This window comes from Heterodontus francisci, chromosome 21, assembly GCF_036365525.1.
Source record: "Heterodontus francisci isolate sHetFra1 chromosome 21, sHetFra1.hap1, whole genome shotgun sequence".
Classification (NCBI taxonomy): Eukaryota; Metazoa; Chordata; class Chondrichthyes; order Heterodontiformes; family Heterodontidae; genus Heterodontus; species Heterodontus francisci.
The window spans coordinates 49,130,256-49,202,344 of record NC_090391.1 but is presented as its reverse complement, the minus strand read 5'-3'; positions in this window follow the sequence as shown (position 1 = coordinate 49,202,344).

Here is a 72,089-nt window from a genome sequence, read left to right as displayed (position 1 = left end):
AGATAGAGTGGAGAGGAAGGACCCATTTCCCTTAACAGAGGGGTCAATAACCGTGGCCATTGATTACAAGATTTCCACACCAATATCATGAAGGTGTGATGGCTTCCATTGGGGAATACCTTGCTGGATGTTTACAATGGAGCGTTTTCCTTCCTGATCATTAACACTCGCTGCCTGGGCTCCAACTTCATCCACATTTCTCCCACTTGCCCAATATTTCACTCGACATACCTATCTTTCTCTGTTAGTATACACAGCAGTGAAGGATAACATCAAATTAATATATCTTACATTATCCCTTTCAATCCACCCCAACAGTCTCTCTGTCTCCAACCTTGTCCTTCTCCACAACCCTCTCTCTGCCTGCACATCTAAGCCTCTCTCCCTCTGTCTCCCTCTTAGTGTCAGAGATAGCAGGAGGGAGAGACAGAGAGAGAAAGGCAGAGAGAGACACAGAGAACAACCCCAGCTTCTCCAATCTATCCACGGAACTGAAGTCCCTCATCCCTGGAACCATTCTTGTGAATCTTTTCTGCACCCTCTCTAATGTCCCCACTTTCTTCCTGAAGTACGGTGTCCAGAATTGGACAATGCTCCAGTTGAAGGCAAACCAGCGTTTTACAAAGGTCATATTTTCCTTGCTTTTGTATTCAATGTCTCTATTTATAATGTCAGGACCCCTTCTGCCATTTAAACACTTTCTGAACCTGTCCTGCCTCCTTCCGATATTGGTGCACAAATACTCCCCAGATGTGTCTGTTCCTGCACCTCCTTTCGAATTATATCCCTTACTTTATATCGTCTCTCCTCCTTTTTCCGAACCATGGAGGCGTAAGATGTGGGCATGGTTCTTAATGAATACATAGCGACTGTCTTCACAAAAGAGGGGACGACGCAGACATTGTAGTCAGTGAGGAGGGGTTTGAAATATTGAATGGGATAAATTGTGGGAGAGGAAATATTAAGGGATTTAGCATCTTTGAAAGCTTATAATTCACCAGGCTCAGACTGTTTACAGGTGTAAAGGAGGAAATATCAGAGGCTCTGACCATCATTTTCCAAATCCTCTCTGGTTACAGTCGTGCTGCCAGAGGACTGGAGGACTACGCGTGTTGTACTATTGATTAACAAGGGAGAAAGTAATAGACTGAGGAATTACACGCCACCCAGCCGAATCACAGTGGAGGGAAAATCATTGGGCTCAAGGGAATGATTAATTCCTTCCTAGTATTGTGTGTCTCAGTGTCTCCATGTCTGTGCGTCTCTCATTGATGAGGAGTCGGTCTCTGGAATAAATGTCCCAGTGCTGTGGTAACATAAAATGGCCACCGAGTACCATCCTAAAATGGCTGACTAATGTTTGTGGATTTCCTCAGATGTTTGAGAGAGGAGAGAGAGACAGACAGACAGACAGACAGAAAGAGAGAGAAAGAGAGAGACACAGACCAAGACACAGAGAGTGATAGCAAGATATTTGTCATTGGACAGAGGAAGAGGAGGAGGCTATTTGGCCGATCAACCATCTTCTGTCATTCAATGAGCTCATGGCTGATGTGTGATCGAACTCCATGCACGTTTCTTTGCCCCTTAATACCTTTGGTTAACAATAATCTTATTATCTTTAAAACATTCATTAAATCACCCCATAATCTTCTAAATTCCAGGGAAAGGACATGTTGGAGCAGGAGGGGAGACTGGAGCAGATGGTTTGGGAAAGTGGATAAACTGAAGCAATGGATGAGGAGACTGAGGATTCAATACAGTGAGAGGAGAGGATGAGATTCACAGAGAGAGACTGCAGCAGAGTGTTAGAGGAAATCTAATCTACAGATCCCAGTAACACAACTCAATTCATACATTCAAACAATAATCCCTGTGGTTATTGGTGTTGGAGAACAGTTCATTGTTTATACAATATAGTCAATATATTAAGTTTGTACAGGCAATTGAATATAAATGTAAATATATTTCTGATATTAGCCTCGCTCTTTATTGAATTCAGTAGTCACAGAGATTTTAAAGTGCAGTATTTAAATAATGAATTACCATCAGTGAAGAACTGATTCTATTCTGTTTATTCAGTCACTAAGTAAGGAATAGGAACTTTCTACAAAACAAAATGAGGTCCTGGCAGAAATCAACACAGAGGATCAAGTCCAGCAGGAAAATGAGCACAATCTGACAACAGACAACTTCAACTCACAGTTTCTCTCACTAATTGTTCTGGACATTCCAGCACTTTATGAGAGTGAATTAGTTACACTGCTGCTTCTTTCTCTTTCACTTTACTTCTGCTTATCTCTTTCCCTCTGTTTCGTTCTCCCTGTTCCTTTTTTCCTTCCCTATCTCTCTGGAGAACTCACACCCTGTGAATTGTTACTTAATGCTGCTTTTCACTTGTGATTTATTCCTAACATTCTGCGTCTGTGTTCTGTTCACCAGCCCGAGGTTCAATGATTCTATTCTCAGTCAGTTTGTTCAATGCTGAAACCTCTGTGAATAATTTAATGCATCAACAGAGCACTCAAGTCTCCATTTGTTCACCTACACTCTTCACTTGATCTACAATACATGGAATAATCAGGATCGAAAGCTACTTCCAGACAAACCTCACAATCATTGAAATTCCTTCTCCTGGAATTATAAAGTAATCTGTTAGAATGTGGGATTGTTTCATTAATAAAACAGCAACATCAGCGCTGCAGCTGATAATCTACAGATAAATGGAAAGACTCTTGATTCCAACTGAAAGAGTGTAAACCAATAAAACATCACATCAATACTTTCTATTTTACAATGTATTCCAGTGACAGTGAAGGTCCACACTGAAGCAGAGAAGGAGAAGTGAAAGTGTCAGCAGCAAACTCAGTTCAGTAGCCAGACCTCTGAATCAGCATCAGACACACACAGAATGAAATAATATTTGATAGCAGTGATAATCAATAAATACATTGAAATCCCAGTTAAACTGAGCCATGTTATTGGGGAGGTAGGACATTGTTCTGTCCCCTTGTAACACTGAGACCGTGAGATGTCCCATTATCAATCACCAAAATAAAAATATTTATATAAATATTCCAGGACGGATTTGGTCCACATCATGAAACTGTTAAAATCTCCTGATGCTTCGATCTTTGATCCTCACTGAAACATATCATACAAAAGCCTTCGCTGCACCGAATAATCCAGTAAGAATGCTCCGGCTACCGAAACCAATACCATTAAAGACATGATACAATGCCTGCAAGAATGAAGGAGTAGACAATGAGGAGATTCCATCAATAAATTGCTGGCAAATAACAGGCCGCTGTGTAACACACACAGTGAGAAGTAATACTGAGCACAGCAGCACAGTTAACATTGATTTACACCATTAACAGCTGAGAGACTGGCTTACCAGCAACTCCAATTGCTGCAAGTACAGGATAGTAAATGTCTTGTATCTGATACATTACTGGATATCCCATTTCTGTGAGAAGCAGAGACTTCTGTTAGCCTGGAATGCACAGCTCCAGCAGGCACTCTGAGCTGATCCATTCCAATGGATCCTGATTTATACAGGGGATAAGTCTCCACTGACACGGTTATACCCCTGATCATTGCTGTTAGTTACACTCTACTGAACAAACACATTACATCAGCAGCTTTAACTCTGATGTAAATAATGTGGTGGATAAAACACAATCATTTCAACATCAATGACATTTTCTTCGTAAGACCACTCTCGGGAATAAACCTGAAAACTGTACTCATACTGGACGGATCCAACAATTATGCGTGGCGTCATTTACGTTTTCCATATTATTGCATTGACCTTGTTCACTCCTGGCGTTTCGATTGTAAATGTAACTGATCTGTCTGCAGTGGACACAGAATCCAGGGACAAATGCAAACCTGTTTCACTCTGTTCCTGTCTTTTCCCATTTAAAATGTGAACTTTGAGTCTCTGATTTGGGACCATGTTCAGGGTTACAGCCCAGAAACGACTGTGATTGATATTGCGGGACAGACACTGTACGCATCCATTTGGGAGACAGTAGGGCAGTGATAATATCAATGGTCACGTAATCCAGAGGCCCAATCTGATGGCTTGGGGACAGGGATTCAAATCCCACCACGGCAGCTATATAAAACAGAGGGACCTCCGCCTCTACGTATAAAGTGGAGAGAGCGCCCTTTCTACGTAGAAAGTGGAGGGAGCACAATCTCTATGTATAAAGTGGAGGGAGCACTCTCTCTGTTATAAAGTTGGGGGTGATAAAGGAAAGAGGAGAAAGGGAAACAGAAACAAATGGGGAAATGGAGAGAGAGGGACAAAGTGGAAGACATTGAGAGACAGAAGAGATAGTGAAATGAGACCTTGACGGAACCCCAGTCACAATCCCCATTGTCTCCCCGGTCCGGTATTTAGGGTTTATTGTGAATGTTTTAGGGATGAGTGTCAGATGCGTGTTTGATATTTTCAAACTGCATTTATATTCCCAACAAAAGCAAGAGTTAAAGATTCAAAAATTAACAAACAAATGGCTCAAAGCATTGCTGTCCATGTCGAGAGGGACGGAGAGATGGAGCGAGTGAGACACAGATGGAGAGAGGCACAGACAGAGTGGGACAGAGACAGAGGAAGAGAGAGAGACAGAGCTAGAATGACAGAGAGAAAAGAGAAACAGAGACAGAGGGGGACAGACAGAAAGGGAGGCAGGCAGATGCAGTGTGAGACAGACAGAAAGAGAGGCAGGCAGATGCAGAGGGAGAGAGACAGGGAGAAAGCGAGTGAGACAAATACAGAGGGAGAGAGACAGATGCAGAGGTAGAAAGGGACACAGAGAGAGAGGGAGAGAGACAAACAGAGGGAGAAAAAGAGACAGAGGGCGAGGCAGACAGAGAGAGAGAGGGAGGGCGAGATTATAGGAAGAAATTTTCATCTAATAATGTTGAAAAAAGATAGAATTCAAAAGTAAAACTGGCCGTGTACAAGAACTAATTTTGTAAGGCAAGATCAGGGATTTAGTGTGAGTGTTTTGGGGGCAAGTGTTGGATCAGTGATTGATATTTTCAAACTGACGTGACATTTAATATTATTGAAAAAAATATTATTAAACACTGACAAACTTTAGAAGCGGGGAAATGGGATACAGTGTGTGAGGGGACCTTGACAGAATCTCAGTAACAATCCCCATTATCTGCACAGTCCTGTATTGGGGGTTTAGTGTGAGAGTTTATGGGGCGAGTGTTATACAGTGTTTGGTATTTTCAAACTGCAGTGACGTTCCCAGCAAGGGCAAGATTGACAGATTCAAAATTAACCAAGAAATGGATAAAAACATTTCTGTCCAAGGAGAGAGAGAGATGGTGCTTGAGACAGAGTCATGGAAAGGGGCAGAGAAAGAGGGATAGGGCAAGGGAGAGAGAGAGAGAGAGAGAAAGAAAAATGGGAAGAAACAGACATGAGAGGGAGAGACAGAGAGAGGATGTGACAAGTTGTAACAATCATTAACAATCCGCATTATCTGCCCAGTCCTGTTTTTGGAGGTTAGTGTGAGTTTTAGGGGTGAATGTGGGATCAGTGTTTCATATTTTCAAACTGCAGTGCCATTCCCTACAAGGCTGTTAAAGTATGTAAGAGCAGGGAAGTTATGCTGGAACTGTATAACTCATTGCTTAAGCACCATAATGGGACCTCCCAGGGCAGGTACAGTGTGAATTTAGATACAGAGTAAAGCAGTGGATTTAGAGAAGGAGGGAGAGACGGGCAGAAAGAGTGAGGAGATACGGGGAGGCAGGCAGATTGTAGGAGAAACTTTACATCTAACCACGTGAAAAAAATAAAATAATTACAAATATAAATGGACTGCGCACTGAAAATACTGTCCGCAATCAACAGCTAAAGTGACGCACCATCCTAACTTGAAATTATCCCGCCATTCCATCACTGTTACTGGGTCAAAATCCTGGAACTCCCTTCCTCACAGCACTGTGGGTCGAACTACCCCACATAGACTGCAGCGGTTCAAGAAGGAGGCTCAAAACCAACTTCTCAAAGGCAATTAGGGATGGGCAATAAATGCTGGCCTGGCCAGTAACGCACACATCCAACAAATAAATAAGGCAAATAAAAAGTTGACACCGAGTCACGTCAGGAGATATTAGATGAGACGAACAAAACCTGGTCAAAGAGGTTGGTTTGAGGGAGCGTCTTCAAATTGGAAACAGAATTAGTGAGACGGAGAGGTTTAGGAAAGGAATTCCAGAGTTACGGTGTTGGCAGCTTGAAGGCACGGCTACCAATGTTGGAACAATTCAAATTGGGGATGCTCAAGAGGCCAGAATTAGTGGATCACAGATATTGGCGGATTGTGGAGCTGGAGGAGATTGCAGAGATAGGGAGGATGCATTTGTGGAAGACAGTTCCAAACTTCTACCACGCTTTGTGTGTAGAAGTGTTTCTGAATTTCATCTTTGAAAGGGCTTTCGACTAATGTTTCATTTTCAGACTGTCCCCCCCGTCCGAGAATCTCCCCATCGGATACTGACAGGGCAGGTACGCATGGGGTTAGATACAGAGTAAAGATCTATCTACCAATGCCAGACTCACTGTTCCTCTGTCTCTTTCTCCTCATCTCTCACTGCCCACGACGCCCTTTCTCTGCCTCTCTTTCTCCCTTTTCCCATCCTGAGAGCAAGAGGGAGAGATTGAGATAGTGTGCAGAGGGAGATAGAGAGCGAAAAGAGAGAGATAGACTTGGAAAGTGAGTAACAGAGAGAAGAAATAGGGTTTCAGAGTGTCGAAGAGAGCGGAAGCGAGAGATAGACATGGAGAGAGATTACCAGCAAGATAGTTTACCAGAGCTTACCTCTCTCTCTTTCGGGCGGCACAGCTTCGCAGTGGTTAGCACCGCAGCCTCACAGCTCCAGCGACCCGGGTTCAATTCTGGGTACTGCCTGTGCGGAGCTGGGAGGTTCTCCCTGTGTCTGCGTGGGTTTTCTCCGGGTGCTCCGGTTTCCTCCCACAAGCGAAACGACTTGCAGGTTGGTCGGTAAATTGGCCATTATAAATTGCCAATGGTATAGGCAGGTGGTAGGGAAATATAGGGACAGGTGGGGATGTGGTAGGAATATGGGATTAGTGTATGATCAGGATAAAATGGTTGGTTGATGGTCGGCACAGACTCGGTGGGCTGAAGGGCCTGTTTCAGTGCTGTATCTCTAAAACTAAAACTAAAACCCTCTGTGCCTATCACTCCTTTCCAGTTTGTCACCATCTCCATCTATTTTTTCCCTCTACCCCGATGTTTCACATTCCATGCCTCTCGCTCGTATGTCTGTGTATACTGCAGTGAAAGATTACATCAAATTATTATGTTTTACATTTGCTGTTTCAATCTAACCGAACAATCGCTCTGTCTGGGAACAGAGGGGCGTTGCATTGAATGTCCACTGATTCCTGAGGGTAACAGGACAGGTGGTTAAGAAGGCTTATGGAATACTTTAAAATAAAAACAAGAAATGCTGGAACCACTCAGCAGGTCTGGCAGCATCTGCGAAAAGAGAAGCAGAGTTAACGTTTAGGGTCAGTGACCCTTCTTCGGAACTCTTTCCTTTATTGGCCGATGTATAGAATATAAGAGCAGGGAGGTTATGCGAGAACTGTATAAAACACTAGTCAGACCACAGCTAGAGTACTGTGTACAGTTCTGGTGAACACATTACAGGAATGATGTGATCACACTAGAGAGGGTACAGAGGACATTTACAGAGGATTTTGTCAGGAATTGAGAAATTTAACTATGAGTAAAGATTGGATAGGCTGGAATTGTTTTCTTTGGAACAAAGAAGGTTGAAGGGAAGATTTAAGTGAGGTGCATAAAATAATGACGGGCCTAGATAGAGTGGATAGGAAGGACCCATTTCCCATAACAGAGGCGTCAATAACCATGGGCATAGATTGCAAGATTTCCACACCAATATCATGTGGGTGTGATGGCTTCCATGGTGGAATAACTGGCTGGATGTTTACAATGGAGCGTTTTCCTTCCTGATCATCAAAACTGGCCGCCTCGGCCCCAACTTCATCCACATTTCTCCCACTCCACCAATATTTCACTCGACATACCTATCTTTCTTTGTTTGCATACACAACAGTACAGGATTACATTAAATGAATATATCTTACATTGTGCCTTTCAATCCACCTCAACAATCTCTCACTCTCCAACCTTGTCCCTCTCAACAGCACTCTCTCTATCTGCATATCTGAGCCTCTCTCCCTCTGTCTCCCTCTTAGTGTCAGAGATAGCAGGAGCGAGAGACAGTGAAAGACACAGAGAACAATCCCAGCTTCTCCAATCTATCCACGTAACTGCAGACCCTCATCCCTGGAACCATTCTTGTGAATATTTTTTGCACCCTCTCTAATGCCCCCACATTCTTCCTAAAGTACAGTGTCCAGAATTGGACAATGCTCCAGTTGAAGGCAAACCAGCGTTTTACAAAGGTCATAATTTCCTTGCTTTTGTATTCAATGTCTCTATTTATAATCTCAGGACCCCTTCTGCCATTTAACCACTTTCTGAACCTGCCCTGCCACCTTCAGTGATTAGTGCACAAATACTCCCCAGATGTTTCTGTTCCGGCACCTCCTTCAGAATTCTATCCCTTACTTCATATCATCTCTCCTCCTTTTTACTAACCGTGGAGGCGGATGATGCGGGCATGGTTCTTAATGAATATAAGGCGACAGTCTCCACAAAAGAGGGGACGACACAGACATTGTAGTCAATGAGGAGGTGTTTGAAATATTGAATGGGATAAACAGTGAGAGTGGAAATATTCAGGGGTTTGGCATCTTTGAAAACTGATAATTCACCAGGCTCAGACTGTTCACAGGTGCAAAGGAGGAAATAGCAGAGGCTCTGACCATCATTTTCCAATCCTCACTGGTTATAGTCGTGCTGCCAGAGGACTGGAGGACTGTGTATGTTGTACTGTTGATAAACAAGGGAGAAAGTAATAGACTGAGTAATTACAGGCCACCCAGCCTAATCACAGTGGCGTGCACTTTATTGGGCACAAGGGAATGAATAATTATTTTCTAGTACTGTGTGCATCAGTGTCTCCATGTGTGTGTTTCTGTCACAATTTGAGCACTATCCTTACATTGGTGAGGAGTCGGTCTCTGGAATAAATGTCCCAGTGTTGTGATAACATAAAATGGCCACCGAGAACCAACCTAAAATGGCTGACTAATGTTTGTGGATTTCCACAGATATTTGAGAGAGGAGAGACAGACAGACAGACAGAAAGAAAGACAAAGAGAGAGACACAGACCAAGACACCGATAATGATAGCAAGATATTTGTCATTGGACAGAGGAAGAGGAGGAGACCATTTGGCCCCTCAACCCTCTTCTGTCATTCAATGAGCTCATGGCTGATGTGTGATCTAACTCCATGTACCTATCTTTGCCCCTTAATACCTTTGGTTAACAAAAATCTATCAATCTCAGATTTAAAAACTAACAAGTGTCTCAGCATGAATTGCCGTTTGTGGGAGAGATTTCCAAACTGATACTCCACCTGGTGTGTTGAAGTGTTTCTTCATTTCACTCCTGAAAGGTTTTTAGACTGCGTTTAGATTTTAAGACTATGCCCCCAAGTTCCTGACTCCGCAGCCAGTGGGAATTGTTACTCTCTGTCCACCCTTTCAGTTTCCCTTATTATCTTGAATACATTCATCAAATCACCCCATAACCTTCTAAATTCCAGGGAAAGGACATGTTGGAGAAGGAGGGGAGACTGGAGCAGATGGTTTGGGAAAGTTGATAAACTGAAACAATGGATAAGGAGACTGAGGATTCAATACAGAGAGAGGAGAGGCTGGGATTCACAGGGAGAGACTGCAGCAGAGTGTTAGAGGAAATCTAATCTGTAGATCCCAGTAATACAACTCAATTCATACATTCAAACAATAATCCCTGTGGTTATTGGTGTTGGAGAACAGTTCATTGTTTATACAATATAGTCAATATATTAAGTTTGTACATTCAATTGAATATAAATTTAAATATATTTCTGATATTAGCCTCGCTCTTTATTGAATTCAGTAGTCACAGAGATTTTAAAGTGCAGTATTTAAATAATGAATTACCATCAGTGAAGAACTGATTCTATTCTGTTTATTCAGTCACTAAGTAAGGAATAGGAACTTTCTACAAAACAAAATGAGGTCCTGGCAGAAATCAACACAGAGGAACAAGTCCAACAGTAAAATGAACACAATCTGACAACAGACAAATTCAACTCACAGTTTCTCTCACTAATTGTTCTGGACATTCCAGCACTTGAAGATAGTGAATTATTTACACTGCTGCTTCTTTCTCTTTCTCTTTACTTCTGCTTATCTCTTTCCCTCGGTTTCGTTCTCCCTGCTCCTTTTCTCCTTCCCTATCTCTCTGGAGTACTCACACACTTTAAATTGTTACTTCATGCTGCTTTTCACATATGATTTATTGCTAACATTCTGGGTGTGTGTTCTGTTCAGCAGCCCCAGGTACAATGATTCTATTCTCAGAGTCAGTTTATTCAATGGTGAAACCTCTGTGAATAATTTAATGTATCTACAGAACACTCAAGTCTCCACCTGTTCACCTACACTCTTCACTTCATCTACAATACATGGAATAAACAGGATCGAAAGCTACTTCCAGACGGACCTCACAATTATTGAAATTCCTTCTCCTGGAATTATAAAGTAATCCGTGAGAATGTGGGATTGTTTAGTTAAAAAAGCACCAACATCAGCACTGCAGCTGATAATCTACAGATAAATGGAAAGACTCTTGATTCCAACTGATACAGTGAAAACCAGTAAAACATCACATCAATACTTTCTATTTTACAATGTAGTCCAGTGACAGTGACGGTCCACAGTGAAACAGAGAAGGAGAAGTGAAAGTGTCAGCAGCAAACTCAGTTCAGTAGCCAGACTTCTGAAACTGTGACAGACACACAGACAGTGAAATAATATTTGATGACAGTGATAATCAATAAACACATTGAAATTCCAGTTAAACTGAGCCATGTTATTGGTGAGGGAGGACATTGTTCTGTCCCCTTGTAACTCTGAGAACATGAGATGTCTCATTATCAATCACTGAAAACAAAATCATAAAAATATTCCAGGACCGGTTAGATCCACATCATGAAACTGTTAAAAACTCCTAATGGTCTGATTATTTATCCTCACTGAAACATCTCATTCAAATACATTCAATACACAGAATAATCTAGTAACAATGCCACAGTTACTTAAAACAATACCATTAAATACATAGTGCAGTTCCTGCAGGAATGAAAGAGGAGTCAATGAGGAGATTCCATCAGTAAATTGCTGGAAAAGAAGAGGCGGCTGTTTAACACACACAGAGGGAAAATATACCAAGTACAGCAGCTCAGTTAACATCGAATGACACCATTAACAGCTGAGATACTGGCTTACCAGGAACTCCAATTGCTGCAAGTGCAGGATAATAAATGTCTTGTATCTGAAAGATTACTGGATATCCCATTTCATGAGAAGCAGAGACTTCTGTTAGCCTGGAATCCACAGCTCCAGCAGGCACTCTGAGCTGATCCATTCCTATGGGTCCTGATTTATAGAGGGGATAAGTCCCCACTGACACGGTTATACCCCTGATCATTGCTATAAGTTACACTCACCTGAACAAACACATTACATCAGCAGCTTTAGAACATAGATAGAACAGAGAACAGTACGGCACAGTACAGGCCCTGCGGCCCACGATGCTGTGCCGTACCTTTAACCTACTCTCAGATCAAACTAACAACCTACCCTTCATTCTACTATCATCCATGTACCTATCCAAGAGTCGCTTAAATATCCCTAATGTATCTGCTTCTACTACCACCACTGGCAGCGCATTCCACGCACCCATCACTCTCTGGGTAAAGAACCTACCTCTGACATCACCCCGAAACCTTCCTCCAGTCACTTTAAAATTATGCCCCCTGGTGATAGCCCTTTCCAACGTGGTAAAAGGTCTCTGGCTGTCCACTCTATCTATGCCTCTCATCATCTTGTAACCCTCAATCAAGTCACCTCTCATCCTTCTTCGCTCCAATGAGAAAAGCCGTGGCTCCCTCAATCTTTCTTCGTAGGACATGCCCTCCAGTCCAGGCAGCATCCTCAAGATCCCTCTGTTCCTCCACACTACCAAGAATCCTCTCTTTCAGCCTGTATTCCGCATTCAAATTCGACTTTCCAAAATGAATCACTTCACACTTTTACATGTTGAACTCGATCTGCCACTTCTCAGCCCAGCTCTGCATCCTGTAAATCTCCCGTTGCAACCTACAACAGCCATCCACACTATCCACAACACCAGCAATCTATGTGTCATCGGCAAACTTGCTAACCCAGCCTTCCGCTTCCTCATCCAAGTCATTTATAAAAATCACAAAGAGCAGAGGTCCCAGAACAGATCCCTACGGGACACCACTGGTCACCGAGCTCCAGGCTGAATACTTTTCATCTACTACCACCCTCTGTCTTCTATGGGCCACCCAATTTTGTATCCGGACAGCCAACTTTCCCTGTATCCCGTGCCTCCTTACTTTCTGAACGAGCCTACCATGGGGATACTTATCAAACGCTTTGATAAAATCCATATATACCACATCCACTGCTCTTCCTTCATCAATGTGTTTTGTCACATCTTCAAAGAATTCAATAAGGCTTGTGAGGCATGATCTGCCCCTCACAAAGCCATGCTGACTGTCTTTAATCAAACCATGCTTTTCCAAATAATCATAAATCCTGTCTCTCAGAATCCTCTCCAATAATTTGCCCACTACCGACGTAAGACTAACTGGTCTATAATTCCCAGGGTTATCCCTATTCCCTTTCTTGAACAAGGGAACAACTTTTGCCACCCTCCAATCATCTGGTACTACTCCAGTGGACAGTGAGGACGCAAAGATCATCGGCAAAGGGGCGGCAATCTCTTCCCTCGCTTCCCGTAATATCCTTGGGTATATCCCGTCTGGCCCCGGGGACTTATCTGTCCTCATATCATTCAAAATTTCCAGCACATCCTCCTTCTTAACCTCACCCTGTTCGAGCATATCAGCCTGTTCCACGCTATCCTCACAAACGACCAGGTCCCTCTCAGTAGTGAATACTGAAGCAAAGTATTCATTTAGGACCTCCACTACCTCCTCCGACTCCAGGCACAAGTTCCCTCCACTATCCCTGATCGGCCCTACCCTCACTCTGGCCATCCTCTTGTTCCTCACATAAGTGTCGAACGCCTTGGGATTTTCCTTAATCCTACCCGCCAAGACTTTTTCATGTCCCCTTCTAGCTCTCCTAAGTTCATTTATCAGTTCCTTCCTGGCTATCTTGTAACCCTCCAGAGCTCTGTCTGATCCTTGCTTCCTCAACCTTAAGTAAGCTTCCTTCTTTCTCTTGACTAGCTGTTCCACATCTCTTGTCATCCAAGGTTCCTTCACCTTCCCATCCCTTCCTTGCCTCATCGGGACAAACCTAACCAGCAGTCGCAGCAAGCGCTCCCTAAACAACCTCCACATTTCTGTCGTGTATTTCCCGAAGAGCATCTGTTCCCAATTAATGCTCCCCAGTTCCTGCCGAATAGCATTGTAATTCCCCCTCCCCCAATTAAATATTTTCCCATCCCGTCTGCTCCTGTCCCTCTCCATGACTACAGTAAAGGTCAGGAAGTTGTGATCACTATCACCGAAATGCTCTCCCACCGAGAGATATGCCACCTGGCCTGTTTCGTTGCCAAGCACCAAGTCCAACATCGTCTCCCCTCTAGTTGGCCTCCCTCCATATTGAGTCAGGAAACCTTCCTGGACACACCTGACAAAAAACTGCTCCATCCAAACTATTTGCACTAAGGAGGTTCCAATCAATATTAGGGAAGTTGAAGTCACCCATGACAACAACCCTGTTACTTCTGCACCTTTCCAAACTCTGCCTCCCAATCTGTTCCTCCGTGTCTCTGTTGCTATTGGGGGGTCTATAGAAACCTCCCAATAAAGTGATTGCTCCTTTCCTGTTTCTGACATCCACCCATAATGACTCAGTAGACAAACCCTCCTCGACGACCTCCCTTTCTGCAGCTGTGATACTATCCCTGATTAGCAATGCCACTTCCCACCTCTTTTACCTCCCTCCCTATTCCTTTTGAAACATCTAAACCCCGGAACATCCAACATCCATTCCTGTCCCATGATATCCAAGTCTCCGTCATGGCCACAACATCGTAGCTCCAAGTACTGATCTATGCTCTAAGTTCATCACCCTTATTCCTGACACTTCTTGCGTTAAAATAGCTTTGACTCTGATGTAAATAAAGTGGTGGATAAAACACAATCATTTCAATGTCAATGACATTTTCTGAGTAAGACCTCTCTCGGGAATAAACCTGAATTCTGTACTCATACTGGATGGATGGCAATTATGAGAGGCGTCATTTACATTTTCCATATTATTGTATTGAGCTTGTTCACTCCTGGCGTTTCTATTGTAAATGTAACTGATCTGTCTGCAGTGGAAACTGAATCCAGGGACCAAAGCAATCCTGTGTCACTTTGTTCCTGCCTTTTCCCAGTTAAAATGTGAACTTTGAGTCTCTGATTCGGGACCATGTTCAGGGTTACAGCCCAGAAACTACTGTGAATGATATTTCGGGACAAACACTGTACGCATCCATTTGGGAGGCAGTTCGGCAGTGATAATATCAATGGTCACGTAATCCAGAGGCCCAACTTGATGGCCTGGTGACAGGGGTTCAAATCCCACCATGGCAGCGATAAAAAACAGAGGCAGCTCCCTTTCTTTGTATAAAGTAGAGGGAGCTCCACCTCTTCGTATAAAGTGGAGAGAGCGCCCTCTCTATTTATAAAGTTGGGGGCGATGAAGGAAAGAGGTGAAGAGGGAAACGGAAACAAATGGGGAAATGGAGAGAGAGGGACAAAGTGGAAGTCAGTGAGAGACAGAAGAGATAGTGAAATGAGACCTTGATGGAACCCCAGTAACAATCCCCATTGTCTGCCCATTCGGTATTTGGGGTTTAATGTGAGGGTTTTCGGGATGAGTGTTAGATGCGTGTTTGATATTTTCAAACTGTATTGACATTCCCAACAAAGGCAAGAGTTAAAGATTGAAAATTAACCAAACATATGGCTCAAATCATTGCTGTCCATGTCCAGAGGGACGGAGAGATGGAGGGAGTGAGACACAGACGGAGAGAGACACAGACAGAGTGGGACAGAGACAGAGGTAGAGAGAGAGACGGAGCTAGAATGATAGAGGAAAAAGGAGAAACAGAGACAGACGGGGACAGAGAGAAAGGGTGTCAGGCAAATGCAGAATGAGACAGACAGAAAGGGAGGCAGGCAGATGCAGAGGGAGAGAGACAGGGAGAAAGCGAGTGAGACAGATACAGAGGGAGAGAGACAGATGCAGAGGGAGAAAGGGACAGTGAGGGAGTGAGGGATAGAGACAAACAGATTTAGAAACAGAGACAGAGAGAGAGAGAGAGACAGACAGGAAGAGAAGGGGATGGCGAGATTATAGGCAAAACTTTATATCTAATAATGTTGACAAAAGATAGAATTAAAAAGAAAAACTGGCTGTGTGCAAGAACTAACTTTGAAAGGAAAGATCAGGGGTTTCGTGTGAGTGTTTTGAGGGTGAGTGTTGGATCAATGATTGATATTTTCGAACTGAAGTGACATTTAATATTATTGAAAAAGATATTATTAAACACTGACAAACTTTGGAAGCAGGTGAAATTGGATATAGTGTGTGAGGGGACCTTGACAGAACCTCAGTAAACAATCCCCAATCTGCACAGTCCTGCATTGGGGACTTAGTGAGAGAGTTTAGGGGGCGAGTGTTGGTCAATGTTTGATATTTTCAAACTGCAGTGATGTTCCCAGCAAGGGCAAGATTGACAGGTTCAAAATTAACCAAGAAATGGATAAAAACATTTCTGTCCAAGGAGAGAGAGATGGTGTTAGAGACAGAGTCATGGAAAGAGGCAGAGAAAGAGGGAGAGGGTGAGGGAGAGAGAGAGAGAAAGATGGGAGGAAACAGACATGAGAGGGAAAGACAGAGAGAGGATGAGGCAAGTTGTAACAATCATTAACAATTCTCATTATCTGCCCAGTCCTGTTTTTGGAGGTTAGTGTAAGTGTTTTAGGGGTGAATGTTGGATCAGTGTTTCATATTTTCAAACTGCAGTGACATTCCCAACAAGGCTGTTAAATTATGTAAGAGCAGGGAGGTTATGCTGAAAGTGTATAACTCATTGCTTAAGCACCAGAATGAGACCTCCCAGGGCAGGTACAGTGTGAGTTTAGATACAGAGTAAAGCAGTGGCTTTCGAGAAGGAGGGAGAGAGGAGCAGAACGAGTTAGGAGATACGGCGAGGCAGGCAGATTGTAGGAGAATCTTTACAACTAACCACCTGAAAAAAATAAATAATTAAAAATTTTAATGGACTGCGCACTGAAAATACTGTCCGCACACAACAACTAAAGTCACACAAAATCCTAACTTGAAACTATATCGCCATTCCTTCACTGTTACTGGGTCAAAATCCTTGGACCCCCTTCCTAACAGCACTGTGGGTGTACATACCCCACATGGACTGCAGCGGTTCAAGAAGGAAGCTCAACACCACCTTCTCAAGGGCAATTAGGAATGGGTAATAAATGCTGGCCTGGCCAGTAACGCACACATCCAACAAACAAATAAGGCAAATAAAAAGTTGACACCGAGTCACGTTAGGAGATATTACACTAGACGTACAAAAACTTGGTCAAACAGGTTGGTTTGAGGGAGCATCTTCAAAGAGGAAAGTGAGTTAGTGAGACGGAGAGGTTTAGGAAAAGAGTTCCACAGTTAGCAGCTTGGCAGCTTGAAGGCACGGCCACCAATGTTGGAACAATTCAAATTAGGGATGCTCAAGAGGCCGGAATTAGAGGATCCCAGATATTGGTGGATTGCGGAGATGGAGGAGATTGCAGAGATATGGAGGGGGCATTTGTGGAAGTCAGTTCCAAACTTCTACCACCCTTTGTATGTAGAAGAGTTTCTAAATTTCATCTTTGAAAGGGCTTTCGACTGATTTTTGATTTTTAGACAGTCCCCCCCGTCCGAGACTGTCCCCATCGAATACTCGCAGGGCAGGTACAGCACGGGGTTAGATACAGAGTAAAGATCTATCTACCAATGCCAGACTCACTGTTCCTCTGTCTCTTTCTCCTCATCTCTCACTGCCTGCAACAACCTTTCTCTGCCTCTCTTTCTCCCTCTTCCCATCCTGAGAGCAAGAGGGAGAGATTGGGATTTTGTGCAGAGGGTGATTGAGAGAGGAAAGGGAGAGATAGACTTGGAAAGTGAGTAACACAGAGAAGAAATAGGGCTTCAGAGTTTCGAAGAGAGGGGAAGAGAGAGATAGAGATGGAGAGAGATTACCAGCAAGAGAGTTTACCAGAGCTTACCTCTCTCTCTGTGCCTATCACTCCTTTCCAATTTGTTACCAACTCCATCTATTTTTCTGCCTCTACCCCGATGTTTCACACTCGATGCCGCTCGCTCGTATGTCTGTGTGTACTGAAGTGAAGGATTACACCAAATTATTTTGTTTTACATTTGCTCTTTCAATCTAACCAAACAATCACTCTGTCTGGGAACAGAGGGGCCTTGGAGTGACTGTCCACTAATTCCTGATGGTAAAAGGACAGGTGGATAAGGTGGTTAAGAAGGCTTATGGAATACTTCCCTTTATTGGCCGATGTACAGAATATAAGAGCTGAGGGGTTATGTTAGAACTGTATAAAACACCAGTTAGACCACAGCTAGAGAACTGTGTACAGTTCTGGTCACCACATTGCAGGAAGGATGTGATCACACTGGACAGGGTACAGAGGAGATTTACAGAGGATGTTGTCAGGAATGGAGAATTTTAAATATGAGTAAAGATTGGATAGGCTGGAATTGTTTTCTTTGGAACAGAGAAGGTTGAAGGGAAGATTTAATTGAGGTGTATAAAATAATGACGGTCTTTGATAGCTTGGATAGGAAGGACCCATTTCCCTTAACAGAGGGGTCAATAACCATGGGCATAGATTACAAATTTCAGGCGTGAAATTAAAAATCAAATTAGGAGAGCAAAGAGAGGGCTGTAACTGCATTACCAAGTAAAATGAAGGAAAACACAAAGATGTTTTATAAATACATGAAGAGCAAGAGGATAACTAACGATAGAGTATTAGGGACCAAAAAGGGAATGTGTGTGTGGAGGTGGGAGATGTGGGCATGGTTCATAATGAATACTTTGTGTCTGTCTTTAAAAAAGAGAGGGAACGATGCAGACATTGTAGTTAAGGAGGAGGAGTGTGAAATATTGGATGGGATACACAGAGTGAGGGGGAAATATTAAGGTGTTTGGTATCTTTGAAAGTGGAGAAATGGTCAGGCTTGAATGCATTGGAATCAGTTCAGAGAAGGTTCACTCGGCTGATTCCTGGGATGAAGGGGCTGTCTTATGAGGAATGGTCGAACAGGTTGGGCCTAAAATCATTGGAGTTCAGAAGAATGAGAGGTGATCTTATTGAAACAATCAAGATTCTGAGGGGACTTTAGAGGGCGGATGCTGGGAGGATGTTCCCCTTGTGGGGGAGTCCAGAACTAGGGGGCACAGTTTAAAAATAAAGGGTCTGCCATTTATGACAAAGATGAGGAGGGATTTTTTTTCCTCTTCGCTGGTGGTTAGACTGTGGAATTCTCTCTCCCAGGGAGCAGTGGAGCTTGGGTCATTGAATATATTCAAGGCTGAGTTAGATAGATTTATGATCGACAATGGAGTCAAGGGTTATGGGGGGCATGCAGGAAAGTGGAGTTAAGAACACTATCAGATCAGCAGATCAGTCATGAGCGTATTGAATAGCTGAACACGCTCGATGGGCTGAATGGCCTACTCCTGCTCCTATTTCATAGAATCTTGTGTATAAATTGGAGGGTTTTCTCTCCATTCTTTAAGACATTTTTATAGCAGAGACAGGGCCATGTGTAATCACAACAGAGACAGGGTCTAGTGCAGACCTAACTAGTGCATCGATAACTGAGACTAGTGTAAAAGGTATTGAGGATACAGAATTCTAATCATGCATTTAGGGGAACTTTTTCAGACCAGTACTTGGCAAGGCCAACAAGAGATGGGTCAGTTTTATATTTAGTTTCAGGGAATGAAGCTGGGCCGGTGGAAGGTGATTTAGAAAAAGTGGAGTGGAAAAAGTTACTTGAAGGTAAATCAGTGTCAGAGCAGTGAGAGGGAATCATTTCATCTTGGAGGATTTATTATTCCAGATTTATTTTTTATTTTCAGAGTAATTCATATTCACAAGAGCCCAATGTTGGATTTGAACTCCTGCTTTTTCAGTCATTAGCTCAGGCTTTCAGATTACAAACTGTAAAAGACATTCACCTTCCTCCTGTTGTTACCTGACTGTCTCAGCTTTTGTATATTGTCCCCAATCTTGTTCTTTCATGTTTCTAAAGTCTTTGATGCTATTCAGACATTGGTAAACCACTTCATTCTCTCAGGACATCGGCTTAAAGACCTTCAGGGATGCAATCCACAATCTAATTCACACCCTATTCAAGCAACCAAAACCTTCAACTGCATTCAAACACCCCTATATCCTGTCCCTGCACAGATAACTGACAGTTCCACAATGCAGGAATGTCTGAATGAGAAACCACATTTACCTGACACAATCCAAGCTCCAAATTGAATCAGTAAGATGTAGAAAATACCACAGAAATGTGACTTGTTCCTTGTAACAGTGAGACTGAAACATTTCAGGGTACTATTCAACCAAGAAGGATTCCGAGAAAAGTCAGGATCGGTGTTGAAAGAGAAAGAGAGAGAGTTAAATGGGGGGAGAGAGAGAGAGAGAGACACTGTCAGCTCCTGTATGTGTAAGGCCTCTCTGTTCCTGCACCCATTTTAACATTGTACCATTTAGTTTAGATTGCCTCTCCCACATCTTCCTTCCAAAATCCATCACTTCACATTTCTCAGCATTGAAGTTAACCTGCCATGTGTCTGTCCAATTCACCAGGCTGCCAATAGTTCCTGAAGTCTGATACTATTCTCTTCCCTCTTTACTACATTTGCAAAGTTTTGTGTCGTCTGCAAACTTTGAAGTTCTGCTCTGTAAACACAAGTCAGGTCATTAATAGACATCAAAAACAGCAGTGGTCCCAATACAAACCTCTGGGTGACACCACTCTTTACTCCCTCCAGTCTGAAACAACCGTTCACCACAACTCTCTGTGTTCTGTCTCTTACCCAATGCTGTAACCCCTCTGTCACTGTCCCTTTAATCACAGGAGCAACAATCTTGTGAAATAGTCATAAAAGAGGGGGATGATACAGGCATTGTGGTTAAGGAGGAGTGTGAAATATTGGATGGTATAAAGAGAGTAGAATGATACCTGGACTCCAAGGATTAAGCGAAGAGGGAGAATCACAAACCGGAGGAAGTAGTTTTGAAATGTGATCGAGGACAGTCTGCTGTGAACTCACTGAATCACAGACTGCTCCAGCACAGAAAGAGGCCAGTCACCCATCGTGCCCGTGTGGGCTCAATGAACTTCTCTCTGGTGTCCTGGCCAATATTTATAACACAACCAAAATCACTAAAACAAGATTCTGCTCATTATCACATTGCTGTTTGTGGGAGCTTGCTGTGTACGATTGGATGTACCGCTGTACATCTCTACCCACTCTGAGAAACAACCGTTCACAACTATTCTCTGCTTTCTGTGTCTTGGTCAATGTTCGATACAGAGTAAAGCTCTCTCTGCACTGTCCCCCATCAAACACACCCCAGGACAGGTACAGCACGGGGGGTTAGATGCACAGTAAAGCTCCCTCTACACTGTCCCCCATCAAACACTCCCCAGGGCAGGTACAGTACGGGGTTAGATACAGTGTAAAGCTCCCTCGATGCTGTCCCCATCAAACACTCCCAGTACAGGTGCAGCACTGGGATTGGCTGGGCAATTTGGAGCACTTCCGGTGTACGATTAGTCGAATCAGCTGCACATGAGCAAGCTGGAACTGCAGAGGAAACAGCAGAGTGGAGAGAGCTGTATTTACTGCTTCAACTGTGCAACTGTTGTACTTTTACAAGGACAAAGGAGAACTGCAAGTAATTTTGGAGAGGTAGGTGTTGGAGCGCCAGAGAACTGGTTGTTGTTTGGACTGTTGTGGGAGGGAGAAGGCACCAGAAGATCCAGGGGTGGGGCTGCCAAATTCTATAGAGAGCCCTTGTATTGCTCCTGTGTTTATCTGCCATCCTGCACAAAAGGGGCTCCCCCGCCCACCCCCAACTGTGTGGCTCGGGACGGCTGGAGCTGCCCGGGTGAAGAAAGTCTTGACAGAAAAGCGGAAAGGAGAGAACCGGGCGACTCTAGCCGACCCGGGCGAAGAACCCGCCCCTAACTGTAGGACAGGACTGTGAACGCTGAAGGAAGGTGTTCCAACCACCAAACCACCGAAACATCCTCACAGCTCATCTCTCCCACCCATCACTCAGCTGTCTATCCACTCCTCTCCTTGTTCTTTTCCTTTGCACCCCTATTACCCACTACCCCTACCCGTCCCATCATATTGCTTACGTTTAAAAGCTGTTAGTTTACTTCTTAAGGGTGGGCGTGGCTCTGTGTCCCATGGCAAGTCCCTCTGCACCGGTGGCGGGGCCGTCTCGCAAGTATGCTGCTGCAGCTGTACCTCAATTCCCGTCACCGTTTGCACTAATAACAGCAAAGCATGGGGTCAAAAGCTACGTCCATCCGAACATGACGATAGAGTCATGTGCTAAGGCAAGGCCGAGGTTGTCGGCCCTTCGGCCATTGTAGCAGCCTCTAAAATGTACGGGAAGGCAGTGTTTTTCCTGAAGACCGAGTAGGCTGAGTCCCTGGTTCTGAGCCAGGGACTCACCTTGGGCGGGACCATTCTGCCAGTGGACCCCCTGGAGGCCACTGTGCAAAGGGTCATTTTTTCCAACGGCCCGCCCTTCATTCCTAGTGGGCTCGTCCTTCGCCACCTGCACTATCTGGGAGAAGTAAAGACGGGGCTCACCCCAGTCCCGCTCGGTCTTCGGGAGAACAGCCTCCGGCATGTGTACTCCTTCCGCCGCCAGCTATTCATGCAGCTGGTGTGGCAGGAGGTCACAGATGGCCACTTCAATGTAAAGTTCGAAGGGACGGCCTACCGCGTCTTCTGGACCTCGGAATGGGCATGTTGCCATGTCTGCAAGGGGATGGGGCATGTTCGCACGAACTGCCCCAACCTCCCGGCCGCCAACTCCACCTCGGCGGCACGCGGTGGTTCCACAGCACCTCCTTCCACGCCCCCCATACATCCAACAGACACCGCTCCGTCGGTTCTGCAAGCTAGGTTTTCACAGCCTCCGGCGGGGAGAGGATTGCCCGTCCGAGTGGAAGGAAGATGCGGAGGAAAAAGAAACATCAAGAGGCGCATCCGCTGGACACATTGACACAACCCGAGCCTGAGCTCAGCCCAAAGCCCATTGCCACAGACTCCACCTGTCCCAGGGTTGGTCTCAGGCCCAGGGTGACTAAAAAATAAAGGAGGGTGCGGAGGCGGAGGCCTCTGATGACATGGAGGTCTCCGAGCCTCCGCGCCCAAGTGGGAAAAAGAGGAGAAGGCACCCCTCCACAGATGTAACAAGAGGCCCTGAGGTGCCGGGTCCATCTGTTGGAGGGGAGCTGTCTCCTGTTTCGGGTCCTCACGGTTCCCCCTACCACCACCACCAACATCAAGGCTGTAAAGTTTGGGCAGGAGCTCTCTGTTCCTCAGGATGGAGGGGAGGGGGAGACACCTGGACATGTGGCCCCTCCAGGGGAAGCCAGTGGAGCCCTGCTTGTGGTGGGGGAGCTTGGGGACGCCGCCCATTCTGCCACTGGGTCGGATGCCCTGAGTGAAGTGTAGGGCGAGGCCCCAGAGGGTCGGTCCTCCCAGCCGGAGTCCACCACCAACCAGGACACAACCGACCCGGTTATAACCGAGAATGCTGCCCAATCTGCTGGGCCTGTTAGTGCTGGCGGAACGGGAGATGGCCTTCTCTCTCCGCCTCCGGTCTCGGCTCCCGGCTCCGGCTGGATTTCCAGAGTTGGGAACTCCCGTCTCCCCTGGACCGCTGATTGGCCTGGGGTCGGAGGTGGTGGGGGGGGGGGCGGGTCCTGAACTGCTGGCGTCCACAGGCTGCACTTCCATCTTAGAACCCAGAGAGGACCCAGAGAGGTTAGCTTTCTCTCTGTCTCCACATTCTTTCCCTGTGTCTCTATCTCCCCCCATGCTTTCTCTTCTCTGACTCTGTTTCACACTCGCCTTCTCCATTTAAACCTTTAAGAAATAAAAAGCATGCCACACACAGCAATGCGATTTGTCGTTATTTGAAATGGTGAGACAGGATCAGCAGCTTGTTCCCAGTTTCAAGAGGGATTCGCTCTTTCTGGGGACTGAAATCTGGCTATTATCACATTGCTGCTTGTGGGATCGTGCTGTGCATCTAGTGCCCTGCAGCATTTCCTCCATGACAACAGTTTAAAATTCAGTTTCTTGAGGGTCTGAGTGTGGATTTCTTTGTGTTTTTACAATAATTACAAGAACTGAACGTGAAGCTGTATAAAGACTTGTTATCAGTTTGAATATGGAGTTTGGCATTTTCTGAGGACTGTGATGGGATATTTGGCTATGATCACATTGTGGGATCCTGCTGTGCATACATTCCCTGCACTAATTCCTACACTACACCACTGAGGCAGAAACAGATGGAGAGAAAAAGATGGAGAGTGCGAAACAGCTGGAGGTGGCTGGTTAAACAGAGAAAGAGAGACAGAGAAACAGGCGGAGTGGGTGTGAGGGAGGGAAGGCAGAGAAAGATGGAGAAAGAAAGAGAGAGAGAGAGAAATCCACACTCAAAGCTTGTTACACTGAATATTGAACTGTCACCATTTCTGGGATCTTGCTGTGCACTAAAACAGATTTTCTGCATATTTGCATTATCTGAAGCCTTGGAACTAAAGTCCTGAGCTTGAAGCCCGTATAATTCCCGAGTAATGTTGGTGTTTTGGGCAGTGTCGTGAATTTGAGGGTGAAATGAAATTGTGGAATCTTGCTGTGCACAAATGGCACGCAGTGTTTCCAACATTGCAATAGTGACGAGCACTTTAGCAATCAATTCACAGAATGTCAAATGTTCCCGATTCATTTCAGTTCATTTGACTGAAGTTCTGAGTTTCGATTTCTCTCTCTATCTCACTGCAGCTTTCCTTTCCCTCTGTCTCTCTATTTAAACCTTTAACAGTTAAAAACACACACAGCAGTGTGATTGTTGTTATTTTAAATGGTGAGGCACAAATATTTCACAGCTATTTGCAGTCAACATTACATATGAGATAGAGGGACAAAAACAGATCTGGACAGAGACAGAGAGAGACAGGGGATGAATGAGATAGGAACAGAGAGAGATACAGAGACAGGAGAGAGAGAGATAGAGAGACAGACACACACACACACACGCACACACATTGCTGTCACAATCCTTTTATCCTTTGGTTTATTAACTGTGATTTGTTTGCATTTGGGTGTTGCTGAGAGAGTGTCTGTGTAACCGAGGGCAATTCCTGGGCTCTTGCTGTGCTGTTTTGTTTAACAATGCCTTTTCATCAATTTTCTCTCCCTCCCTCTTGCCTTAGGAATTTCATTCTGAAAGCTGCATTGTGAAGATGAAAAGAGGGAAAGTCTGGGACGAGGAATCCTTGGACAGGAGCTTCCTCCAGAGGGGACGGACTGAGGCCTTGTCCACAGGCTGCACCCAAAGGACCCACGTGAGTTGTGTCATTTCATTAGCCTGAGGTTTAATTTCCTCTCCGGGGCCCTGGGTTAACGAGTTCCTGTCGGATTGGGGCCCTGTAATTTTAAACAGGTTGAAAGCCTGGAGTTAAAGGAACAGTCCCAGGAGGGAGTCCCATTTGCCAGTTGCTCCTTCCATCCCTGTCTGTGAGGTTTGCTGCTGTTTTGGGCAATGCTATGAAGCTAACAGTTAAATAAGATGCACGGTATCCATTTTAATTTATTTTACTGTAGTTGTGAGGTTAGCTTTCTCTCTGTCTCCACATTCATTCCCTGTGTCTCTATCATCCCCCATGCTTTCACTTCTCTGTCTCGGTTTCACACTCACCTTCTCCATTTAAAGCTTTCATCAATAAAAAAACATGCCACACACAGCAATGTGATTTGTCGTTATTTGAAATGGTGAGACAGAATCAACAGCTTGTTCCCAGTTTCAAGAGGGAGTTTCCCCCTTTCTGGGGACAGGAATGTGGCGATTATCATATTGCTGCTTGTGCGATCTTGCTGTGCATCTAATGCGCTGCAGCTTTCCTACATGACAACAATGAGGACACTTTAAAATTCAGCTTCCTGAGGGTCTGAGTGTGGATTTCTCTGTGTTTTACAAGAACTTTACAATAATTACAAGAGCTGAATGTGAAGCTGTATAAAGACTTGTTCTAAGTTTAAAGATGGAGTTTAGCATTTTCTGAGGACTGTGATGGGATATCTGGCTATGATCACATTGTGGGATCCTGCTGTGCATACATTCCCTGCATCAATTTCTACATTACAACACTGAGGCAGAAACAGATGGAGAGAAAAAGAGGGAGAGTGAGAAACAGCTGGAGGTGGCAGGTGAAACGCAGAGAGAGATAGAGAGAGAGACAGGCGGAGTGTGGATGAGCGAGGGAAGGAAGTGAAAGATGGAGAAAAACAGAGAGAGTGAGAGAGAGAAAGAAATCAACTCAAAACCTTGGTAAACTGAATTTTGAAGTTTCACCATTTCTGGGATCTTGCTGTGTGCAGCTTCCCTGCAGAATTCCCTGCATTGTAACAGTGACTGCATTTTAGAATTGAATTCATTGTGTGTGAAGCTCTCCTGAAGGCCTGGAATTAAAGTACGGAGCTTGAAGCCGGTATAATTCCCGAATAATGCTGGTGTTTTGGGCAGTGCTGTAAATTTGAGGGTGGAATGAAATGTGCAGCAGCCATTTGAATTGAGAATTAGGTCTCTCTAAATGAGAGTACCAGTAAGGAGAAAGATGCAGGAGAGTGCGGGAAACATGGAGGGAATGAGAGGCATAGCCAGTTGTTATCACACTGCTGCTTGTGGGATCTCGCTGTGCACAAATGGCTTGTTCCCATTTCAAAGAGCGAGCTTCTCCCTTTCCAGGGACAGAAATCTGGCTGTTACCACATTGCTGCTTGAGAGATCTTGCTGTGCATCTAATGCCCTGCAGCATTTCCTACATTCCAACAATGAGGACACTTTAAAATTCAGCTTCCTGAGGGTCTGAGTGTGGATTTCTCTATGGTTTCTCTCCATCTTCCTCTGCTTTTCTCTCCCCCCGCACTTTCTCTGTTTTAACCATTAATCAATAGGAGCCACAATGTGACGTGTGGTCATTTTAAACGGTGACAGAAATATTTCAGAGGACGTTTCAATCCAGAATAAATCCCAGATCGAGAGAAAAAGAAACAGATGTGGATGGGCTGTGGGGGAGGGAGCAGGAGAAAGGCAGGGAGAGGGGTGTTTGAGATTTTCAAACTGCAGGAATGTTCCTCTCTCTGGGATCTCTAAACTTACATCACTAAAAACAGATTACCTGCATTTTATCATATTGCTGCCTGTGGGATCTTGCTGTGCACAAATTGCCTGCAGGTTTCCTACATTGCAACAGTGAGGACCACTTTCAAAATTAGTTCATTTAGTGTCAAACGCTAGGAATTAAGTCACAAATGTGATAGTTTCTAAAGGCTTATTATAATTCTAGAATAATCCGTGTCCTTTGGGCAATGTTATGAAGCATTACTGTTAACTAAGATGTACGGAGCCCATTTCAATTTATTTAACTGAAGTTCTGAGTTGAGATTTTTCTCTCTGTCTCTCTCCAGCTTTCTTTCCCTCTGTCTCTCTATTTAAACCTTTATCGTTAAAAACACACCACATACTGCAATATGAGTTGTTTTTGTTTGAACTGGTGAGACAGAAATATTTCATAGCTCATTTCAATAAAGATTAGATATGAAATAAAGGGGAAAAAGTCCGAAATGGACAAAGAGAGAGAGCAAGAGAGAGGGTCACAGGGACGACTGATATAGCAACAGAGAGCGAGAGAGAGAGATACAGAGACTGGGAAAGAGATAAAGGGACTGACACACAGACACACACTGGTAGGGGAACTGTCTGAACCCTTTTAGCTTCTGCTTTGTTAACTGTGATTTGTTTGTATGTGGGTGTTGCTGAGAGAGCGTCTGTGTAACTGAGGGCACTTCCTGGGCTCTTGCTGTGCTATTTTGTTTCGCAATGCCTTTTAATCTGGCTATTGTCACAAAGAACAAAGAATAGTACAGCACAGGAACAGGCCATTCGGCCCTCCAAGCCTGCGCCGATCTTGATGCCTGCCTGAACTAACACCTTCTGCACTTCCGGGGTCCGTATCCCTCTATTCCCTTCCTATTCATATATTTGTCAAGATGTCTCTTAAACGTCGCTATCATATCTGCTTCCACCACCTCCCCTGGCAGCAAGTTCCAGGCACTCACCACACTCTGTGTAAAAAAAAGTTGCCTCGCACATCCCCTTTAAACTTTGCCCCTCGCACCTTAAACCTATGTCCCCTAGTAACTGACTCTTCCACCCTGGGAAAAAGCTTCTGACTATCCACTCTGTCCATGCCGATCATAAATTTGTAAACCTCTATCATGTCGCCCCTCCACCTCCGTCGTTCCAGTGAAAACAATCCGAGTTTTTCCAACCTCTCCTCATAGCTAATGCCCTCCAGACCAGGCAACATCCTGGTAAACCTCCGCTGTACCCTCTCCAAAGCCTCCACGTCCTTCTGGTAGTGTGGCGACCAGAATTGCACGCAAAATTCGAAGTGTGGCCTAACTAAGGTTCTGTACACCTGCAACATGACTTGCCAATTTTTATACTCTATGTCCCGACCGATGAAAGCAAGCATGCCGAATGCCTTCTTGGCTACCTTATCCACCTGCGTTGCCACTTTCAGTGACCTGTCGACCTGTACTCCCAGATCTCTATGCCTGTCAATACTCCTCAGGGTTCTGCCATTTACTGTACACCTCCCACCTGCATTATACCTTCCAAAATGCATTACCTCACATTTGTCTGGATTAAACTCCATCAGCAATTTCTCCGCCCAAGTCTCCAACTGATCTATATCCTGCTGTATCCTCTGACAATCCTCATCATTATCCGCAACTCCACCAACCTTTGTGTCATCTGCATACTTACAAATCAGACGAGAGAGAGAGAGAGAGAGAGGTGTGGGGGTGTGGGGGTGTTATACATTGAGAGGGGGATTCAGACTGGACTCTCTCTCACACACACTGTAATCAGCTTGTAATTCACCTGGGCACAGAGACACAGAAACTGAGACACATAAACTCACCTTCACAATCCAGCCGCATGGCAAGAAAGAATGGAGGCTGATGTTGTCCTAATATATTCCAGAACCTGTCACTCAAAACAGACAGTCCACCCAAAATGCAGCTCATCCAACCAGCTCTCAGCTTCCTCCATCTGGACACTCCCTCCCAGGTATGGGGCAGTCCAAGGCGAGTCTCTTTGTGAACAAGGAATGGGGGAGAGAGGGATAGTCCAGCCATATCCCAAATGGACCATTCCAGACAGAAACCTGCCTGTCTGTCTCTCTCTCTCCCTCCCTCAAAAACCTCATTAACAGAACAGAAAAGCTGCTGTTATTTAAAACCTGGAGGGGCCGGTTTGGATAATGTTCATTTAACAATGATTGTGTTAAATGTCTTTCACTACAGAAAGTTCAGAAAATGACTCATTGCAATTACCTTGAAATTCTGACAAAGTGTTATTGCTGGAGAGGCCTGTTTGACTGCAGTATAAACATGCGGTTTTTATTCGGTTTTTCATTGCCACTGTGTGACAAAGACTGAAACTAGAGCCAGGTTAATGATGCAGCCAAGAGAACTTTTATAACCAGTGACATTTCACACAATAATTCTTACCCATATTTACAGTTATATTTGTCAATGATTCTTTGCCCTGTATTTGATGCTGCTGTATTTATGTATTAGCTGTAATCAATCAATAAAACCTTCTTAACATTCACCAGTTTAATGTTACAAGTGTTCACAAAGCTGGGAAATGGCCATTTAACACAAATGGTATTAAAGATCTTCCACTTTTCACCTCCAGTTTATATAAAGTTCAGCAATAAAGACCTCTACATTCTGAGAAAGAGTATTTACTGATGTAATAAATTGTCACTTGTTTCCCCTTGCTTTCTGACTGTTTCTTTCCTCTGCTCTCCCGGGGGATGCAGAGGGATTTTTGTTCATTGTTTGTCCATGTTAAGGAGGTTCGAAATCCTCTGCAGCTGCTGTCCTGGAGAAATTAATTGCATTGCATACAAAATCTTTCCCTCATTTTGGAGATATGAGGAGAGACTGTTTACACTAGTAGAGGGATGAAACAAATAGGCAGGGAGTTATTATGGTCTGGAATTCACAGTATGACAGGTTTCTGAAAGCAGATTCAATATTAAATTTCAAAGGACAATTGGAGTAAAATTTCAACTACTCTTAGTTATAGTAGAGAAGTTACCAGCATAGAAAGAGAAGTGTGAGAGAGAGAGATGTCATAACGTAAGTGATCAAGAACTCAACACAACTTATATTGAGAGTTTTTATTTATAAATGACTGTTTAAGTTTTATTTGATCCTGTTGTTTCATTTATACATTACCTTAAATCACTCAATATAACTTTCCAAACAGGAACGAGTTTCATGTTACAAGTGTTCACACAGTAGAAAAATAGCCATTTTACAAAAGTTGCATTGAAATTGTTTTATTCAGCATCTCAAGTTTACAATATAGTAAATTCTTCAGACTTGTGGAAACTTTCAAACTCAGCAAGGGAATCTCCCATGAGTAATGGATCAGCATCTCCATCTGCTGGTGCCCCTGCTCACTGCAGTTAATGTTTCAATCTCACCATATCCATCTGTTTTTTTTTTTTCTTTTTTTTATGGGGACAGTGTATAGGGAGCTTTACTCTGTATCTAACCCTTGTTTTTTTTTTTATACCCCAGGCCCCTTTTATATATTTTATGTCGAGGGGGCCTTTATTCCTCAGGCCCCCTTTATACATTTTTTATGTCGAGGGGGCCTTTATTCCTCAGGCCCCCTTTATATACACACTTATATTTTTTAAATAACTTTATTAAAACCAGATAAATAAACAAAAAAACTCAAATTAAAATGCCATTCTCGGCGTCGACGATGCACTCCAGTCCCTGCGGTGCCCACCGGTCGAGGAAGGCCTCAAGCGTACCGGCGGACACCGCATGCTCCTTTTCCAGGGACACCCGGGCGCGAACGTAACCGCGGAAGAGGGGCAGGCAATCGGGGAGGACGGACCCCCCGACGGCCCGCAACCTGGACCTGTGAATTGCCACCTTGGCCAGGCCCAGGAGCAGACCGACGAGGAGATCCTCCTCCCGGCCCAAGCCATATCCATCTGTTGGTGTCCCTGTCTTACTGCAGTTACTGTCCCACTCTCACCATCTCGATATGCTGGTCCCCCTGCCTCACTGCAGTTACAGCCCACTCTCACCATCTCCATCTGCTGGTGCCCCTGTCTCACTGCAGTTACTGTCCCACACTCACCATCTCCATCTGCTGGTGTCCCTGTCTTACTGCAGCTGCTGTCCTCCTCTCACCATCTCCATCTGCTGGTATCGCTGTCTTACTGCAGCTACTGTCCCCTTCTCACCATCTCCATCTGCTGGTGTCCCTGTCTCACTGCAGTTAATGTCCCTCTCACCATCTCGATCTGCTGGTGTCCCTGTCTCACTGCAGCTACTGTCCCCTTCTCACCATCTCCATCTGCTGGTGACCCTGCTTTACTGCAGTAACTGTCCCACTCACCACCTCACAATCACTGCGATTTGCAGCTTTGTCCACTGGCGGCGTTTGTTGGCAAAAGCAACCACAAGGTGGCGCTGTACTCGCACATGCGCAAACGTACACTATTCCAGTGAAACGTCAGGGTCTGCCCACGCTCAGGCAGCTGCCAGGACTAAAGATGGCGCCGGTCAAATAATCACAGATGCGGGTGGAGGGTAGGAGGTGGAGCTGGGGTTCGGAGGGGGGGAGGGGAATGCGATTTAGTTCCAGTGTTTGAAACCCTTCAGCTCTTTCTATGATTTTACTAATTTAATAATGAGATTGAGAGGGTATTTCACCCCCTTCCTCAGCTCCTGTCTGAATTTAGTCTGGGTCACAATGTAAATACATGTGTTGGTGCAGGAACTGAGAATCTGCAGCATCTTTGATGTTTGATCTGTGATAAAGAGAGAGTCAGTGTAGGAGGAATAATAATAAATATCTGTAATTCTACTATAAATCATAAACACAACCAGTGTCACCCATAACAGGATAAAACTGCCGGATATACTGAAGAGTAAAATAATTGATTTCCTGCGATTCTCCATCTCTGGGTCCTTGTGATTCTCTGCATTGCTGTGGCGCCGGAATCCCCTGCGGACTTTACTGGAGAATAAAATCCGTCTGACAGTCAGAACATTGAGCAGCAACATCAGAAAGACCGGGACACAAGGGGTTAAAATTAGGTCAAACAATTCAAATGCACCCCATATGGGGGAAGTAAAGAAGCTCAGTTTATAATCACAACCCATGGGAACATTATCAATAATGTATTGTTGTTCCCGTGTAAAGTACCAGGGGAGAGACTCTAAACAGCCCAGCACACTCACTGTTCCCACAACCACAGCCGCCCTTTTCTCGCTGCAATATTTTGTTTTCAGCTTCTCACAACAAATGGCCACGAATCGATCAAAGGTGAAAGTGACTGTGAGCCAGACAGAAACAACTGTGGATGCAGAAAGCAGAACGATAATGAGAGAACACACAGGAGTAATGTTCAGGAATGAATATGGAAAATAAATTAAAACAATCCAGTACAATATGGGATCAGTGATAACGACCAGGAGATCAGACACTGCCATTCCCACCAGGTAGACACTGATACATTTGGAGAGACCGCACTTTCCTCGCGACAGGATCACAATCGCCACCAAGTTAACTGGAAGAGAGAGAGAAAAGGAAGCAGAGAAATTACTGATCAGACCTGGAGACAAAGCAGCAGTTTGACAGGATCTGGGCTGAAATTTCCAGCTTTGTTGCTGCATCGAGCAGTGAAAACTGATTCATTGACCTGGGCAGTGCTTTGTCACAGTGAAATGTTTGTAAACACAGTTATTATTAATGAATTGGGAAATTGATGCAGAAAGTGAATAAAGTCAGCACCGGATCTATTGGAAGTACTGAGTGAGGATGCAGTGTCAGTGGGGAATGAGAAGCTGTTTTACAGAGATGGAATCCAATGTGTTAATTAGGAAAGTGTCACCAGACTGTTGGTTGGGAAGGTTTGGGGAGATCGGGATGTGTAGCTCGTTTGTTGCTCTGGGTTCAGGGAACGGACAGGAAATGTTATCAAATGGGAAAAGGGCGGCACGGTGGCGCAGTGGTTAGCACCGCAGCCTCACAGCTCCAGGGACCCGGGTTCGATTCTGGGTACTGCCTGTGTGGAGTTTGCAAGTTCTCCCTGTGTCTGCGTGGGTTTTCTCCGGGTGCTCCGGTTTCCTCCCACAAGCCAAAAGACTTGCAGGTTGACAGGTAAATTGGCCATTATAAATTGTCACCAGTATAGGTAGGTAGGTGTTCGGGAAATATAGGGACAGGTGGGGATGTTTGTTGGGAATATGGGATTAGTGTAGGATTAGTATAAATGGGTGGTTGATGTTCGGCACAGACTCGGTGGGCTGAAGGGCCTGTTTCAGTGCTGTATCTCTAATCTAATCTAATCTAATCAAAACTGCAGCGCTGAGTTTGAGTATCAGCCATGATCTAGAATGGTGGAGCAAGCTCGAAGGGCTGAATGGCCTCCTCCAGCTCCCATGTTACTGCATTCCTATCAGGTTGGACGAGGCAGCTGGAGGTGGAGACAGTGAGTGAGATTGGGAGGGAGAGAAGGAAAAGGACATGTTGGAGCAGGAGGGGAGACTGGAGCAGATGGTTTGGGAAAGTGGATAAACTGAAGCAATGGATGAGGAGACTGAGGATTCAATACAGTGAGAGGAGAGGCTGAGATTCACAGAGAGAGACTGCAGCAGAGTGTTAGAGGAAATCTAATCTATAGATCCCAGTAATACAAGTCAATTCATACATTCAAACAATAATCCCTGTGGTTATGGCTGTTGGAGAACAGTTCATTGTTTATACTACATATTCAAGATATTTAGTTTGTACAGGCTATTAAATATAAATTTAAATATATTTCTGATATCAGCCTCGCTCTTTATTGAAGCAGTCACAGAGATTTTAAAGTGCATTATTTAAATAATGAGTTACCATCAGTGAAGAACTGATTCCATTCTGTTTATTCAGTCACTAAGTAAGGAATAGGAATTTTCTACAAAACAAAATGAGGACCTGTCAGAAATCAACACAGAGGATCAAGTCCAACAGGAAAATGAACACAATCTGACAGCAGGCAATTTCACCTCACTGTTTCTCCCACTAATTGCTCTGGCCATTCCAGCATTTATGACAGTGAATTATTTACACTGTTGCTTCTTTCTCTTTCTCTTTACTTCTGCTTTTCTTTTCCCATCGGTTTCATTCTCCCTGCTCCTTTTCTCCTTCCCTATCTCTCTGAAGTATTCACACCCTGTAAAATGTTACTTAATGCTACTTTTCACATTTGATTTATTTCTAACATTCCGCCTCTGTGTTCTGTTCACCTGCCCCAGCTTCAATGGTTCTATCCTCAGAGTCAGTTTGTTCAATGGTGAAACCTCTGTGAATAATTTAATGCATCCACAGAACACTGAAGTCTCCACCTGTTCACCTACACTCTTCACTTCAGCTACAATACATGGACTAAACAGGATCGAAAGCTACTTCCAGACAAACCTCACAATCATTGAAATTCCTTCTCCTGGAATCATAAAGTAATCTGTTAGAATGTGGGATTGTTTAATTAATAAAACACCAACATCAGCGCTGCAGCTGATAATCTACGGATAAATGGAAAGACTCTTGATTCCAACTGACAGAGTGAAAACCAGTAAAACATCACATTGATTCTTTCTATTTTACAATGTAGTCCAGTGACAGTGAAGTGTCCACAGTGAAGCAAAGAAGGAGAAGCAAAAGGGTCAGCAGCAAACTCAGTTCAGTAGCCAGACTTCTGAAGCAGTGTCAGACACACACAGAGTGAAATAATATTTGATAACAGTGATAATCAATAAATACATTGAAATCCCAGTTAAACTGAGCCATGTTATTGTGGAGGGAGGACATTGTTCTGTCCCCTTGAAACACTGAAACTGTGAAATGTCTCATTATCAATCTCTGAATAAAAATCATAAAATTATTCCAGGAGCGTTTAGATCCACCTCATGAAAATGTTAAAAACTCCTAATGGTCTGGTTATTGATCCTAATTGAAACATCTCATTCCAATACATTCAATACACAGAATGATCCAGTAGCAATGCCACAGTTACTTAAAACAATACCATTGAATAGACAATGCAGTTGACGCAAGAATGAAAGAGTCGACAATGAGGAGATTCCATCAGTAAATTTCTGGAAATGAACAGGTTGCTGTGTAACACACACAAAGTGAGAAATAATACTCAATACAGCAGCACAGTTAACATCGATTTACACCATTAACAGCTGAAATACTGGCTTACCAGCAACTCCAATTGCTGCATGTACAGGACAGTAAATGTCTTCTATCTGAAAGATTGCTGGATATCCCATTTCTGAGAGAAGCAGGGACTTCTGTTAGCCGGGAATCCACAGCTCACCCAGGCACTCTGAGCTGATCCATTCCAATGGGTCCTGATTTATACAGGGGATAAGTCTCCACTGACACGGTTATACCCCTGATCATTGTTATTAGTTACACGCACCAGAACAAACAAATTACATCAGCAGCTTTGACTCTGATGTAAATAATGTGGTGGATAAATCGCAATCAATTCATTATCAATGATATTTTCAGAGTAAGACCTCTCTCGGAATAAATCTGAAATCTGTCCTCATACTGGATGCTTGGCAATTATGAGAGGCATCATTTACATTTTCCATATTATTGCATTGACCTTGTTCACTCCTGGCTTCTCTATTGTAAATGTAACTGATCTGTCTGCAGTGGACACTGAATACAGGGACAAAAGCAATCCCGTTTCACTCCGTTCCTGCCTTTTCCCAGTTAAAATGTGAACTTTGAGTCTCTGATTCGGGACCATGTTCAGGGTTACAGCCCAGAAACTACCGTGAGTGATATTACGGCCAGACACTGCACGCATCCATTTGGGAGGCAGCAGGGTAGTGATAATATCACTGGTCACGGAAACCAGAGGCCCAACCTGATGACCTGGGTACAGGGGTTCAAATCCCACCACGGCAGCTTTATAAACCAGAGGGAGCTCCCTTTCTATGCATAAAGTAGAGGGAGCTCCGCCTCGACGTATAAAGTGGAGAGAGCGCCCTCTCTATGTATAAAGTGGAGGGAGCTCCATCTTTATTTATAATGTGGAAGGGGCACCCTCTCTATTTATAAAGTTGGGGGCGATGAAGGAAAGAGGAGAAGAGGGAAACGAAAACAAATGGGGAAATGGAGAGAGAGGGACAAAGTGGAAGACAGTGAGAGACAGAAGAGATAGTGAAATGAGATCTTGACGAAACCACAGCAACAATCCCCATTGTCTGGCCAGTCGGTATTTGGGGTTTGATGTGAGTGTTTTAGGGATGAGTGTCAGATGAGTGTTTGATATTTTCAAACTGCATTGACATTCCCAACAAAGGCAAGAGTTAAAGATTCAAAATTAACCAAACGAATGGCTCAAAGCATTGCTGTCCATGTACAGAGGGATGGAGAGATGGAGGGAGTGAGACACAGACGGAGAGAGACACTGACAGAGTGGGACAGAGACAGAGGGAGAGAGAGAGAGAGACAGAGCGAGAATCATAGAGAAAAAAGGAGAAACAGAGACAGAGGGAGAGAGACAGAAAGGGAGGCAGACAAATGCAGAGTGAGACAGACAGAAAGGGAGGCAGGCAGATGCAGAGCGAGAGAGACAGATGCAGAGGGAGAAAGGGACAGAGAGAGAGAGAGGAAGAGAGACAAACAGAGGGGGAAACAGAGAGAGTCACAGAGAGAGAGAGGGAGAGTGAGATTATAGGAAAAGCTTTACATCTAATTATGTTGAAAAAAGATAGAATTAAAAAGTAAAACTGGCTGTGAGTAAGAACTAATTTTGAAAGGAAAGATCAGGGGTTTAGTGTGAGTGTTTTGGGGGCAAGTGTTGGATCAGTGATTGATATTTTCAAACTGAAGTGACATTTAATATTATTGAAAAAAAATTATTAAACATTGACCATCTTTCGAAACAGGGGAAATGGGATACAATGTGTGAGTGGAGCTTGACAGAACTTCAGTAACAATCCCCATTATCTGCACAGTCCTGTATTGGGGGTTTTAGTGTGTGAGTTTAGGGGGCGAGTGTTGATCAGTGTTTGATATTTTCAAACTGCAGTGACGATCCCAGCAAGAGCATGATTTACAGGTCCAAAATTAACCAAGAAATGGATAAAAACATTTCTGTCCAAGGAGAGAAATGGTGTCAGAGACAGAGTCATGGATAGAGGCAGAGAAAGAGGGAAAGGGCGAGGGGGAGAGAGAGAGAGAGAAAGATGGGATTGAACAGACATGAGAGGGAGAGACAGAGAGAGGATGACAAGTTGTAACAATCATTAACAATCCTCATTATCTGCCCAGTCCTGATTTTGGAGGTTAGTGTGAGTGTTTTAGGGGTGAATGTTGGATCAGTGTTTTATATTTTCAAGCTGCAGTGAGATTCCCAACAAGGCTGTTAAAGTATGTAAGAGCAGGGAGGTTATGCTGGAAGTGTATAACTCATTGCTTAAGCACCATAATGAGACCTCCCAGGGCAGGTACAGTGTGAGTTTAGATACAGACTAAAGCAGTGGATTTAGAGAAGGAGGGAGAGACGAGTAGAAAGAGTGAGGAGATACGGGGAGGCAGGCAGATTGTAGGAAAAACTTTAAAACTAACCACATGAAAAAAGTAAATAATTACAAATTTCAGTGGACTGCGCACTGAAAATACTGTCGGCACGCAACAACTGAAGTCACACACCATCCTAACTTGAAACTATATCGCCGTTCCTTCACTGTTACTGGGTCAAAATCCTGGAACTCCCTTCCAAACAGCACTGTGGGTCGACCTACACCACATGGACTACAGTGGTTCAAGAAGGAGGCTCAACACTACCTTCTCAAGGGCAATTAGGAATGGGTAATAAATGCTGGCCTGGCCAATAACGCACACATCCAACAAATAAATAAGGCAAATGAAATGTTGACACTGAGTCACTTCAGGAGATATTGCACGAGACGAACAAAAACTTGGTTAAAGAGGTTGGTTTGAGGGAGCGTCTTCAAAGAGGAAAGAGCGTTAGTGAGATGGAGAGTTTTGGAATGGAATTCCAGAGTTAGGGTCTTGGCAGCTTGAAGGCACGGCCACCAATGGTGGAACGATTCAAATGGGGTATACTCAAGAGGCCAGAATTAGAGGATCGCGGATATTGGTGGATTGTGGAGCTGGAGGAGATTGCAGAGTTAGGGAGGGGTCATTCGGTCGGCACAGTGGCGCAGTGGTTAGCACCGCAGCCTCAAATTTCCAGCGGGTTCAATTCCGGGTAGTGCCGGTGTGGAGTTTGCAAGTTCTCCCTGTGTCTGCGTGGGTTTCCTCCGGGTGCTCCGGTTTCCTCCCACATGCCAAAGCCATGCAGGTTGATAGGTAAATTGGCCCTTATAAATTGCCCCTAGTATAGGTAGGTGGGAGGGGAATATAGGGACAGGTGGTGATGTGGTAGGAATATGGAATTAATGTCGGAATAGTACAACTGGGTGGTTGATGGTCGGCACAGACTCGGTGGGCCGAAGGGCCTGTTTCAGTGCTGTATCTCTAAATCAAATCAAAAAAAAATTGTGAATGACAGTTCCAAACTTCTACCACCCTTTGTATGTAGAAGTGTTTCTAAATTTCATCTTTGAAAGGGCTTTCGACTAATGCTTGATTCTTAGACAGTACCCCCCGTCCGAGACTGTCCCCATCGAATACTCACAGGGCAGCGACGCACGGGGTTAGATACAGAGTAAAGATCCATCTACCAATGCCAGACTCACTGTTCCTCTTTCTCTTTCTCCTCATCTGTCACTGCCTGCAACATCTTTTCTGTGCCTCTCTTTCTCCCTCTTCCCATCCTGAGAGCAAGGGGGAGAGATTGAGATAGTGTACAGAGGGAGATAGAGATAGAGGGAGAAAAGTAAAGAGATAGACTTGGAAAGTGAGCAACAGAGAGAAGAAATACGGTTTCAGAGAGTAGAAGAGAGGGGAAGAGAGAGATAGAGATGGAGGCAGATTACCAGCAAGAGAGTTTACCAGAGATTACCTTTCTCTCAGTCCCTATCACTCCTTTCCAATTTGTTACCATCTCCTTCTACCCCGATGTTTCACACTCCATGCCTCTCGCTCATATGTCTGTGAATACTGCAGTGAAGGATTACATCAAATTATAATGTTTTACATTTGCTCTTTCAATCTAACTGAACAATCGCTCTGTCTGGGAACAGAGGGGCCTTGGAGTGAATGTCCACTGATTCCTGAGGGTAACAGGACAGGTGCATAAGGTGGTTAAGAAGGCTTACGGAATACTTTCCTTTATTGGCTGATGTAGAGAATATAAGAGCAGGGAGGTTATGCTAGAACTGTATAAAACACTAGTTAGACCACAGCTAGAGTACTGTGAACAGTTCTGGTCACCACATTACAGGAAGGATGTGATCACGCTAGAGGGGTACAGAGGAGATTTACTGAGGATGTTGTAAGGAATGGAGAATTTTAACTGTGAGGAAAGGTTGGATAGGCTGGAATTGTTTTCTTCGGAACAGAGAAGGTTGAAGGGAAGATTTAATTGAGGTGTATAAAATAATGACGGGCCTAGATAGAGTGGATAGGAAGGACCCACTACCCTTAACAGAGGGGTCGATAACCATGGGCATAGATTACAAGATTTCCACACCAATATCATGAGGGTGTGATGGATTCCATGGTGGAATACCTTGCTGGATGTTTGCAATGGAGCGTTTTCCTTCCTGATCATCAAAACTGGCCGCCTGGGCCACAACATCATCCACATTTCTCCCACTCTACCAATATTTCACTCTACATGCCTATCTTTCTCTGTTTGCGTACACAGCAGTGAAGGATTACATCAAATGAATATAACTTACATTTTCCCTTTCAATCCACCCCAACAATCTCTCTGTCTCCAACCTTGTCCCTCTCAACAGCACTCTCTCTATCTCCATATCTAAGCCTCTATCCCTCTGTCTCCCTCTTAGTGTCAGAGATAGCAGGAGGGTGAGACAGAGAGAGGAAGGCAGAGAGAGACACAGAGAACAACCCTAGCTCCTCCAACCTATCCACGTAACTGAAGAACCTCATCCCTGGAACCATTCTTGTGAATCTTTTCTGCACCCTCTCTAATGCCGCCACATTCTTCCTGAAGTACGGTGTCCAGAATTGGACAATGCTCCAGTTGAAGGCAAACCAGCGTTTTACAAAGGTCACATTTTCCTTGCTTTTGTATTCAATGTCTCTATTTTTAATCTCAGGAACGTTTCTGCCGTTTAACCACTTTCTGAACCTGTCCTGCCTCCTTCCGATATTGGTGCACGAATACTCCCCAGATGTGTCTGTTCCTGCACCTCCTTTAGAATTGTATCCCTTACTTTATATCGTCTCTCCTCCTTTTTCCTAACCGTGGAGGCGGAAGATGTGGGCATGGTTCTTAATGAATGCATAGCGACTGTCTTCACAAAAGAGGGGACGACACAGACATTGTAGTCAATGAGGAGGGGTTTGAAATATTGAATGGGATAAATAGTGGGAGAGGAAATATTAAGGGGTTTAGCATCTTTGAAAGCTGATAATTCACCAGGCTCAGACTGTTTAGAGGTGTAAAGGAGGAATTATCAGAAGCTCTGACCATCATTTTCCAATCCTCTCTGGTTACAGTCGTGCTGCCAGAGGACTGGAGGACTACGCGTGTTGTACTATTGATTAACAAGGGAGAAAGTAATAGACTGAGGAATTACAGGCCACCCAGCCTAATCACAGTGGAGGGCAAATCATTGGGCACAAGGGAATGATTAATTCCTTCCTAGTATTGTGTGTCTCAGTGTCTCCATGTCTGTGCGTCTGTCATTGATGAGGAGTCGGTCTCCGGAATAAATGTCCCAGTGCTGTGGTAACATAAAATGGCCACCGAGAACCAGCGTAAAATGGCTGACTAATGTTTGTGGATTTCCTCAGATGTTTGAGAGAGGAGAGAGAGACAGACAGACAGACAGAAAGAGAGACAAAGAGAGACACAGACCAAGACACAGAGAGTGATAGCAAGATATTAGTCATTGGACAGAGGAAGAGGAGGAGGCCATTTGGCCCCTCAAACCTCTTCTGTCATTCAATGAGCTCATGGCTGATGTGTGATCTAACTCCATGTACCTATCTTTGCCCCTTAATACCTTTGGTTAACAAAAATCTTATTATCTTGAAAACAATCATTAAATCATCCCATAATCTTCTAAATTCCAGGGAAAGGACATTTTGGAGCAGGAGGGGAGACCGGAGCAGATGGTTTGAGAAAGTGTATAAACTGTAGCAATGGATGAGGAGACTGAGGATTCAATACAGTGAGAGGAGAGGCTGAGATTCACAGGGAGAGACTGCAGCATAGTGTTGGAGGAAATCTAATCTATCGATCCCAGGAATACAACTCAATTAATACATTCAAACAATAACCCCTGTGGTTATTGGTGTTGGAGAACAGTTCATTGTTTCGTCAATAGAGTCAATATATTTAGTTTGTACAGGCTATTAAATATAAATTTTAATATATTTCTGATATCAGCCTCGCTCTTTATTGAATTCAGCAGTCACAGAGACTTTAAAGTGCAGTATTTAAATAATGAATTACCGTCAGTGAAGAACTGATTCTATTCTGTTTATTCAGTCACTAAGTAAGGAATAGGAACTTTCTGCAAAACAAAATGAGGACCAGACAGTAATCAACACAGAGGATCAAGTCCAACAGGAAAATGAACACAATCTGACAACAGACAACTTCAACTCCCAGTTACTCTCACTAATTGTTCTGGACATTCCAGCACTTTATGATAGTGAATTATTTACACTGCTGCTTCTTTCTCTTTACTTCTGCTTATCTATTTCAGTCTGTTTCGTTCTCCCTGCTACTTTTCTCCTTCCCTATCTCTCTGGAGTACTCACACCCTGTGAATTGTTACTTCATGCTACTTTTCACTTGTGATTTATTCCTAACATTCTGCGTCTGTGTTCTGTTCTCCAGACCCAGGTTCAGTGATTCTATTCTCAGTCAGTTTTTTCAATGGTGAAACCTCTGTGAATAATTTAATGTATCTACAGAGCACTCAAGTCTCCACCTGTTCACCTACACTCTTCACTTCATCTACAATACATGGAATAAACAGGATCGAAAGCTACTTTCAGACAAACCTCACAATCATTGACATTCCTTCTCCTGGAATTATAAAGTAACCTGTTAGAATGTGGGATTGTTTAATTAATAAAACAGCAACATCAGCACTGCAGCGGATAATCTACAGATAAATGGAAAGACTCTTGATTCCAACTGATAGAGTGAAAACCAATAAATCATCACATCGATTCTTTCTATTTTACAGTGTATGCCAGTGACAGTGAATGTCCACAGTGAAGCAGAGAAGGAAAAGTGAAAGTGTCAGCTGCAAACTCAGTTCAGTAGCCAGACCTCTGAAGCAGCGTCAGACACACACAGAATGAAACAATATTTGATAACAGTGATAATCAATAAACACATTGAAATCCCAGTTAAACTGAGCCACGTCATTATGGAGGAAGGACATTCTGCTGTCCCCTTGTAACACTGAGACTGTGAGATGTCTCATTATCAATAAAAAAAAATCATAAAAATATTCCAGGACTGGTTAGATCCACATCACGAAAATATTAACTAGTCCTACTGGTCTGATTATTGATCCTAACTGAAACATCTCATTCCAATACATTCAATACACAGAATAATCCAATAACAAAGCCACAGTTACTTAAAACAATACCATTAAATACATAACACAACTCCGACAAGAATGAAAGATTGGACAATGAGGAGATTCCAGCAGTAAATTGCTGGAAAAGAACAGGTGGCTGTGTAACACACACAGAGGGAAATAATACCGAGTACAGCAGGACAGTTAACATCGATTTACACCATTAACAGCTGAGATACTGCTGACCAGGAACTCCAATTGCTGCAAGTACAGGATAATAAATGCGTTCTATTTGATAGATTACTGGATATCCCATTTCTGTGAGAAGCAGAGACTTCTGTTAGCCTGGAATCCACAGCTCCACCAGGCAATCTGAGCTGATGCATTCCAATGGGTCCTGATTTATACAGGGGATAAGTCTCCACTGACACGGTTATACCCCTGATCATTGCTATTAGTTACACTCACCTGAACAAACACATTACATCAGCAGCTTTGACACTGATGAAAATAATGTGGTGGATAAAACACAATCATTTCAATGTCAATGACATTTTCTGAGTAAGACCTCTCTCGGGAATAAACCTAAAATCTGTTCTCATACTGGACGGATGCCACAATTATGAGAGGGATCATTTACATTTTCCATCTTATTGTATTGACCTTGTTCACTCCTGGCATTTCTGTTGTAAATGTAACTGATCTGTCTGCAGTGGACACTGAATCCATGGAATGAGCAATCCCGTTTCACTCTGTTCCTGCCTTTTCCCAGTTAAGATGTGAACTTTGAGTCTCTGATTCGGGACCATGTTCAGGGTTACAGCCCAGAAACTACTGTGATTGATATTATGGGACAGACACTGTACGCATCCATTTGGGAGGCAGTTGGGTAGTGATGATATCAATGGTCACGAAATCCAGAGGCCCAATCTGATGGCTTGGGGACAGGGGTTCAAATCCCACCACGGCAGCTATATAAAACAGAGGGAGCTCCCTTTCTATGTATAAAGTCGAGGGAGCTCCGCCTCTCCGTATAAAGTGGAGGGAGTACACTCTCAGTGCATAAAATGGAGAGAGCGCCCTCTCGATGTATAAAGTGGAGGGAGCTCCCTCTTTATTTATTAAGTGAAGGAGCACCATCTCCATTTATAAAGTTGGGGGTGATGAAGGAAAGAGGAGAGAGGGAAACGGAAACAAATGGGGAAATGAAGAGAGAGGGACAAAGTGGAAGACAGTGATAGACACAAGAGCAAGCGAAATGAGACGTTGACGGAACCCCAGTAACAATCCCCATTGTCTGCCCAGTCGGTATTTGGGGTTTAATGTGAGAGTTTTGGGGCTGGGTGTTAGATGCCTGTTTGATATTTTCAAACTGCATTTATATTCCCAACAAAAGCAAGAGTTAAAGATTCAAAATTTACCAAACAAATGGCTCAATGCATTGCTGTCCATGTACAGAGGGACGGAGAGATGGAGTGAGTGAGACACAGATGGAGAGAGACACAGACAGAGTGGGACAGAGACAGAGGAAGGGAGCGAGACAGAGCTAGAACGAGAGAGAAAAAGGAGGAACAGAGGCAAAGGGGGACAGACAGAAAGGGAGGCAAGCAAATGCAGAGGGAGAGAGGCAGGGAGAAAGCGAGTGAGACAAATACAGAGGGAGAGAGACAGATGCATAGGTAGAAAGGGACAGAGAGAGAGAGGGAGAGAGAAAAAACAGAGGGAGAAAAAGAGACAGAGGGAGAGGCAGACAGAGAGAGAGAGAGGGAGGGCGAGATGATAGGAAAACATTTTCATCTAATAATGTTGAAAAAAGATAGAATTAAAAAGTAAAACTGGCTGTGTGCAAGAACTAATTTTGAAAGGAAAGATCAGAGGTTTAGTGTGAGTGTTTTGGGGGCAAGTGTTGGATCATATTTTCAAACTGAAGTGACATTTAATATTATTGAAAAAAATATTATTAAACACTGACAAACTTTAGAAGCAGGGGACGTGGGATACAGTGTGAGAGGGGACATTGACAGAACCTCAGTAACAATCCCCATTATCTGCACAGTCCTGTATTGGGGGTTTAGTGTGAGAGTTTAGGGGGCGAGCGTTGATAAGTGTTTGATATTTTCAAACTGCAGTGACATTCCCAGCAAGGGCAAGATTGACAGTTTCAAAATTAACCAAGAATTGGATAAAAACATTTCTGTCCAAGGAGAGAGAGAGATGGTGCTTGAGACAGAGTCATGGAAAGAGGCAGAGAAAGAGGGAGAGGGCGAGGGAGAGAGAGAGAGAGAGAGAAAGATGGGAAGCAACAGACATGAGAGGGAGAGACAGAGAGAGGATGACAAGTTGGAACAATCATTAACAATCCTCATTATCTGCCCAGTCCTGATTTTGGAGGTTAGTGTGAGTGTTTTAGGGGTGAATGTTGGATCAGTGTTTCATATTTTCAAACTGCAGTGCCATTCCCAACAAGGCTGTTAAAGTATATAAGAGCAGGGAGGTTATGCTGGAACTGTATAACTCATTGCTTAAGCACCAGAATGAGACCTCCCAGGGCAGGTACAGTGTGAGTTTAGATACAGAGTAAAGCAGTGGCGTTAGAGAAGGAGGGAGAGACGGGCAGAAAGAGTGAGGAGATACGGGGAGGTAGGCATATTGTCGGAGAAACTTTACATCTAACCACGTGAAAAAAATAAATAATTAAAGATATAAATGGACTGCGCACTGAAAATACTGTCGGCACACAGCAACTAAAGTGACGCACCATCCTAAATTGAAACTATATCGCCATTCCTTCACTGTTACTGGGTCAAAATCCTGGAACTCCCTTCCTAACAGCACTGTGGGTGTACCTACCCCACATGGACTGCAGCGGTTCAAGAAGGAGGCTCAACACCACCTTCTCAAGGGCAATTAGGAATGGGCAATAAATGCTGGCCTGGCCAGTAACGCACACATCCAACAAATAAATAAAGAAAATAAAAAGTTGACTCCGAGACACTTAAGGAGATATTAGATGAGACGAACAAAAACGTGGTCAAAGAGGTTGGTTTGAGGGAGCGTCTTCAAAAAGGAAAGAGAATTAGTGAGACGGAGAGGTTTGAGAAAGGAATTCCAGAGTTAGGGTGTTGGCAGCATGAAGGCACGGCCACCAATGTTGGAACAATTCTAATTGGGGATGGTCAAGAGGCCAGAATTAGTGGATCGCAGATATTGGTGGATTGTGGAGCTGGAGAAGATTGCAGAGATAGGGAGGGGGCATTTGTGGAAGACAGTTCCAAACTTCTACCACCCTTTGTATGGAGAAATGTTTCTGAATGTCATCTTTGAAAGGGCTTTCGACTAATGTTTGCTTTACAGACTGTCCCCCCCGTCCGAGAATCTCCCCATCGAATACTCACAGGGCAGGTATGCACGGGGTTAGATACTGAGTAAAGATCTATCTACCAATGCCAGACTCACTGTTCCTCTGTCTCTTTCTCCTCATCTCTCACTGCCCACGACGCCCTTTCTCTGCCTCTCTTTCTCCCTCTTCCCATCCTGAGAGCAAGAGGGAAAAATTGAGATAGTGTGCAGAGGGAGATAGAGAGCGAAAAGAGAGAGATAGACTTGGAAAGTGAGTAACAGAGAGAAGAAATAGGGTTTCAGAGTGTCGAAGAGAGCGGAAGCGAGAGATAGACGTGGAGAGAGATTACCAGCAAGATAGTTTACCAGATCTTACCTCTCTCTCTTTAGGGCGGCACAGTTTCGCAGTGGTTAGCACCGCAGCCTGACAGCTCCAGCGACCCGGGTACAATTCTGGGGACTGCCTGTGCGGAGTTTGGAAGTTCTCCCTGTGTCTGCGTGGGTTTTCTCCGGGTGCTCCGGTTTCCTCCCACAAGCGAAAAGACTTGCAGGTTGGGTGGTAAATTGGCCATTATAAATTGCAAATGGTAAAGGTAGGTGGCAGGGAAATATAGGGACAGGTGGGGAAGTGGTAGGAATATGGGATCAGAGTATGATCAGTATAAAATTGTTGGTTGATGGTCGGCACAGACTCGGTGGGCAGAAGGGCCTGTTTCAGTGCTGTATCTCTAAAACAAAAACTAAAACTCTCTGTGCCTATCACTCCTTTCCAATTTGTTACCATCTCCATCTATTTTTCTCCCTCTACCCAGATATTTCACACTCCATGCCTCTCGCTCGTATGTCTGTGTAAACGGCAGTGAAAGATTACATCAAATTATTATGTTTTGCATTTGCTCTTTCAATCTAACCGATCAATCGCTCTGTCTGTGAACAGAGGGGCCTTGCAGTGACTGTCCACTGATTCCTGAGGGTAACCGGACAGTTGGTTAAGAAGGCTTACGGAATACTTGAAAATAAAAACAAGAAATGCTGGGACCACTCAGCATGTCTGGCAGCATCTGCGAAAAGAGAAGCAGAGTTAACGTTTCGGGTCAGTGACCCTTCTTCGGAACTCTTTCCTTTATTGGCCGATGTAGAGAATATAAGTGCAGGGAGGTTATGCTCGAACTGTATAAAACACTAGTTAGACAACAGCGAGAGTACTGTGTACAGTTCTGGTTAACACATTACAGGAAGGATGTGATCACACTAGAGAGGGTACAAAGGACATTTACAGAGGATTTTGTCAGGAATTGAGAAATTTAACTATGAGTAAAGATTGGATAGGCTGGAATTGTTTTCTTTGGAACAAAGAAGGTTGATGGGAAGAGTTAATTGAGGTGTATAAAAAAATGGCGGGCCTATATAGAGTGGATAGGAAGGACCCATTTCCATTAACAGAGGGGTCAATAACCATGGGCATAGATTGCAAGAATTCCACACCAATATCATGTGGGTGTGATGGCTTCCATGGTGGAATACCTGGCTGGATGTTTACAATCGAGCGTTTTCCTTCCTGATCATCAAAACTGGCCGCCTGGGCCCCAACTTCATCCACATATCTCCCACTCTCCCAATATCTCACTCTGCATCCCTATCTTTCTCTGTTTGCGTACACAACAGTGAATACATTGAATAAATAGATCTTACATTCTACCTTTCAATCCACCCTAACAATCTCTCTCTCTCCAACCTCGTCCCTCTCAACAGCACTCTCTCTATCTGCATATCTAAGATTTTCTCCCTCTGTCTCCCTCTTAGTGTCAGAGATAGCAGGAGGGAGAGACAGAGAGCGACACAGAGAACAACCCCAGCTTCTCCAATCTATCCACGTAACTGAAGTCCCTCATCCCTGGAACCATTCTTGTGAATCTTTTTTGCACCCTCTCTAATTCTTCATTCTTCCATTCTTCATTCACATTCTTCCTGAAGTACGGTGTCCAGAATTGGACAATGCTCCAGTTGAAGGCAAACCAGCGTTTTACAAAGGTCATAATTTCCTTGCTTTTGTATTCAATGTCTCTATTTATAATCTCAGGACCCCTTCTGCCGTTTAACCACTTTCTGAACCTGCCCTGCCACCTTCAGTGATTGGTGCACAAATACCCCCCAGATGTTTCTGTTCCTGCATCTCCTTTAGATTTCTATCTTTTACTTTATAGCGTCTCTCCTCCTTTTTTCCTAAACGTGGAGGCGAAAGATGCGGGCATGTTTCTTAATGAATACATTGCGACTGTCTTCACAAAAGAGGGGACACAGACATTGTAGTCAATGAGGAGGGGTTTGAAATATTGAATGGGATAAACAGTGAGAGAGGAAATATGTAGGGATTTAGCATCTTTGAAAGCTGATAATTCTCCAGGCTCAGCCTGTTAAGAGGTACAAGGGAGGAAATATCAGTGCCTCTGACCATCATTTACCAATCTTCTCTGGTTCTTGTCATGCTGCCAGAGGACTGGAGGACTGTGTATGTTGTACTATTGATTAACATGGGAGAAAGTAAAAGACTGAGTAATTACAGGCCACCCTGCCTAATCACTGTGGAGGGCAATTTATTGGGCACAAGGGAAGGATTAATTCCTTTCCAGTACTGTGTCTCTCAGTGTCTCCATGTCTGTGTCTCTGTCACAATTTGAGCACCACCTTTACATTGGTGAGGAGTCCGTCTCTGGAATAAATGTCCCAGTGTTGTGGTAACATAAAATGTCCACCGAGAACCAGCCTAAAATGGCTGACTAATGTTTGTGGATTTCCACAGATATTTGAGAGAGGAGATAGAGAGAGAGACAGACAGACAGAAAGAGAGACAAAGAGAGAGACACAGACCAAGACACAGAGAGTGATCGCAAGATATTTGTCATTGGACAGAGGAAGAGGAGGAGGCCATTTGGCCCCTCAACCCTCTTCTGTCATTCAATGAGCTAATGGCTGATGTGTGATCTAACTCCATGTACCTATCTTTGCCCCTTAATACCTTTGGTTAACAAAAATCTATCAATCTCAGATTTAAAAACTAACAAGTGTCTCAGCATCAATTGCTGTTTATGGAAGAGAGTTCCAAACTGATACCACACCTGGTGTTTTGAAGTGTTTCTTCATTTCACCCCTGAAAGGTTTTTCGACTGCGTTTAGATTTTTAAACTATGCCTCCAAGTTCCTGACTTCGCATCCAATGGGAATTGCTACTCTCTGTCCACCCGTTCAGTTTCCCTTATTATCTTGAAAACATTCATCAAATCACCCCACAACCTTCCAAATTCCAGGGAAAGGACATGTTGGAGCTGGAGGGGAGACTGGAGCAGATGGTTTCGGAAAGTGGATAAACTGGAGCAATGGATGAGGAGACTGAGGATTCAATACAGTGAGAGGAGAGGCTGAGATTCACAGAGAGAGACTGCAGCAGAGTGTTAGAGGAAATCTAATCTATAGATCCCAGTAATAGAAATCAATTAATACATTCAAACAATAATCCCTGTGGTTATTGGTGTTGGAGAACAGTTCATTGTTTATAGAATATAGTCAATATATTTAGTTTGTACAGGCTGTTAAATATAAATTTAAATATATTTCTGGTATCAGCCTCGCTCTTTATTGAATTCAGCAGTCACAGAGATTTAAAAGTGCAGTATTTAAATAATGAATTACCATCACTGATGAACTGATTATATTCTGTTTATTCAGTCACTCAGTCAGGAATAGGAACTTTCTACAAAACAAAATGAAGTCCTGACAGAAATCAACACAGAGGATCAAGTCCAACAGGAAAATGAACACAATCTGACAACAGACAATTTCAACTTACAGTTTCTCTCACTAATTGTTCTGGCCATTCCAGCACTTTATGATAGTGAATTATTTACACTGCTGCTTCTTTCTCTTTCTCTTTACTTCTGCTTATCTCTTTCCCTCGGTTTCGTTCTCCCAGCTCCTTTTCTCCTTCCCTATCTCTCCGGAGTACTCACACCCTGTAAGTTGTTACTTCATGCTGCTTTTCACATATGATTTATTCCTACCATTATGCGCCTGTGTTCTGTTCACCAACCCCAGGTTCAATGATTTTTATTCTCAGAGTCAGATTGTTCAATGGTGAAACCTCTGTGAATAATTTAATGTATCGAAAGAACACTCAAGTCTCCACCTGTTCACCTACACTCTTCACTTCATCTACAATACATGGAATAAACAGGATCGAAAGCTACTTCCAGACAAACCTCACAATCAGTGAAATTCCTTTTCCTGGAATTGTAAAGTAATCTGTTAGAATGTGTGATTGTTTAATTAATAAAACACCAACATCAGCACTGCAGCGGATAATCTACAGATAAATTGAAAGACTCTTGATTCCAACTGATAGAGTGAAAACCAGTAAAACATCACATCAATACTTTCTATTTTTCAATGTAGTCCAGTGACAGTGAAGGTCCACAGTGAAGCAGACAAGGAGAAATGACAGTGTCAGCAGCAAACTCAGTTCAGTAGCCAGACCTCTGAAGCAGCGTCAGACACACACGGAATTAAATAATATTTGATAACAGTGATAATCAATAAATACTTTGAAATCCAAGTTAACCTGAGCCATGTTACTGGGGAGGGAGGTTCTGTCCCCTTGTAACACTGAGACAGTGAGATGTCTCATTATGAATCACCAAAAAAAATCTAAAATATTCCAGGACCGGTTAGATCCACATCATGAAAATGTTATAAACTCCTAATGGTCTGATTATTGATCCTAACTGAAACATCTCATTCCAATACATTCAATACACAGAATAATCCAGTAATAATGCCACAGTTACTTTAAACAATACCATTACATACATAATAGCGTTCCTGCAAGAATGAAAGAGCAGACAAAGAGGAGATTCCATCAGTAAATTGCTGGAAAAGAGCAGGCGGCTGTGTAACACACACAGAGGGAAATAATACCCAGTACAGCAGCACAGTTAATATCCATTTACACCATTAACATCTGAGATACTGATTACCAGGAACTCCAATTGCTGCAAGTACAGGATAGTAAATGGATATGAACTGAAAGATAACTGGATATCCCATTTCTGTGAGAAGCAGGGAATTCTATTAGCCAGGAATCCACAGCTCCAGCAGGCACTCTGAGCTGATCCATTACAATGGGTCCTGATTTATACACTGGATAAGTAATGACATGGTTATACCCCTGATCATTGCTATTAGTTCCACTCACCTTAACAAACACATTACATCAGCAGCTTTGAATTTCATGTAAATAATGTGGTGGATAAAACACCATCATTTCACTGTCAATGACATTTTCTTCGTCAGACCTCTCTCGGGAATAAACCTGAAATCTGTACACATCCTGGACGGATGCTTCAATTATGAGTGGCGTCATTTACATTTTCCATATTATTGCATTGACCTTGTTCACTCCTGGCATTTCTATTGTAAATGTAACTTATCTGTCCACAGTGGACACTGAATCCAGGGACAAAAGCAATCCCGTTTCACTTTGTTCCTGCCTTTTACCAGGTAAAATGTGAACTTTGAGGATCTGATTCAGGAACTTGTTCCGGCCCACAAAATACTGTGGGTGATATTGGGGGACAGACTTTGCCTACATCCATTAGGGAGGCTGTCGCATAATAATAACATCACTTGTCAACTAATCCAGAGGCCCAACCTGATGGGCTGGGGACAGGGGTTCAAAGCCCACCATGGCAACTGTATAAAATGGAGGGTGCTCCCTCTCTATGCATAAACTGAACGGAGCACCATCTCTTGTATAAACTGGAGCAAGCTCCATCTCTGTGCATAAACTGGAGTGAGCTCCCTCTCCGCGCACAAGCTGGAGCGAGCTCCCTCTCCGCGCATAAGCTGCAGCGAGCTCCCTGTCCGCGCATAAGCTGGAGCGAGCTCCCTCTCCACACATAAGCTCCAGCGAGCTCCCTCTCCGCGCATAAGCTGGAGCGAGCTCCCTCTCCGCGCATAAGCTGCAGCGAGCTCCCTGTCCGCGCATAAGCTGGAGCGAGCTCCCTCTCCACACATAAGCTGGAGCGAGCTCCCTCTCCACGTATAAGCTGGAGCGAGCTCCCTCTCCACACATAAGCTCCAGCGAGCTCCCTCTCCGCGCATAAGCTGGAGCGAGCTCCTTCTCCACACATAAGCTGGAGCGAGCTCCCTCTCTACGTATAAGCTGGAGCGAGCTCCCTCTCCACGTGTAAGCTTTAGCGAGAAACCTCTGCACACATAAGCTGGAGCGAGCTCCCTCTCCACATATAAGCTGGAGCGAGCTCCCTCTCCGCATATAAGCTGGAGCGAGCTCCCTCTCCGCATATAAGCTGGAGCGAGCTCCCTCTCCACATATAAGCTGGAGCGAGCTCCCTCTCCGCACATAAGCTGCAGCGAGCTCCCTCTCCGCATAAAAGCTGCAGCGAGCTCCCTCTCCGCATAAAAGCTGCAGCGAGCTCCCTCTCCGCATATAAGCTGCAGCGAGCTCCCTCTCCGCACATAAGCTGCAGCGAGCTCCCTCTCTGCATATAAGCTGCAGCGAGCTCCCTCTCTGCGCATCAGCTGGAGCGAGCTCCCTCTCCGCGCATAAGCTGGAGAGAGCTCCCTCTCCGCACATAAGCTGGAGGGAGGTCCCTCTCTCTTTATAAAGTGGATGGACCTCCCTCTCTCCGTATAAAGTGGAGGGAGCTCCCCTTCTACAGAGAAAGTGAAGGGAGCTCCCCCTGTATGTGTAAAGTTGAGGGAGCTCCCTCTCTGCATATAATGTGGAGGGCGATTAAGGACAAAGGAGAGATGGAAGTGTAAAACAATGGAGAAATGGAGAGTGGGACGAGATGAAAGACAATGAGAGAGAGAAGAGATAGTTAAGTGAGAGCTTGACAGAACCCCAGTAACCATCCCTTTGTCTGACCAGTCCAGTATTGGGGATTTATTGCGAGTGTTTTAGGGCTGACTGCTGACACAGTGTTTGATATTTTCAAATGTGACATTCCCAACATGCACAAGAGTTACTGTCTCGGGAGAGAGGGAGGAAGAGATGGAGGGAGACAGACACAGACAGAGTGGGACAAAGATAGAGGGAGAGAAAGAGAGAGTGAGAGGAAGAAAGACAAAGTGAGAGACAGAAACAGACAGAGATGAGGAGAGAGAAAGACAGAGGGTGAAACAGAGACTAAGGGTGAGACAGACAGAGAGAGTATGTGGCAGGGTTAGATTATGGGAGAAACTTCAGATCTAATAATGTTTGAAAAAAGATAAAATTAAAAACTGAAATTGGCTGTGCGCAAGAACTAAATTTGAAAGGAAACATTTGGGGTTTTGTGGGAGTATTTTGGAGGCAGCTGTTGGATCAGTGTTTCATATTTTCAAACTGCAGGGACATTTATTGTTGTTGAAAATATATTATCAAAAATGTACAAACTTTAGAAGTAGGGGAAAGGGGAGAAATGGTGTGAGGGGACCTTGTCAGAACCTCAGTAACAATCCCTATTATCTGCTCAGTCCTGTATTGGGGATCTAGTGTGATAGTTTAGGGGGCGAGTGTTGCATCAGTGTTTGATATTTTCAAACTGCAGGGACGTTCCAAGCAAGGGCAAGAATTGAAGGTTCAAAATTAACCAAGAAATGGATAAAAACATTTCTGTCCAGGGAGAGAGAGTTAGAGAGATGGTGTGAGAGAGGCACAGGCACAGTCATGGACTGCGGTGGAGAAAGAGGGAGAAGGAGATCGAGGGAGAGAGAGAAAGAGATGGAGAGAGACAGACATGAGAGGCAGAGACAGATAGAGGATGAGACAAGATGTAACAGTCAGTAACAATCCTCATTATCTGCCCAGTCATGTGTTGGGAGTTTAGTGTGAATGATTTACGAGTGAGTCTTGGATGAGTTTTTGATATTTTCAAACTGCAGTGACCTTTCCAACAAGGCAGGGATAGAATAGAAGCGCAGGGAGGTTACGCTGAAACTGTATAACCCATTGGTTAGACCACAACTTGAGTACTGTGTGCAGTTCTGATCACATCATTACAGGAAGGATGCAATTGCACTGGAGAGGGTACAGAGGAGATTTACGAGGATGTTGCCAGGTCTGGAAAAATGTAGCTACGAGGAAATATTAGATCGGCTAGGCTTGTTATAGAACATTACAGCGCAGTACAGGCCCTTCGGCCCTCGATGTTGCGTCGACCTGTGAAACCATCTGACCTACACTATTCCATTTTCATCCATATGTCTATCCAATGACCACTTAAATGCCCTTAAAGTTGGCGAGTCTACTACTGTTGCAGGCAGGGCGTTCCACACCCCTACTACTCGCTGAGTAAAGAGACTACCTCTGACATCTGTCCTATATCTATCACCCCTCAACTTAAAGCTATGTCCCCTCGTGTTTGCCACCGAGGAAAAAGACTCTCACTATCCACCCGATCTAACCCTCTGATTATCTGATATGTCTCTATTAAGTCATCTTTCCTCCTCCTTCTCTCTAACGAAAACAACCTCAAGTCCCTCAGCCTTTCCTCATAAGACCTTCCCTCCATACCAGGCAACATCCTAGTAAATCTCCACTGCACCCTTTCCAAAGCTTCCACATCCTTCCTGTAATGCGGTGAACAGAGAAGTCTGAGGGGAGATCTGATTGAAATGTGAAGGGCTTGGATAGAGTGGAGGTGAATGGTCTATTCACCTCAGCTGAGAGCTCAGTGACGAAGGGGCATAGACTTAAAGTGATTGGTAGAAATATTGGAAGGGAGATGAGGAAAATATTTTTCACCCAGACAGTGGTGAGGGTCTGGAACAGACGGCCTGAAAGGGTAATTGAGGTGTAAAACCTCAAATCATTCAAAACGAGTCTGGATATGCACCGAAAGTGCCGGAATCTACAGGGCGACAGACCAAATGGTGGCAGGTGGGATTAGAATAGGTGAATCGTTTTTCGGCCAGCACAGACACGATGGGCCAAGTGGCCTCTTTATTTGCATTAAATTTTCTATGATTCGAAAGGAAAGAGTTACTGGTGCAAAATTAACCAAGAAATGTCTGAAAGCATTGCTTTCCTGGGACAGAGAGACGATTGGAGAGATGAAAGGAGGGAGAGAGAGACAGAGTGAGGCAAAGAGGGAGATCCAGAGAGAGAGGGACAGACAGAGAGAGGGGGAGAGACAGAGAGAGGGGGAGAGGGGGGAGACAGAGACAGAGCGAGACGGGGAAACAGACAATTAGGAGGAGGGAGAGAAAGAAACAGGGGCGAGAGAGAGACAGGGAAGGCAGAGGGGAGTGAAAGACAGTCAGAGAGGGAGTGGCACAGAGAGATAGAGAGAGGGAGCGGTAGAGGGAGAGAGAGGGAGGGACAGAGGGAGGGGGAAAGACAGACAGAGGGACAGATGGAGATGGAGAGACAGAGAGGGAGAGAACGATTGGGACAGACAGGGATTGGAGGAGACAGGAATAGAGGGAGAGAAAGACAGACAGAGAGAGAGACAGACAGATAGAGAGGCAGAGAGAGAGATGGAGGGAGGGACAGGAGGTAGGGCAGAGGCAGGGACAGAGAGAGAGACGGGGATACCGAGAGAGAGAGATAGGACAAAGAGAGAGAAAGAGAGAGAGAGAAAGAAAGGGAGTAAAGATGGAAACATAGAGAGAGTGACAGAGCGTGGGGGAGACGACAACAGCAACTTTAGGTCAGTATATTAACTTTGGTGGTGTGAAAACCTCTAGAGAAAATAATACGGGTCAATATCAATAGTCATATGGATTTCATAAGCGAAAATCATGTTTAACGACCTGGCTGGTGATTTTTGAGGAGGAAAGAGAGAGGGTTGATGAGGGCAATGTTGTTGATGTGGTGTACATGGAGTTTCAAAAGACGTTTGATACAATGCCACACAACAGACGTGAGAGCAAACTTATAGCTCATAGAATAAATACGACAGTAGCAACATGGATACGGAATTGGCTGAGTGGCAGGAAACAAAGAGTAGTGATTAATGGATGTTTTTGAAGCTGGAGGAAGGTTTGTAGTGGAGTTCCCCAGGGGTCAGTGTTGGGACCCTTGAGTTTCTTGATATATATTAATGACCGAGACCTCGGTGGACAGGGCACAATTTCAAAGTTTGCAGATGATATGAAACTTGGAAGCATTGTGAACTGTGAGGAGGATCGTGACGACTTTCAAAAGGACATAGGCAAGTTGGTGGAATGGGCAGGCAGGTGGCAGATGAAGTTCAATGCATAGAAATGTGAAGTGATGCATTATGGTTTGAAGAACATGGAGTGACAATATGGAAAAAAGGGAACAATTCTAAAGGGGGAGCAGGAGCAGAGCGACCTGGGTGTATATGAACACAAGTCATTGAAGTTTTTCGGACAGGTTGAGAGAGCAGTTAATAAAGCATACAGTATCCTGGGAATTATTCATAGGCGCATAGAGTACAAGAGCAAGGAGGTAATGTTGAACTTGTATAAGACACTAGTTCGTCCTCTGCTGGAGTATTGCTTCGATTTCTGAGTGCAGCACGAGGGAAAGACGTGAGGGCATTGGAGAGAGTACAGAAGAGATTCACGAGAATGGTTCCAGGGATGAGGAATTTCAGTTATGAAGATAGATTGGAGAAGTTAGGACTGTTTTCCTCAGAGACAAGAAGGCTGAGAGGTGATCTAATAGAGGTATTCAAAATTATCAGGGATCTGGACAAAGTAGATCGGGAGACACTGTTCCCACTAGTGAACGGATCGAGAACGAGATGATACAGACAGAAAATATTTGGTAAGAGAAGCAAAAGTGAGATGAGGAAAAACTTTTTCATGCAGTGAGTCGTTAAGGTCTGGAATGCGCTGCCTGAGAACGTGGTGGAGACAGGTTCAATTGAAGCAGTCAAAAGGAAATTAGACAGTGATATGAAAAGGAAGAATGTGCAGGGTTATGGGGAGAAGGCAGGGGTAATGGAACTGAGTGAAATGCACTCTCGGAAAACCAGTGCAGAAATGATGGCCCGAATGGCCTCATGAAGCACTGCAACACCTCTGTGACAGAGGCAGAGGGATAGAGGGGGAGAGACAGAGAGAGAGGGGGAGAGACAGAGAGAGAGAGGCAGAGGGAGAGGGAGCATATGAGAGAAACAGAGACAGAGAGGGTAAAACAGAGAGAGGGAGAGGCAGCGGCAAAGTGTGGGAGGGAGAGGCAGAGAGAAAGAGACAGACAGACAGAGGGAGACAGAGAGACAGAGACATAGAGGGAGAGAGACAGAGACATAGAGAAAGAGAGGGAGGGAGAAAGAGAGAGAGAGGGAGAGAGAGAGAGAGAGAATGACAGATAGTGAGGTACAGAAAGAGAGAGAGTGGGAGGGAGAGATGATAGGAGAGAAAATCAGTTATGAATTGAGACAGAATAAGAGCGAGAGAGGGAGGGAGAGACAGGGACAGAGAGAGGTAGAAAGGGAGACAAGAGACAGAAAGAGAGGAGAGGCAGGGAAAGGGAGAGCGAGAAAGAGAGAGAGAGAATCTCACGGTGAACATTTACTAATATCAGACCCTTACAGTAACACTCCGTGCGGAGATACGATAATAACAGACCCACTCAGTGACTCTCCCTCTGGAGATACTATAATAACAGACCCACTCTGTGACTCTCCCTGTGGAGATACTATAATAACAGACCCACTCAGTGACTCTCCCTGTGGAGATACTATAATAACAGACCCACTCAGTGACTCTCTCTGTGGAGATACTATAATAACAGATCCACTCAGTGACTCTCCCTGTGGAGATACTATAATAACAGACCCTCTCCCTGTGGAGATACTATAATAACAGACAAACTCAGTGACTCTCCCTCTGGAGATACTATAATAACAGACCCACTCAGTGACTCTCCCTGTGGAGATACTATAATAACAGACCCACTCAGTGACTCTCCCTGTGGAGATACTATAATAACAGACCTACTCAGTGACTCTCTCTGTGGAGATACTATAATAACAGACCCACTCAGTGACTCTCCCTGTGGAGATACTATAATAACAGACCCTCTCCCTGTGGAAATACTATAATAACAGACAAACTCAGTGACTCTCCCTGTGGAGATACAATAATAACAGACCCACTCAGTGACTCGCCCTGTGGAGATACCATAATAACAGACACACTCAGTGACTCTCCCTGTGGAGATACTGCAATAATAGACCCACTCAGTGACTCTCTCTGTGGAGATACTATAATAACAGACCAACTCAGTGACTCTCACTGTGGAGATACTATAATAACAGATCCAATCAGTGGCTCTCCCTGTGGAGATACTATAATAACAGACAAACTGAGTGACTCTCCCTGTGGAGATACTATAATAACAGTACAACTCAGTGACACTCCCTGTGGTGATACTATAATAACAGACCCACTCAGTGACTCTCCCTGTGGAGATACTATAATAACAGACCCACTCAGTGACTCTCCCTGTGGAGATACTGTAATAACAGACCCATTCAGTGACTCTCCCTGTGGAGATACTATAAAAACAGACCCATTCAGTGACTCTCCCTGTGGAGATACTATAATAACAGACCCACTCAGTGACTCTCCCTGTGGAGATACTATAATAACAGATCCACTCCGTGGCTCTCCCTGTGGAGAAACTATCATAACAGACGCACTCAGTGACTCTCCCTGTGGAGATACTATAATAACAGACCCAAGCAGTTACACTCACTGTGGAGATACTAAATAACAGACCCACTCAGTGACTCTCCCTGTGGAGATACTATGATAACAGACCCACTCAGTGAGTCTCCATGTGGAGATACTATAATAACAGATCCACTCAATGACCCTCTCTGTGGAGATACTATAATAACAGACCCACACAGTGACTCTCCCGGTGGTGATACTACAATAACAGACCCACTCAGTGACTCTCCCTGTGGAGATACTATAATAACAGATCCAATCAGTGACTCTCCCTGTGCAGATACTACTAAAACAGACCCACTCAGTGACTTTCCCTGTGGAGATACTGTAATAACAGACCCACTCAGTGACTCTCCCTGTGGAGATACTATAATAACAGACGCACTCAGTGACTCTCCCTGTCGAGATGCTATAATAACAGACCTACTCAGTGACGCTTCCTATGGAGATACTGTAATAACAGACCCACTCAGTGACTCTCCCTGTGGAGATACGATAATAAAAGACCCAAGCAGTTACACTCACTGTGGAGATACTATAATAACAGATCCACTCAATGCCTCTCTCTGTGGAGATACTATTAAAGCAGACCCACTCAGTGTCTCTCCCTGTGGAGATACTATAATAACAGATCCACTCAGTGACTCTCCTTGTGGAGATACTATAATAACAGACCCACTCAGTGACTCTCCCTGTGGAGATACTACAATAACAGATCCACTCAGTGACTCTCCCTGTGGAGATACTACAATAACAGACCCACTCAGTGACTCTCCCTGTTGAGATAATATAATAACAGAACCACTCAGTGACTCTCCCTGTTGAGATACTATAATAACTGACCCACTCAGTGCCTCTCCCTGTGGAGATACTATAATAACAGACCAACTCAGTGACTCTCCCTGTGGAGATACCATAATAACAGACCCACTCAGTAACTCTCCCTGTGGAGATACTATAATAACAGACCCACTCAGTGACTCTCCCTGTGGAGATACTATAATAACAGACCCACTCAGTGACTCTCCCTGTGGAGATACCATAATAACAGACCCATTCAGCGACTCCCCCTGTGGAGATACTATAATAACAGACCCACTCAGTGACTCTCCCTGTGGAGATACTATAATAACAGACCCACTCAGTGGCTCTCCCTGTGGAGATACTATCATAACAGATCCACTCAGTGACTCTCTCTGTGGAGATACTATAATAACAGACCCACTCAGTGACTCTCCCTGTGGAGATACTATAATAACAGACCCAAGCAGTTACACTCACTGTGGAGATACTATAATAACAGATCCACTCAATGCCTCTCTCTGTGGAGATACTATTATAACAGACCCACTCAGTGTCTCTCCCTGTGGACATACTATAATAACAGATCCACTCAGTGACTCTCCTTGTGGAGATACTATATTAACAGACCCACTCAGCGACTCTCCCTGTGGAGATACTACAATAACAAATCCACTCAATTACTCTCTCTGTGGAGATACAATAATAACAGACCCACTCAGCGACTCTCCCTGTGGAGATACTATAATAACAGACCCACTCAGTGACTCTCCCTGTGCAGATACAATAATAACAGACCCACTCAGTGACTCTCCCTGTGGAGATACTAAATAACAGACCCACTCAGTGACTCTCCCTGTGGAGATACTATAAGAACAGACCCACTCAGTGACTCTCCCTGTGGAGATACTATAATAACAGACCCACTCAGTGAGTCTCCCTGTGGAGATACTATAATAACAGACCCACTCAGTGACTCTCCCTGTGGAGATAATATAATAACAGACCCACTCAGTGACTCTCCCTGTGGAGATACAATAATAACAGACCCACTCAGTGACTCTCCCTGTGGAGATACTAGATAACAGACCCACTCAGTGACTCTCGGTGTGGAGATACTATAATAACAGACCCACTCAGTGGCTCTCCCTGTGGAGATACTGTCATAACAGATCCACTCAGTGACTCTCTCTGTGGAGATACTATAATAACAGACCCACTCAGTGACTCTCCCTGCGGAGATACTATAATAACAGACCCTCTCCCTGTGGAGATACTATAATAACAGACAAGCTCAGAGACTCTACCTGTGGAGAAACAATCATAACAGACCCACTCAGTGACTCTCCCTGTGGAGATACTATAAAAACAGACACACTCAGTGACTCTCCCTGTGGAGATACTATAATAATAGACCCACTCAGTGACTCTCCCTGTGGAGATACTGTAATAACAGATCCAATCAGTGACTCTCCCTGTGGAGATACTACAATAACAAATCCACTCAATTACTCTCTCTGTGGAGATACTACAATAACAGACCCACTCAGTGACTCTCCCTGTTGAGATAATATAATAACAGAACCACTCAGTGACTCTCCCTGTTGAGATACTATAATAACTGACCCACTCAGTGCCTCTCCCTGTGGAGATACTATAATAACAGACCAACTCAGTGACTCTCCCTGTGGAGATACCATAATAACAGACCCACTCAGTAACTCTCCCTGTGGAGATACTATAATAACAGACCCACTCAGTGACTCTCCCTGTGGAGATACTATAATAACAGACCCACTCAGTGACTCTCCCTGTGGAGATACCATAATAACAGACCCATTCAGCGACTCCCACTGTGGAGATACTATAATAACAGACCCACTCAGTGACTCTCCCTGTGGAGATACTATAATAACAGACCCACTCAGTGGCTCTCCCTGTGGAGATACTATCATAACAGATCCACTCAGTGACTCTCTCTGTGGAGATACTATAATAACAGACCCACTCAGTGACTCTCCCTGTGGAGATACTATAATAACAGACCCAAGCAGTTACACTCACTGTGGAGATACTATAATAACAGATCCACTCAATGCCTCTCTCTGTGGAGATACTATTATAACAGACCCACTCAGTGTCTCTCCCTGTGGACATACTATAATAACAGATCCACTCAGTGACTCTCCTTGTGGAGATACTATATTAACAGACCCACTCAGTGACTCTCCCTGTGGAGATACTACAATAACAAATCCACTCAATTACTCTCTCTGTGGAGATACAATAATAACAGACCCACTCAGCGACTCTCCCTGTGGAGATACTATAATAACAGACCCACTCAGTGACTCTCCCTGTGCAGATACAATAATAACAGACCCACTCAGTGACTCTCCCTGTGGAGATACTAAATAACAGACCCACTCAGTGACTCTCCCTGTGGAGATACTATAAGAACAGACCCACTCAGTGACTCTCCCTGTGGAGATACTATAATAACAGACCCACTCAGTGAGTCTCCCTGTGGAGATACTATAATAACAGACCCACTCAGTGACTCTCCCTGTGGAGATAATATAATAACAGACCCACTCAGTGACTCTCCCTGTGGAGATACAATAATAACAGACCCACTCAGTGACTCTCCCTGTGGAGATACTAGATAACAGACCCACTCAGTGACTCTCGGTGTGGAGATACTATAATAACAGACCCACTCAGTGGCTCTCCCTGTGGAGATACTGTCATAACAGATCCACTCAGTGACTCTCTCTGTGGAGATACTATAATAACAGACCCACTCAGTGACTCTCCCTGCGGAGATACTATAATAACAGACCCTCTCCCTGTGGAGATACTATAATAACAGACAAGCTCAGAGACTCTACCTGTGGAGAAACAATCATAACAGACCCACTCAGTGACTCTCCCTGTGGAGATACTATAAAAACAGACACACTCAGTGACTCTCCCTGTGGAGATACTATAATAATAGACCCACTCAGTGACTCTCCCTGTGGAGATACTGTAATAACAGATCCAATCAGTGGCTCTCCCTGTGGAGATACTATAATAACAGACAAACTGAGTGACTCTCCCTGTGGAGATACTATAATAACAGAACAACTCAGTGACACTCCCTGTGGTGATACTATAATAACAGACCCACTCAGTGACACTCCCTGTGGAGATACTATAATAAAAGACCCACTCAGTGATTCTCCCTGTGGAGATACTATAATAAAAGAACAACTCAGTGACTCTCCCTGTGGAGATACTATAATAACAGACCCATTCAGTGACTCTCCCTGTGGAGATACTATAATAACAGACCCATTCAGTGACTCTCCCTGTGGAGATACTATAATAACAGACCCACTCAGTGACTCTCCCTGTGGAGATACTATAATAACAGACCCATTCAGTGACTCTCCCTGTGGAGATACTATAATAACAGACCCACTCAGTGACTCTCCCTGTGGAGATACTATAATAACAGACCCACTCAGTGACTCTCCCTGTGGAGAGACTATAATAACAGATCCACTCAGTGACTCTCCTTGTGGAGATAATATAAAAGCAGACCCACTCAGTGACTCTCCCTGTGGAGATACTATCATAACAGATCCACTCAATGACTCTCTCTGTGGAGATACTATAATAAAAGACCCACTCAATGACTCTCCCTGTGGAGATACTAAAATAACAGACCCACTCAGTGACTCTCCCCGTGGAGATACTATAATAACAGACCCACTCAGTGACTCTCCCTGTGGAGATACTACAATAACAGACCGACTCAGTGACTCTCCCTGTGGAGATACTATAATAACAGACCCACTCAGTGACTCTCCCTGTGGAGATACTATAATAACAGACCCACACAGTGACTCTCCCTGTGGAGATACTATAATAACAGATCCACTCAGTGACTCTCCCTGTGGAGATACTATAATAACAGACCCACTCAGTGACTCTCCCTGTGGAGATACTACAATAACAGACCCACTCAGCGACTCTCCCTGTGGAGATACTATAATAAAAGACCCACTCAGTGACTCTCCCTGTGGAGATACTATCATAACAGACCCACTCAGTGACTCTCCCTGTGGAGATACTATAATAACAGACCCACTCAGTGACTCTCCCTGTGGAGATACTACAATAATAGACCCACTCAGTGACTCTCCCTGTGTAGATACTATAATAACAGACCCAGTCAGTGACTCTCCCTGTGGAGATACGATAATAACAGACCCACTCAGTGACTCTCCCTGTGGAGATGCTATAATAACAGATCCACTCAGTGACTCTCTCTTTGGAGATACAAAAATAACAGACCCACTCAGTGACTCTCCCTGTGGAGATACTATAATAACACACCCACACAGTGACTTTTCCTGTGGAGATACTACAATAACAGACCCACTCAGTGACTTTCCCCGTGGAGATAGCATAATAACAGACCCACTCAGTGACTCTCCCTGTGGAGATGCTATAATAACAAACCCACTCAGTGTCTCTCCCTGTGGAGATACTATTACAACAGACCCACTCAGTGTCTCTCCCTGTGCAGATACTATAATAGCAGTTCCACTCAGTGACTCTCCTTGTGGAGATACTATAATAACAGACCCACTCAGTGACTCTCCCTGTGGAGATACCGTAATAACAGATCCACTCAATGACCCTCTCTGTGGAGATACTATAATAACAGACCCACACAGTGACTCTCCCGGTGGAGATACTACAATAACAGACCCACTCAGTGACTCTCCCTGTTGAGATACTATAATAACAGACCCACTCAGTGACTCTCCCTGTGGAGATACTATAATAACTAACCCACTCAGTGCCTCTCCCTGTGGAGATACTACAATAACAGACCCTTTCAGTGACTCTCCCTGTGGAGATAGCATAATAACAGACCCACTCAGTGACTCTCCCTGTGGAGATGCTATAATAACAAACCCACTCAGTGTCTCTCCCTGTGGAGATACTATTACAACAGACCCACTCAGTGACTCTCCCTGTGGAGATACCATAATAACAGACCCAATCAGTGACTCCCCCTGTGGAGATACTATAATAACAGACCCACTCAGTGACTCTCCCTGTGGAGATACCATAATTACAGATCCACTCCTGGCTCTCCCTGTGGAGAAACTATCATAACAGACGCACTCAGTGACTCTCCCTGTGGAGATACTATAATAACAGACCCAAGCAGTTACACTCACTGTGGAGATACTAAATAACAGACCCACTCAGTGACTCTCTCTGTGGAGATACTATAATAACAGACCCACACAGTGACTCTCCCGGTGGAGATACTACAATAACAGACCCACTCAGTGACTCTCCCTGTGGAGATACTATAATAACAGATCCACTCAGTGACTCTCCCTGAGCAGATACTATAAAAACAGACCCACTCAGTGACTTTCCCTGTGGAGATACTGTAATAACAGACCCACTCAGTGACTCTCCCTGTGGAGATACTATAATAACAGACGCACTCAGTGACTCTCCCTGTCGCGATGCTATAATAACAGACCTACTCAGTGACGCTTCCTATGGAGATACTGTAATAACAGACCCACTCAGTGACTCTCCCTGTGGAGATACTATAATAAAAGACCCAAGCAGTTACACTCACTGTGGAGATACTATAATAACAGATCCACTCAATGCCTCTCTCTGTGGAGATACTATTAAAGCAGAACCACTCAGTGTCTCTCCCTGTGGAGATACTATAATAACAGATCCACTCAGTGACTCTCCTTGTGGAGATACTATAATAACAGACCCACTCAGTGACTCTCCCTGTGGAGATACTACAATAACAGATCCACTCAGTGACTCTCCCTGTGGAGATACTACAATAACAGACCCACTCAGTGACTCTCCCTGTTGAGATAATATAATAACAGAACCACTCAGTGACTCTCCCTGTTGAGATACTATTATAACTGACCCACTCAGTGCCTCTCCCTGTGGAGATACTATAATAACAGACCAACTCAGTGACTCTCCCTGTGGAGATACCATAATAACAGACCCACTCAGTAACTCTCCCTGTGGAGATACTATAATAACAGACCCACTCAGTGACTCTCCCTGTGGAGATACTATAATAACAGACCCACTCAGTGACTCTCCCTGTGGAGATACCATAATAACAGACCCATTCAGCGACTCCCCCTGTGGAGATACTATAATAACAGACCCACTCAGTGACTCTCCCTGTGGAGATACTATAATAACAGACCCACTCAGTGGCTCTCCCTGTGGAGATACTATCATAACAGATCCACTCAGTGACTCTCTCTGTGGAGATACTATAATAACAGACCCAAGCAGTTACACTCACTGTGGAGATACTATAATAACAGAACCACTCAATGCCTCTCTCTGTGGAGATACTATTATAACAGACCCACTCAGTGTCTCTCCCTGTGGACATACTATAATAACAGATCCACTCAGTGACTCTCCTTGTGGAGATACTATATTAACAGTCCCACTCAGTGACTCTCCCTGTGGAGATACTACAATAACAAATCCACTCAATTACTCTCTCTGTGGAGATACAATAATAACAGACCCACTCAGCGACTCTCCCTGTGGAGATACTATAATAACAGACCCACTCAGTGACTCTCCCTGTGCAGATACAATAATAACATACCCACTCAGTGACTCTCCCTGTGGAGATACTAAATAACAGACCCACTCAGTGAGTCTCCCTGTGGAGATACTATAAGAACAGACCCACTCAGTGACTCTCCCTGTGGAGATACTATAATAACAGACCCACTCAGTGAGTCTCCCTGTGGAGATACTATAATAACAGACCCACTCAGTGACTCTCCCTGTGGAGATAATATAATAACAGACCCACTCAGTGACTCTCCCTGTGGAGATACAATAATAACAGACCCACTCAGTGACTCTCCCTGTGGAGATACTAGATAACAGACCCACTCAGTGACTCTCCCTGTGGAGATACTATAATAACAGACCCACTCAGTGGCACTCCCTGTGGTGATACTGTCATAACAGATCCACTCAGTGACTCTCTCTGTGGAGATACTATAATAACAGACGCACTCAGTGACTCTCCCTGTGGAGATACTATAATAACAGACCCAAGCAGTGACACTCACTGTGGAGATACTAAATAACAGACCCACTCAGTGACTCTCCCTGTGGAGATACTATAATAACAGACCCAAGCAGTTACACTCACTGTGGAGATACTATAATAACAGATCCACTCAATGCCTCTCTCTGTGGAGATACTATTATAACAGACCCGCTCAGTGTCGCTCCCTGTGGACATACTATAATAACAGATCCACTCAGTGACTCTCCTTGTGGAGATACTATATTAACAGACCCACTCAGTGACTCTCCCTGTGGAGATAGTACAATAACAAATCCACTCAATTACTCTCTCTGTGGAGATACAATAATAACAGACCCACTCAGCGACTCTCCCTGTGGAGATACTATAATAACAGACCCACTCAGTGACTCTCCCTGTGCAGATACAATAATAACATACCCACTCAGTGACTCTCCCTGTGGAGATACTAAATAACAGAACCACTCAGTGACTCTCCCTGTGGAGATACTATAAGAACAGACCCACTCAGTGACTCTCCCTGTGGAGATACTATAATAACAGACCCACTCAGTGAGTCTCCCTGTGGAGATACTATAATAACAGACCCACTCAGTGACTCTCCCTGTGGAGATAATATAATAACAGACCCACTCAGTGACTCTCCCTGTGGAGATACAATAATAACAGACCCACTCAGTGACTCTCCCTGTGGAGATACTAGATAACAGACCCACTCAGTGACTCTCCCTGTGGAGATACTATAATAACAGACCCACTCAGTGGCTCTCCCTGTGGAGATACTGTCATAACAGATCCACTCAGTGACTCTCTCTGTGGAGATACTACAATAACAAATCCACTCAATTACTCTCTCTGTGGAGATACAATAATAACAGACCCACTCAGCGACTCTCCCTGTGGAGATACAATAATAACAGACCCACTCAGTGACTCTCCCTGCGGAGATAATATAATAACAGACCCACTCAGTGACTCTCCCTGTGGAGATACAATAATAACAGACCCACTCAGTGACTCTCCCTGTGGAGATAATATAATAACAGACCCACTCAGTGACTCTCCCTGTGGAGATACAATAATAACAGACCCACTCAGTGACTCTCCCTGTGGAGATACTAGATAACAGACCCACTCAGTGACTCTCCCTGTGGAGATACTATAATAACAGACCCACTCAGTGGCTCTCCCTGTGGAGATACTGTCATAACAGATCCACTCAGTGACTCTCTCTGTGGAGATACTATAATAACAGACGCACTCAGTGACTCTCCCTGTGGAGATACTATAATAACAGACCCAAGCAGTGACACTCACTGTGGAGATACTAAATAACAGACCCACTCAGTGACTCTCCCTGTGCAGATACTATAATAACAGACCGACTCAGTGACTCTCCTTGTGGAGATACAAAAATAACAGATCCACTCAGTGACTCTCCCTGTGGAGATACTATAATAACAGACCCCCTCAGTGACTCTCCCTGTGGAGATACTATAAGAAAAGACCCACTCAGTGACTCTCCCTGTGGAGATACTATAATAACAGACACACTCAGTGAGTCTCCATGTGGAGATACTATAATAACAGACCCACTCAGTGACTCTCCCTGTGCAGATACTATAAAAACAGACCCACTCAGTGACTTTCCCTGTGGAGATACTGTAATAACAGACCCACTCAGTGAGTCTCCCTGTGGAGATACTATAATAACAGACGCACTCAGTGACTCTCCCTGTCCAGATGCGATAATAACAGACCCACTCAGTGACGCTTCCTATGGAGATACTGTAATAACAGACCCACTCAGTGACTCTCCCTGTGGAGATACTATAATAAAAGACCCAAGCAGTTACACTCACTGTGGAGATACTATAATAACAGATCCACTCAATGCCTCTCTCTGTGGAGATACTATTAAAGCAGGCCCACTCAGAGTCTATCCCTGTGGAGATACTACAATAACAGATCCACTCAGTGACTCTCCTTGTGGAGATACTATAATAACAGACCCACTCAGTGACTCTCCCTGTGGAGATACTACAATAACAGATCCACTCAATGACTCTCTCTGTGGAGATACAATAATAACAGACCCACTCAGCGACTCTCCCTGTGGAGATACAATAATAACAGACCCACTCAGTGACTCTCCCTGCGGAGATACTAGATAACAGACCCACTCAGTGACTCTCCCTGTGGAGATACTATAATAACAGACCCACTCAGTGGCTCTCCCTGTGGTGATACTGTCATAACAGATCCACTCAGTGACTCTCTCTGTGGAGATACTATAATAACAGACGCACTCAGTGACTCTCCCTGTGGAGATACTATAATAACAGACCCAAGCAGTGACACTCACTGTGGAGATACTAAATAACAGACCCACTCAGTGACTCTCCCTGTGGAGATACTATAATAACAGACCCAAGCAGTTACACTCACTGTGGAGATACTATAATAACAGATCCACTCAATGCCTCTCTCTGTGGAGATACTATTATAACAGACCCACTCAGTGTCTCTCCCTGTGGACATACTATAATAACAGATCCACTCAGTGACTCTCCTTGTGGAGATACTATATTAACAGACCCACTCAGTGACTCTCCCTGTGGAGATACTACAATAACAAATCCACTCAATTACTCTCTCTGTGGAGATACAATAATAACAGACCCACTCAGCGACTCTCCCTGTGGAGATACTATAATAACAGACCCACTCAGTGACTCTCCCTGTGCAGATACAATAATAACATACCCACTCAGTGACTCTCCCTGTGGAGATACTAAATAACAGACCCACTCAGTGACTCTCCCTGTGGAGATACTATAAGAACAGACCCACTCAGTGACTCTCCCTGTGGAGATACTATAATAACAGACCCACTCAGTGAGTCTCCCTGTGGAGATACTATAATAACAGACCCACTCAGTGACTCTCCCTGTGGAGATAATATAATAACAGACCCACTCAGTGACTCTCCCTGTGGAGATACAATAATAACAGACCCACTCAGTGACTCTCCCTGTGGAGATACTAGATAACAGACCCACTCAGTGACTCTCCCTGTGGAGATACTATAATAACAGACCCACTCAGTGGCTCTCCCTGTGGAGATACTGTCATAACAGATCCACTCAGTGACTCTCTCTGTGGAGATACTATAATAACAGACGCACTCAGTGACTCTCCCTGTGGAGATACTATAATAACAGACCCAAGCAGTGACACTCACTGTGGAGATACTAAATAACAGACCCACTCAGTGACTCTCCCTGTGCAGATACTATAATAACAGACCGACTCAGTGACTCTCCTTGTGGAGATACAAAAATAACAGATCCACTCAGTGACTCTCCCTGTGGAGATACTATAATAACAGACCCCCTCAGTGACTCTCCCTGTGGAGATACTATAAGAAAAGACCCACTCAGTGACTCTCCCTGTGGAGATACTATAATAACAGACCCACTCAGTGAGTCTCCATGTGGAGATACTATAATAACAGACCCACTCAGTGACTCTCCCTGTGCAGATACTATAAAAACAGACCCACTCAGTGACTTTCCCTGTGGAGATACTGTAATAACAGACCCACTCAGTGAGTCTCCCTGTGGAGATACTATAATAACAGACAAACTGAGTGACTCTCCCTGTGGAGATACTATAATAACAGAACAACTCAGTGACACTCCCTGTGGTGATACTATAATAACAGACCCACTCAGTGACACTCCCTGTGGAGATACTATAATAAAAGACCCACTCAGTGATTCTCCCTGTGGAGATACTATAATAAAAGAACAACTCAGTGACTCTCCCTGTGGAGATACTATAATAACAGACCCATTCAGTGACTCTCCCTGTGGAGATACTATAATAACAGACCCATTCAGTGACTCTCCCTGTGGAGATACTATAATAACAGACCCACTCAGTGACTCTCCCTGTGGAGATACTATAATAACAGACCCATTCAGTGACTCTCCCTGTGGAGATACTATAATAACAGACCCACTCAGTGACTCTCCCTGTGGAGATACTATAATAACAGACCCACTCAGTGACTCTCCCTGTGGAGAGACTATAATAACAGATCCACTCAGTGACTCTCCTTGTGGAGATAATATAAAAGCAGACCCACTCAGTGACTCTCCCTGTGGAGATACTATCATAACAGATCCACTCAATGACTCTCTCTGTGGAGATACTATAATAAAAGACCCACTCAATGACTCTCCCTGTGGAGATACTAAAATAACAGACCCACTCAGTGCCTCTCCCTGTGGAGATACTATAATAACAGACCAACTCAGTGACTCTCCCTGTGGAGATACCATAATAACAGACCCACTCAGTAACTCTCCCTGTGGAGATACTATAATAACAGACCCACTCAGTGACTCTCCCTGTGGAGATACTATAATAACAGACCCACTCAGTGACTCTCCCTGTGGAGATACCATAATAACAGACCCATTCAGCGACTCCCACTGTGGAGATACTATAATAACAGACCCACTCAGTGACTCTCCCTGTGGAGATACTATAATAACAGACCCACTCAGTGGCTCTCCCTGTGGAGATACTATCATAACAGATCCACTCAGTGACTCTCTCTGTGGAGATACTATAATAACAGACCCACTCAGTGACTCTCCCTGTGGAGATACTATAATAACAGACCCAAGCAGTTACACTCACTGTGGAGATACTATAATAACAGATCCACTCAATGCCTCTCTCTGTGGAGATACTATTATAACAGACCCACTCAGTGTCTCTCCCTGTGGACATACTATAATAACAGATCCACTCAGTGACTCTCCTTGTGGAGATACTATATTAACAGACCCACTCAGTGACTCTCCCTGTGGAGATACTACAATAACAAATCCACTCAATTACTCTCTCTGTGGAGATACAATAATAACAGACCCACTCAGCGACTCTCCCTGTGGAGATACTATAATAACAGACCCACTCAGTGACTCTCCCTGTGCAGATACAATAATAACAGACCCACTCAGTGACTCTCCCTGTGGAGATACTAAATAACAGACCCACTCAGTGACTCTCCCTGTGGAGATACTATAAGAACAGACCCACTCAGTGACTCTCCCTGTGGAGATACTATAATAACAGACCCACTCAGTGAGTCTCCCTGTGGAGATACTATAATAACAGACCCACTCAGTGACTCTCCCTGTGGAGATAATATAATAACAGACCCACTCAGTGACTCTCCCTGTGGAGATACAATAATAACAGACCCACTCAGTGACTCTCCCTGTGGAGATACTATAATAACAGACCCACTCAGTGACTCTCCCTGTGGAGATACTATAATAACAGACCCACTCAGTGACTCTCCCTGTGGAGAGACTATAATAACAGATCCACTCAGTGACTCTCCTTGTGGAGATAATATAAAAGCAGACCCACTCAGTGACTCTCCCTGTGGAGATACTATCATAACAGATCCACTCAATGACTCTCTCTGTGGAGATACTATAATAAAAGACCCACTCAATGACTCTCCCTGTGGAGATACTAAAATAACAGACCCACTCAGTGCCTCTCCCTGTGGAGATACTATAATAACAGACCAAC